Raw genomic sequence first — 72,089 nt, forward strand, 5'->3', positions numbered from 1 at the left:
AGGCGCAGCAGTCACTACGTCTCTTGGAAGAGGCGCAGCACGTGCTACGTCTGTTCCCAAGTGGTTTCCTCCTGCGGATGAAATATTTCCGTGTTTAAGTTATGGAATGACGGGATAATTTGGTTTTCCTTAATATTTTGTATGAATATTACGGGAAATTGTATACCAAAGATTAAAAGATTGTGAAATATTTATAAAATATGGAATAGAAATATCAGGAACATTCCAGAACATTCCGACTCGGGATTTAACGGTTATCATAAAATGAAGACGGTTTTAGGCCCGGACTCCGAATGTACTCTAATTACTGTCAAAACGACCGTATCGGCACGTAGATGACAACTAAGAGGTAGACATCAGTGTTTGAGCGATCACTTGACGATAAACTTACGAACTGTCACAAATCGTTCCGCGTACCAAACATGAGGCCCAATCATCACCGGGTGTTTTGCGGGAGGTGCATAAATGAGGTATCTACACTAGTTCAGTTCCTATGTTGATGGTTTCATTATTCTCTATCACTGGTCCCCCTTCCCCCTTTTGTAGTATTTCTTTGGCTATGTAGGGAGGTATTTCGATTGAGCCAGGGTCTGGGTCATTCCCATTATCATCGTAAACAGAATTACATTCAAGATAACACGAAGAGTAAGCAGAACCTGATTTATTCATTTTAAGATTTGTTAAAAGTTGAAACAAAGAAGCCATTTGATCTGTGGTCAGTGGCGGTAAAGGGACAGCGGTTAGGACATTTCCCGAACTACTGTTGCTATTTGAAACTAGCTAGGCTAGGAGAAACGAGGGGAGTGGGAATGACGACAGGAGGAGACTCTCTAGGAACTTCTCTAGATTCCGACTCTGATTCCGACTCTGAATCTGACTCGAATTGTTCGTCTTCTGGTTCTCCTTTGAACATCTCTCCTTCTCCAGTGGTGAGCTTGAAGAGTATTCCTTGATTGTTTGTCCACTTGATCGATTTTCGCCATTCTTTCTGCTGACTGATGTTGGTTTCTGTGTCCAGTGTGGTAATGATTTCATCTATGATGCTTTCGGCGTTCTTGATTAAGGGAAGATCTTGGAGGTAGACATCCTCCTCGCTATCTGTCCATATCCCATTGATCACCTCTTCTTTTGAAGAGATAAGATGTCAGCAATTTAAGGTAGATTCATCACTTGTAATCACCGGAATTCCAAGAGAATTCTGAGTGTTGTTAGGCTTACCTCCATGTGGTATTGGTAGGCGACCGTCTTCAATCATATCTTGAAGTACATTTTTCAATTTGTATCATTTTTCTGTATCATGTCCCTTACCTCTATGGTATTCGTAGTACGAATTCTCATCCCAAAACTTGGATTTCTTTTCCGGTTCGGGTGTAGGGCCTATGGGTTGAAGTTTACCCAGCTTTATCAACCTCTTTAGAGAGTTGGAATATGTGTCCCCTAGATTTGTGAACTTCCTTGGAGGGGTACTCTTCTTAGATGGTTCGAGGAGGTTAACTTCATCAGTCTTCCTAGTAAAGCCGCAAGAACGACTTGTTGAGCTTTGATATCCACGACCTATTATTTTGGACAAGAGCCCTTTACGGATGTCATCCTCGATCCTCGTCCCTAGTACGGTTAAATCTTTGAAGGTCTTGATGTTTTGATACCTCAAATGATTTGCATAGATAGGCTTTAGGTTGTCCATGAATTTCTCTACGAGGGTAGCTTCATCCGGACGTTCGACAAGTTGAGTACTAGTCTTCCTCCACCGACTTAGGAAGTCGGTGAAACCTTCTTTGTCATTTTGGGTAAGGACCTCTAAAGTGCGCATGTTGACTTGGATTTCAGCATTATCCGCATATTGTTTAGCAAACTCGATTGCGGCATCATCCCAGGTAGAGATTTTCTTATGCTCTAGCGAATAGAACCATTGTTTTGGGATGGTGTCAAGAGATGAAGGAAAGATCCTTAAGAACATCTCGGGTTTAATGCCTTTAATAGACATGTAATCCTTGAAAGCACGGATATGGTTCAAAGGGTTTTCATACCCCTTGAATTTCGGGATATCCGTCATGTTGAAGTTGGTTGGCAACTTGGAACTCACGGCCTCATATTTGCGATTGTTTTCCCTATAAATGTCATCCCCTTTGAGATACATCAATTGCTCCTCCAAGTATTGGAGTCGTTTCTCAGCAGCAGTCATACCTATGGGAGGGTTTTCGTCACTGAAGTTGTTCACGAAGTCATCAACAATCTCACTTTCTCGAGGAGGCATCCTCATTTCCACGGCATATATTCGGCCCTCAATGGTGTCAAGGCTATCATACACTTGGTCTTGAGTGACTTGGATACGAGCTAGCGCGGCTAGGATTTGATCATTACCATTCTAGAGTTGGTTGAAGTTCACGTCGCTTGTTTCAGGCATCTTGGAAACTGAATAAGAGATCGACGATGAATCAAAACACGATCGACCATTCTGGCACCCTTACTCAAAAAGAAATGTTTTGACTCGTGAAGTGGGAGTGTGCCACTTGTGTCAAGTGAGTTTTGAGAAAATGACAAAGTTTGAAAATTGTTGGTCCTAGTCAACGTTAGTGTAGTCGTATGAGTGGATTCGAAGTGAGATTTTGAAATGGGTTTTGAGGCCCGTATTTTGACTCGACAATTGGACAGAGTTTTGACTTGTTTTATGATAATGTTAATTGGTTTTAACTTATAGCAAATTACTCATAATGAATGAAAATTTTATGTTTATGAGACAAGGAGCTTGGTGTGAGTAATAGGGAATATGTAGCTTTTCTTTTTACATTTCTTATTTTATTATATTACATTATATTATATTATATTATATTATATTATATTATATTATATTATATTATATTATATTATATTATATTATATTATATTATATTATATTATATTATATTATATTATATTATATTATATTATATTATATTATACTCTACTATAAAAACTTCATATATAAAAGTAATAGATAAAGATAATAATGAGAATATAAACCCAAAAAACTTCATATACTCTGTAGATAAAGATTTCCTCACGTCTATAAGCAATAAGTCCCTAATAGGTACTCCGTATATAAAGATTTCCTCACGTCTATACGCAATAAGTTCCCTAATAGTGTATAGAAAGATAAGTAAAGTCAATGATGAACAATATCCTTGTATGTAACACTAGTGTTTGTTGGTAGTCGGACTAAAGTTTTATTCGTAAAGGACCAAAGTTACACTTATAAAGGACCAAAGTCACACTCAAAGGACCAAATTTACACTCTTAAACCTTCAAATTTACACTTAAAATACTGCATTTACACTCGGAAAACATCACATTTACACTTGTAAAATGTTAAAATTATATAAATTCAAAATTTCCGTCACAAAAAATCAAATTTACACTCTTAAAATGTTACATTTACACTCGTAAAACATCACATTTACACTTGTAAAATGTTAAAATTATATAAATTCAAAATTTCCGTCACAAAAAATCAAATTTACACTCTTAAAATGTTACATTTACACTCGTAAAACATCACATTTACACTTGTAAAATGTTAAACTTATATAAATTCAAAATTTCCGTCACAAAAAATCAAATTTACCCTCTTAAAATGTTACATTTACACTCGTAAAACATCACATTTACACTTGTAAAATGTTAAAATTATATAAGTTCAAAATTTCCGTCATGAAAAAACAAATTTACACGAAAAAGATGGCAAGAAAATCTTGAACAAAGAATTTCGAATTGGTGATAAGGTGTTGCTATTCAATTCCCGCTACAAGCTATTTCCGGGAAAGTTACGATCACGCTGGTCCGATCCATATACCGTCACAAATGTCAACAAGTTCGGTTCCGTTGAAGTAATGACCACCAAGGGCGAATGCTGGTTTGTGGCACACCGGCATCTCCCATTTGTATCAGAATATGATTCGCAAATTTAGTAGAAAGTTTGTTTAGCAAATTCAATTAGCGGAATTAATTAGATATGGGTTTGGTAAATTCGTAGATTATTTGAAATTATATCACTTTATGTATGGAGTGAATATGTAGTTGCACTATGATGTTTTAAAAAGAGTATGGAACATATTCTTACATTTTACCAAAAAAATATTTTTAAAAATAGGAGAAAATTAGGAAATATAATAATCTATAAATGCATATTCTTTATATTTACAAAAAAAAAAAAAAAGATGAATATAGAGAGAAACATGGTGGAAATGCTCAACAAACCCAACATTTCTGGAAAAATATCATTTGCATGACCATTTTGTTGTTAATACCATTTGGAGTGCAACATTTTTGTTGTCGTAAATACTACGTAATACTCCGTATATTATATGTCGTTTATGTTGCATTACAAAATTCTATCAAAAACATTAAAAAGAAGATATTATCATTTAGAAACCCAGGTAATTATCTATTTATTTTGTTAATCTATTTTGAAGACTAAAACATGTTTGTTTTGTTTGTTTATAATATGGGTTATTATAATTTACATATTCAAATCATTTGCACAGAATGTTACTAGTATATTTGTAATATTTTAGGATAAAGCATATTCGTCTTAAGTGAATAATGTTAATGAATAGCTACCCCAGAAAAAGATCATATTCTTTGTATACATTCTTGATAAATAATTAGTTTCATTATAATTCGAATTTCTAATTTCAGTGTTTTCGGCAATACAACAAAAAGCCGTATAAATACACTTATAAATGATACTCTTTGTAATACATATGAATGATTCAAATTAAAGACCCTTTATGTAAGCACCATGTCTATCCTCACGAAAAAAAAAAGAGAACACATATGTCGGTTACCTTATTTGTTAATTTTACTACAAAAATATCCCTTGTCGGTTGTCGCTCTCTTCACGATTAATAAAAGAAGTACAGTAAATAAATCAGGTCACATAAAATTCATTGTCTAATATGTGGATGTCACCTATGTTACTTTGACATGTGACTTAACTAACGGATAAGAAACAATGTTCGAGTGAGTACATGGTTACTATGTGAAAAAGTTTTCTTTTAACTAAACTAAATTGTCGAAGTGTTTTATCGTCAACAAAGTAAATTGTCGAAGTAACATAAGGGTCCATTTTACGAATCTCATATCAAGTCAATTAATTCATTTAGTAGTAAACAATAATCTTACAACAATGTGGTTTTTCAACAAGTCTCGTTTGTGACCGTCTTTTCAAAAAGACCTCTCATAACCCCTCTCCTACTTGCAGCTTGTGAAAGGTCTTTTTGAAGTAAAGAAAAGTGTCCGTCTTCAATATAATATAATATAATATAATATAATATAATATAATATAATATAATGTAATATAATATAATATAATATGATAAGAAATGTAAAAAAAAGATACATATTCCCTATTACTCACACCAAGCTCCTTGTCTCATAAACATAAAATTTTCATTCATTATGAGTAATTTGCTATAAGTTAAAACCAATTAGCATTATGAGGCAGAAATGATTTGCGACTCTATTAAAACACGATTATAAACCCTCGCTGTAAAGACGTTACTCGATTGAGTAACCGACTTACTCAATCGAGTGGCCCCTATTCAATCGAGTACCTAATCTACTCGATCGAGTAGCCTCTACTAGATCGAGTACCACTCATCCCCAAAGTCTATCATAACATAAGGCATCTCTTGCACGCATTCCTAAAGGCTATCACATGCCCCCAAGGTCGGTCGACGTTGGTCAGCAGCTCCCAAAAGGACGGGTATTACAGAGGGTGCTAGCTGACCATTTTCATCGATGTTTTGATTATTCTGTTCAGTATTTGATTTCAGGCTCGTTCTTGATTCAGACTCAGATTCTTGGTCTGGATTATATCACGGATTTTGCTCAGATTCTTGATTCAGGTTTTTCGAAGATAATTTTGATTTTGACATTTACTTGCCTGATTGAGCCTTGTTTTTCGACTTGGATTACAAGCATAACTGTGGCCTTGCATATTAATGTTGGGTCATTTCACTTGATTGAGCCTTTATCTTTGATCATGGCTCGTATCCTCTTGGATTTGCTTGCTACCATGGATTTGGATCAAACTAGCACCTTTGGTGTAAAACGGGTTGGTCTTTTAGTAAACAGGTTGTTTATTGTGGGGAATGGACTTGCCTTCCGTCATGGATCGTTAACAAGGGAGATAGCCTGGATTCAACCTAGAATCTATTTGAGATATGCTTGTCCTAAACTAGGGTTATAACAAGGTTTCTATTGCCAGACACGGAATAGGTAAGGAAAATTGACGTGGAGTGTTAGGTCCTCTACAACTTGGAATGGAACATCATTTAAGTACACTCACATCAACTGACATGCGTTATTGTTCATTTTAAAATGTCTCAAATCAATTCTCGTTGTCACAGGAAAAAGTAAAGGAAAAGAAGAATAAGTGGATTGAAAATTGTAATTTTATTACAATGAGTAATGAATGTATTTACATAAAATCGAGAAGACACGTGACTCGTGGGACAGCCCCCAGGTTGCCACTAGAAATAGAAACGGACACAAAGAAATATACTAGAGAAATTATGGGATAAAAAGCCTAGGACTCGGACTCGGACTTAGACTTCGACGCGATCTTACATCCAGACTCGTAATCATCGGCCCACGCTTGAACATTTTCTCTTCCGGCAACTGGCTTCTGACTTTTAGAATTTATCCATTTGTGCACCTCGTCCTAATCATTGGGAACACTGGAAGGATATAGGTCAAGAAGAGTTTCCTGATAAGTGGTATATCCATGAGGATTGTCTAAGCTATCGTGTGGGCTAAAAGTTGAGAGGGATAATTTCCCACTTTGAATCATATCTTGGATCATATGTTTCAAACAAAAGCATGCTTCTGTATCATGTCCCCTACCACAATGATATTGGCAATATGCATTACAGTTCCATCTAGGCAGTATGTTTTCAGGGTCTGGAGTTGGACCGAGTAGGTGTAATTTGCCTTGTGATACTAGCATTTGTAGCGTTGCTGCATAAGTGATGCCAAGGTTAGTGAATGCTCTAGGAAACCGTCCTCGATATTATCCTGGATGATATTTTTTAGTTTGTAGCAACTCTCGGTGTCATGCCCTTTTCCTCTATGGTATTCACAATACGAATTTCCATCCCAAAACTTAGACTTTTTTTTCGGATCTGGGGTAGGCCCTATTGGTTGAAGATGACCAAGAGAGGATAATTTTTTTAAGGCCAGGGCATAAGGTATACCTAGACTTGTGAATGACCTGTGAGAGTTGTTAGGTTTCTTTGACGAAGGCTCCATGAGGTTGCCATTGTTGATTTTGATTCCGGGATGAGAAGAACTAAGAATAAGTTGTTCATTTGTTGCGTTCTCCTTAAGACTATCAGGTTGAAGGTTTGTCTGGACACTTTTCGTGACTTCGCTGACTGACGGAACTTGTTGGGTCCTACTCGACAGAAATGACGCGCATTACAACTCGATTCATCATGGGATCACACATACTAAGGCAATAAGCAACTAACACAGGAAGGGACAAGTAATCACGAGGATAAGACGACAAATATATACTTGACTTGTGAATTCGTGAAATGTCGTGAGCGACTTCTCGTGTTTAAACTCACGGTGCTTGACTTTAGTTTTAGACTAGAGTGTTGAATTTGAAGGAGTGACACTTATATGGTTGACCTTATTGACGGGATTGATGACACGTGTTGATTCTAGACTTGGGTATAAGTGTAGATACCTGAGGTGTGCTTATAAGTGTTAAGAAGATGGCTGCAGTTTAGACTCAAATGTGAGGCCCATTGAGACTCGTGTGTTGAGCCTCAAGACGTGTCATTAGAGAGGTTTTAAAAATACGGCTTTAAAATGGATTTAAAAGGTGAGCTCCACTAAGTCTTTCGTATACGACTCGGGAACGTGTGACTCGAAGTGTCAAAAATGTTTAGATCCTAACTGAATTGGGGTAGGGGGTCTAAAATGACGGCATTACGCCTTAGGACTTGACTTGAATTTTAAAAGACACAAAATGTTAAGGAAGACAGGTTTATAACCTGACGGGGTTCCGACTAGGACATGGTCGGTTTGAATTTTGACTCTAACTTAGCCTAATTGAATTTATATATTTATATTTGCATGGTTTGAAAAAAATATTTTGATTTAAAAAAATGGACAGAGTTTCGGCTTATTTTGCGGTATTTTAGGCCATTTTCGAAAATATTACATTTTGAAATGGATTTTTATTTTTCAAATTTCACCATGGCTATTTTTACAAATGGTGATCACGTATATGATACAATCATACATATGGGCATTATAACAGTGTGCTGAGTGCATTTAAAGGATTTTGGCTTAAAAAGGTGGGGTGCCATACAAACCAATCAAACCCTGGTCTTTGGAGAGGTCCGTGCGAAACATGAGTAAGGTCGGTTCCTAGTCAATTTCCTTGAGTAGTGAAAGCTCTCGATATAAACATGAGTATGTACAGCGGTATGGTTGACGTCAATCGCTATCCATCTTTAGGCCCAGATAGGAATTTTGACCGCCCGGACGGGACGATTGTTAAAATGGGTTGGTTTAGGGCCTAGGAAGACCAAATGAAATGACCTAAGAAGATCGAGTAATGAAAATCGACAACTGTCTCGTATAAATTATTCCCTAACCTTGTTCAAGTTTCACCCTAGGTAACACGTAAGTGTATGATCCCCAGCGGAGTCGCCAAACTGTGTACATGGGTCACCCACGCATTTGATTCGAGGCGGCGGCACTTCTCCCACGGAACCTTGGTTTGCCAAAGCACGTCGTAGGCCATTACCGATTTGTGAGGCATTGAAACCGGTGAAAGGTTGAATAAGCCTGCATTTGGGGAGTCGCCGCCAATTTTTATGGAAAATTGGAACCGTTCGAATACCTCGTGCCATGTCAAGACACAAAGTAGTGATATGAATACTAAGAACTCATTAACCTTAGCATTCTATGTCTAGAATGACTCTCGAGATGCCAATGGATACGGATATCCAGAGATAACTGAGTAAAGGTGAGGGTACGTATTAGGAAGCTCTTTAATTCGAACACCTAATCCCGCCTCGATAGCGGCCTCTACTAATGATTAGAGAAGTTGTTTATATTTGATATATCGTCTATGTAATGCTTGCAATGCAACAAACATGGATTAATCCTAGCATGTGATATTTGACTAAGTCAGTTAACACGTGTTTTAGCAAACAATTCGGTCGAAGTTGGAAGTTAGATTAATTACATGTGAATGTCATACAATTAAATCATACATAATAAATAATAATTACGATAAATGAATTACAATAATTAAAATTAAAAAAAATTACAAGGCTTTATTCTGATCTACGTCAAAAGCGCGCTCAAAACAGGATTTCGAAGAGGAAAATAAAAGGAAGAGAAAACTGAAAATAAAATATGAAAATACATGAGATTTTAGGTGATAAAACGATTAATAGTCGATTTAAACCGTAATTAGGAGCTACATCAAAGCGAGAAAGAGTTCAAGGACAGAAGCCAACCCACAAAGGCGCAACATCTGCTGCGTCCTCTGGAAGAGGCGCAACACTTCCTGCGTCTGTTCTTGAGCTAGGCTCTGGTTGTAGAGTCAGAACCGTAAGATTTTTATCGTTCGTTGGTAAATTTAAGATCGATTATTGATATTAGACTCGAGTGGAAGTGATTTAACCGATTATATGTATATGCGTAAGTCATAAACGAAAAATTACAGAAGGTTTACATTATTACGATTATACGATGTCGGAAAAAGGAAACTTGAGATTAAGAACAGAATTAGAAAGAATAGGACTTGGAAGAAAACTCATGTATAAAATTAGGACTCCAGAATCTGGACATGAAAAAGTCGAAACCCGAAGAAAACTCGGTGTTTTGTATGGATTTTACGCGAAGCGAAATTAGGTCAGGGAAGGTCTAGGCAGGGTTAACTAGCTAAAAACTTATCTGTGAATATGCAAGGCAGGGTACGAAACTAGAAAAGTATAGTAAGACAAATAAACAATAATAAGACAAGAAATTTGTACGTGGAAAACCCTTAAATGGGAAAAAACCACGGGCACCAAGCCTGGCGAAGATTTCACTATATTATTGAGTATTTAGCACAGATGATTGTAAATAGCTTAAGTATTGTGAGAAAATATTGTATGCTCATATATGTGTTGTTGTTGCGTGTCCACAAATGATCTTCAAGTGCTGCTTATATAGCCCATGTTGAATGGATGTCAGGTTTTCTACTTTAATGCTGGATATTCCTCCTTAATTACTCGGATTAATGCTCTTTAATGCGCTTTATTACTCTCTTAATTGATGTCTTTTATTGCCAAATCTTCTCCATTAATGCTCTAATTATTATCTGAATATTGACAATAATATCATCTTTGAATTGGTCAAATATTGTCCTTATATTTTGACCGTTGTCCTCTCCATGCCTGGCGCCTGTTTTCTGGTACCCTGGTGGTCTGACGTCCTGACACCCTGTGTAATACTACGGTTTTATGAGTCTCTGGGTACTCTATAGAGTGGGCCTTACTCTGTCGAGTAAGGGTGTTTAGATTTTAGAAACAGTATTATGCCTGTAGGGTACTCGATCGAGTAGCCTGGGTACTCGATCGAGTAAGTGGCACTCGATCGAGTACGTTAGTTACTCGATCGAGTAGGTCGATTAACGGGTATTATTTTGACGGGTTTTATTAATAACACGGATTAGTATATAATTCATATCGTCTTCTTCCCAAAACACTTTTACAAACCTAATAAACTTAAAAAGGAGATTGAAACTACGTTGTTCGCATCATCCGTGTTATTGACAAATCCCGGAGCTTAAGAGGTCGGATTTCATCATTCTCTGCATCTTAGTGATCCTTGCGTCAAGGGTAAGATCTACATAACAATTTTATAGCATTTAATTAACTTTGTTTAAACCCTAATTTTGGAATTTGTGGTTTTTATGGTTAGTTGTGCTAGTAGTAATTATGTGATCATGTGATAGGAGGAGGATTCGTAGAGGAGAGGTTTTGATTCAGCTGTTGAGATCGCCTGCTTGTGTTTGCATTCCAGGTAGGGTTTTCCCTACTCAGTATTAGTCACATAATGTGGTTTATTGTTGATTATGATTGTTGTAAAGTATCATATTCATATTGTGATGGTTGTTGGATTTGGTTGTTGTTGATTGTTGTGATTGTATTTGTCTGTGTTCTCCGGGGTGCGTCCCTGGCTGAGTGGAGTCACTTGCGGGAGTGGCTTCACGCCCATTATTCGCCTTCTGTGGAACCCGCCACATAAGGGATGTGCACATTAATGGATTTGGGTTTATCGCTCGATTGAGATGAGCGGGGCTTAGGTGGGAACGGTTGCAGTCCCCCACTGGCGGCGAGGAGTAACCTGTTGCGATGGGTACTCTGGCAGGGCTACACACTTTAGTGTGTAGTCAGTATTGAGGAGTTGGTGATGGATTTCGGGATGATGTGACGTTTGAGCTGTGTTGATTTCTGTCTTATTGTGATTATAATTGTGTGATTAGTACGGACCCCGTCTTTGTTTTATAAAACTGCGGTGATCCATTCGGGGATGGTGAGCAGTAGTTAAGCAGGTTTGATATAGTGCTTATGGGCTAGCTGGGATGAGTCATCACTTGCAGTTAGAAGAGTCTTCCGCTGTTGTCAGACATTTTGTTTAGTTTTTAGACATTTGGTTTTTGGAGAACATGTATTATACGTTCATCAGTTCAGTTTTGGATTGTAATCACTTAAACTTTATTACTATTTAAATTATGTTTCGTTATTGTCTTTTGATTATCATTGCCTCGGGAAACCGAGATGGTGACGTTCTTATACTTGAGTGGTCCTGGTAAGGCACTTGGAGTATGGGGGTGTCACACCCTGATGGTCAGGCTAAGGTGGAATGTCATCCGGAAATATATGTGGATTTCCAGGCCTAACAATTGCCCCTTATCTCCTTATTTTCGCTGGGTCAGGCAAAAAATAAGGAGATAACTTCAAACTCTGGAAAACTAACTTCAACGACTAAATTGTGTCTAATCAAATCCTATAACGGCTATTTAGCGGTTGGGTTTGACGCGTGTTTAATTACTGCAACTCTTCAATAATTACTTTTGCAACTTGCGGTTGAAAACCTAAATTCACTGAGTATAAATAACCTTCACTTCATTGATTTTAACTCTACCAAAAATCCGATCATTTTCTCTAAAAATCTTCATCCTCAAGTTCCCTTAATTTCCAAAATTTAAACTTCAATAAATCTTCAACAAATCTTCGATAATGGTTGCAAAAAAGAAATCTTCCAGGAGAGTGATGTCTCCTAGAACTCCATTTGTTTCAAATCCTAAAGAAACCACTTCTGAAAATTTACCATGGCCTTCTGTTGTTCAACCTCTTGCGGTTGAGAAACTAACTAACCCCCCTCTTGAAATAATTTCTATCTTCCACAAAGAATTTGAATTTAAACCCACAAAAGGTTTAAAAGAGGATCAGTCTCTTCCAAACCGTCTGAAACCTGAATTTGAAAAAGTCTTGAAGGATACGAGAATCATTCCTGCTGATTCCGAAGTCTGTGAAGAGTCAAGGACGATAACACCTAAGAGGGGGAGGGGGTGAATTTGAGAGATCATAGATCCATATTAGACTCTCTAATAAAAATTAAATTATCTAATAATTTATCATTTTGGTGATCTATGTAACATGCATGCAAATATAAAAGCATAAAAATGAAAGTTTAAGGAAAAACAATTTTCTTACATTGATTTTATGGTAATTTGGGCACAATCAAGATCTCCTACCTTGATTGTTCTTGTGCTTATAATATAAGGATGATCCTCCTAACAAATCTTCAAAGAGAATATCTCCTTCAAGATGCACCCAAGAACTTAACCAAAAAACTAACAAGTATTTTACTAGTAACTTGTTAAAATTATACCCTTGATATTATATGTAATATTACTATCACTTCTTAGTAATAAAGTTTAATTACTAACTTCTTAGTAAAGATGTATATTATTTTAGAGAGAGGAAGACCAAATAAAGATATCACATGCAAAATGCACAAGTGAACACTAGAAAAATGAACAACAATTTGGTCTATAAAGAGGGGAAAATCGGTGGAGTGTAGGAGAGGAGGAGTGTTCAAAATGTCTTATATTTTTTTAATCTTACATCACACGCAAAATCACTATAAGATAACTTATTGTAGTATATAAAGTAAGGTGAAATGATTATGTTCCTAATCATCCACTACTCTATTTCACACAGTCCACTTGCCCATTTACGGGACCATATTGGTTTTTATATTTGTCGCACAAATACGTGTAATTTTATTTTAAACATCGTTTCATGTTTAAATACTTCCATAATTAATTCGTCCAAATCACTCCGTAAATATATGTGTACCACTACACATATTATTTACGTACTAATATTAATCACATTAATCAATTAGTACAATTTTAGTGAATTAACAATTAATTAACTAAAATCCGTCTCCCAATATTTATTATTCAATTATCACATAATTAAATAATAACTGCCGTGCCTCGAGTTCGCAACTCGAAATCTCTCTAAAAATAATCGACTAACCTCTTAGTCTATAAATCAAGGGACTAAATAAATTGTATCTTATACAATTAATTAGTTGTCAATTGGGGTTCGTTCCTTTAGGTGTGACCGAAAGGGGTCAGTTGATCACCGCCGTCTCATGACAATAACGTCAAACTCTAGTCAGCCAACCGTAATCGATTTACGTTAATCAACTGACGAGGATTAAATAAGTAAATATCTGATGATATTCCATTAATGAGATTTATTATGTAAACGCACTATTGTGGAGGACACTAACTCCAACAATCTCCCACTTGTCCGACACAAGGTGTGCGCTACCAATTCTCTTGTCCGTTTTAATCTCCCACTCAATGCAAGGTGTCTTTCAGGTCGCACTTGCACACGAACATATTGCGAGTGGTTTTCTCGATCGGGAGTGTGACTACCTGACCGGAAAAATCTCTCACAGATTACTTCCGAGCGTGGCACGCATTTTTAGTCATTAACTCCTCGAGTGGCCTTGAGATATAGTTACCCAACGTGGGTGGACAATTTCTGTATGCCCTATCCATCCTATTGCACAATACAGATCACCATGACCTAGTAAATGCCCTTTTGGCCTCCTTTTACGGCACGACCTAGGACAAAAACCAAAGTCACTTGAAAACTGCACTTGCTCAAATAAAAGTCTCCAGTCAAAAGAATCGACTCATTATAACATCTTAGAGATCCCCGCCACGACCAGGCGTCTAAAATAGAACTTATGGACTCTCTAAATGGTCACTGTCCGGCAAAGTGTCACACACTCTGCTTATGTAATCGACCAGTCATCACGTATGACCTTATGGTATTGAACAACCATCAATCGGCTCACAATCTAGTCACTCCGAGACGTCACCTCATTAAGTGACTAGGGACAAAATACAATGTTCATCTTAATCACTTGAATATTGTTCAACATTGTCTCCACAACTTATTCAGATAAATAAGGTATTCATGTTTTCAGTCAAACTGAATAATTGAGTTCTTAAGAGACTCAAACAATGAATGCGATCATCACTTATGTAAATATAAATACTCTATCCAATATTTACATAACGATCTTCAGCAATTAAGGTATACTGCTCAATCACATTGAGAGTACATAACCATCATGTCTACCTTATGCCAACGGCTTTGGTTAGAGGATTAGCAACAGTTGCATCACTCTAATTTCCATTGCTATTTTCCTTTGTTCTATGCAATCTTTTCATCACATAGAGCCTTTCTAAGTACATGTCTAAACAAGTTTTTAGACTCTGGTTCTAAAGCCAGATAAACACTCCCACTGTTTTCACAATCTCTTGGGATACGATATTCGGCTAACAGAACTACTCTAGTCCCATTAAATTCCGGTTATCAACTATCTCTTTTACAACATCGGATGTTGTAATGTACTTAGCTTTCGTTCATGATTTGTACGTATAACCCTTATACATACACATCCTTCATATGACATCTTTTATGTATGACTCCTCATACATGTTTGCTTTATACATGTATAACTTCTTATACATATATGTACAACTTCTTATACATATTATTCTTTATGCACATAGCACTCTTATATGCTAACCATTCCTTAATGAGGCCCATAACATCTTATAAGCATAGGAATGTTTCCGTGTAATCCTTGTACACGAAATTCATAGATTCCTCCAAACTACAAGAGTAAATCCTCAGTGCTTCTCAAGTACTCAAGCATGCTCTTGATAATCATCTAGTGACACTCACTAGAAAATGATTGGTAATGACTTCTCATATTCTCAACATGATAAGTCCCGACGAGAGAAGCTTTTAGCATATTTAATAGATCCTGCAGCGGAAGCACAAGAGATCATATTAATTGTTCAACAACTTGAACGAGTCAAGAATCTTATCACATAAGTCTCTTGACTATAATGCTAATATCCATAGAGATCTATCTCATTAGATCCGGATATTTAATATGCACCATGCTACTCTCAAGTATTCACCTGAGAATATTTCTAGTCACTAATATGCCAAACACATATTTTAGACTAAGAAATATCACCTTAGCTACATTTCTAGTCACTAGTATGTCAAGCAGTTATTTAGACTAAGAAACTCACTTTAGCTCCCACTAAACTCCATGTATCGTCATGTTATCTCGACACTCGAGTAATACCGTTTTGATAGACTACATGATTGAACCCAAAGTTCCAACTCTTTGACGTATATAGATCACAAAAGGGATCTTTCAAGCATGCATTGACAGCATCAACAAAACTTCTCCCTTCATAAGATACATTCAAGGAGAAAGTTTCGTTATCCTTTTGCCTAAACTCATCCTCATGAGAGGCTATATTGCTAAGACCATACGAATTGATAAAGGCATTTGGGTTGTCACAAACTCTCTATAACAAGCCCACATTTTAAACATCTTATGTAACCTTTACGACAAGATCAAGGTAACCAACCAAAGTATTCACCTAAAATCAAGTCTCGAAAACATCTCGTGTTTCCTTCCTTATCGCATCGTGTGCAAGGAGATCAATTTGAATTGCATGGTGACACGCCATCACATAGAGTTCATACTATAGAAAAGCCTTTGATGAGGGTTTAAGATTCATCACTAAAGTAACGCAATATTATCGCAAAATTATCTCCTTATAACCACTGAGCCACAATAAAGAACGTCTTCTTGCATTGTACTCACCACTGAGCCTCAATAAAGAATGTCTTCTTGTATTGTACTCAGTTTGTGGGTCTTGGACTTCCGTAAGTTCAAAATTTCTCCCACTTTGTCTTCCAGAAAATAAAAATCTTTCTAGAAAGACAGCATTACGAGCCACAAACTCTTTGTTCTCATTTTGGAGGAGTAAAAACCAAGTGGTTCAATTTTGGATAACCCTCACAAATATACAAATTGGTTCTGAACATAAACATTTATGATCCCAAATGTATAAAAAGACAAGTTAGGGACTCTCCCTATCCATATCTCATATGAAGTCATTTAGGCTATTATAGTCGGGTTTTAAACTTTTAGTGAGAAAATAGCTTACAAAATTGCGAAAAACCTCAAACTATATCTCATAAAGTTCGGTTTATATACTTGACTACATCATACTCTATGGTGTCCCAAGGAGAAGGTATTATGTGAACTGGTTCACAATCTTCTTAGTGATTATCAAGGTCATTACTTGATATTACCCATTTGATCTTCAAAGTCATTACTTTGAAACTTCCGATCAACATCTTGATCTTGACAAGCTTTTGGTTTACTACTTCATTTTGAAAATATTCCACGTTTCAAAAATCACTTTTATGTCTTATTAAATAGATACGAGGTTTTCATATCTACTTAACAATATGGTAAAAGTAGCCAAGTATGTATATTACCAACTATCGGCCTTACACATCCGTATGTATATGGTCAATCACCTCACTATTGTGTTTCTTTTCTACAAAAGAAAACATAATACATGCACACATACCATAAGTCTCACAATCAAATGGTTGTTCAATGTGCTTTTCGTTTACTCGTTTGAAACGAATTTATTTGAGGTTTGATCAATTGGGTTCACCGGAATAGAGACTTTAAAATCTACAAGATAGTATAACATTTAGTTTTCGTGAAGAATGTAAAATTCCTCTAACTTAAGTGGTCTAAACCAACCACCAAGTTATCATAGGAGTAGGTACAACCTTTTGTTTTAAATCACATGAGTGATGTCTTCTATGTATAAACATAGATGATTACATTCTTTTAAAAACAAATTTAGGTACATTTGTCCCTATCGAAATCATTGCTACTCTAGCACCACTTCGATACAAAAATGTCCTATGCTAGACGTCTTACGTTTTGTCAATTCATGTAAACTTCTTTACAAAGAAATGACCCATACTTGGTATCTCATACCAACATAGTGGAACTAGCCTATCCATTGAGTAGATGTCTCTTTCAACTTTGTTCTATCGCATACATCTAGGGTTGATACTTCTTACCTCCCATCTCTTTCACACCAAAATGTCAGAAAAATTGCCCCAAAAAATTCGGATAAAATTTATGAAAAAAAACATCGATATTTATCGGTTTTAAACCACTAAAACCACTAAATATCAAAACAAGGTGAAATCACATTTTAAATTCACTTTTAACATTTAAATAATATTTTTAAATGTACATAAATTTATCAAGGGCAGAATCAATTGTTTCGAAATTATGATTAAATTATTTCACTTTTATCGGCTTTTATCTCATAAAATCAATAAACATGCAAAAAATTAAAACCAACCTTCAACCTTTTGCATATAATCAGTAGAAAATATGCATGAAATACCATAATAATTCCATGGCCCGAATCAACTTTAACTATTTTTAGTCAATTTTTAACTAAAATATATACGGCATTTGGACTCGGTTTTCTACCAAAAATCATTAAAAATAGCAAAATAACTTAATAAATCACCAAACTTAACCACAAATCTTTTGAGATCAGTAGGTATGCATGCCCAAAAAATTTCGTGCTAAAACCTCTTCTAACACATTTTTTGAGTTTTTATAAATTATCTCAGAATTCATTAATATGCTTAAAATCAACATGCAAATTAAAAGCCTAAGCTCTGATACCACTTGAAAGATCATAGATCCATATTAGACTCTCTAATAAAAATTAAATTATCTCATAATTTATCATTTTAGTGATCTATGTAACATGCATGCAAATATAAAAGCATATTAATATAAAAGAAGAGGAAAACAAATTTTTTTTTTTTTTGGATAAAATGTAAGTATATTATCAAAAGGAGAAGTCACCATACAAGGAAGACGGATCAGAAACATCACTCGACATTAACTGATCCAAACTACCTACCAAACAATGGCAGCCCAAAATAAGGGAGCCCAACAACAAAAAGCAATAGGAATCAACATCCGTCTACCTGATCAAAACAATACTCAGATCACAACAAAACCCGATTTTGACCTTCCCTTCCAAAAACCCCCCTTTTCAGACACAAACCCTTTATAACACCTCTGATCATCTTCTCCCCTATCTCTACGGTTTGCTGCCCAGAAGCCGATCAATCCAAATAGCATCATTTCTCTCAACTTTTTTTTTATTAGTTACATCTCTCAATCTAACTTGCATCTCCTGAATGATATTGATGTGACCATAATTAGAGCATATTTAGTCCCCAAATTAGCCTTGTTCCCATGCTTTTTAGTGCATATTTGGGTCATTTATTGTCTTTAGTTCTTTGTTTTGCATATTCTTTGAGGTTTTGATCCCTTGGTAGGAAAGGAGTGCAAACCTTGCATTTTCATGGAAAAATGAGACTAAATTGATTGAATTCAAATGACCAAGCATCAAGGAGAGACAAGATTAGAAGGCCTTTGTACACACTATAGTAGATGGGCAATGATGAGAAAAGATCCTTGCATCCCCGAGGAAATCCCCAAGGATCTTATGAAGAAAAAGGAAGAAAAGAAGAAGAAACGTGACTGTCCAGCAATCCGTGCGTCTTCCCCAGAAGACGCCCGTCTCCACCACCACAATCCGTGCGTCTTCACCCCAAGACGCCCGGGCAGCAGTTCCAGAAGACGCCCGTCTTCACACCAAGACGCCCGGGCAGAGACCACCGAATCCGCCCGTCCCGTGCTAAAGACGCCCGGATTCCAAGGCAGACCAATTTCGTTTCTTCAAGCTTCAAGAAAGATGCCCATCCTTCCAAAAAGACCGGCGTTTCCTTAAGTAGGGACTTAATCGTCATTTAAACCCTTAGTTATGTTGGAATATGTGTCCTCCGACAATAATGCGATCACAACGGTTGATCATGATGATCACATGTTTAAGTCTCATTTTAAAGAATACAATTGGGAAGTAATATTTTACTGTCAACTGGTCCACACATATCGGTAATGATTGGCTGACTAGAGTTTGACATTACTGTCGTGCGACGGTGGTGATCAGTTGATCCCCTAGGTCATACCTAAAGGACAACACTCTTAATTGATAAATAAATTGATCGTATAACGTTACGTGTCAATTAAATTATTTAAAATTGACGGACGATTTTAGAAGTAATATTTACGTGTCTCATTGAAATTTGATTAAATGAGATACGGTCTAAGTAATCGAATTGTTTCATTACTCAGATGAAATTATTGTTTAAGGAAACAATTGAAATTGAATGAATTATTATAAATACAAGTTATTGTGATTTATAAATTGGTAAAATATTTTGGTACAAGTAATTATGAATTGCTAAGTCGATTTTTGTATATGACGTATTTTTATTAATACGTTGATTTTTAATATGTTAAAAATACATAACAATTTTATGTGACATATGACATGTGACATATTGACAAATTGACAAAAATAAAATGGATTCCATTTTACATGTAAACCGAAAATAATGGGAGGATGAGGAAAATATTAGGTTAATTATGTTAGTGGTAAGCATAATGATTTACCTAAGTACTAGCCATGCAAACCTAGTGCTCATTGTGAAGAACACTTTGTTCATGCATTGGCCCTCTTCCCTTCCCCATTCCACCCGGTTTTTGAGAGGAGAAATCAATGGGTTTTTCTCCTCATTTTACCTAATATACACTACCAAAAACATTTTACATTTCATTCATTATTCATCTAAAATTTGAGTTTTAGAAAGATAAAAACTCTTCCTTCTCTACCTTCTCTCTAACCGAAATAATAGAAAGTTCCATAATATTTTTGGGTCAATTTTTTCACTAAATTAATATTGTTCTAGTATACATAATACTAATTTGATTAAGAGTCTACCTTGGGTATTATACTTTGGGAGGGATCCTATACTTGGATCCTAGTTCATCCATTGAGGAAAGCACAAGAACAGGAGAGAAGGAGATCTCTCTTGTGCCCAAATAAACCGAAATATCAATGTAAGATAGAGATTTCTTCTTTAAATTGTTTATAGTTTGCATGCATAAGATCACCAATTAATTTTATGATTAAATTAACATAAAACATATATGAATATGTTGAGTATATAGATCTACTTTTCCTTCAATCGGTATCAAGAGTCTTGGTTGGTTGTTTGCATGCAAACCGGTTAAAAGTTTTTCCGAGTTATACGATTAACATATAAAACTTGTTTAATTTGTGTTATTATGATATATCACGAAATTAATTTATGAATGTTAAAGTTTCTGGTCCTAAAATGTTTTTAGGATATTTTGGTTAATTTATGGATTTTTTTATTGTTCATATTATATAATAATGGCATTAAAATATGATTTTATGAATAAAATGTCATTTTCGGACTAAAATTAGCTAAACTTCGAATTTTCCAGTGATTTTTGGATATGTTGTCACATATATTATTTTGAGATGACCTGTAATTGTCGTAAGTTTTGGACTTTTTATGCTCGAAAAATGGATTTTTCATTATTAAAATCGGATTTAGATGAAAAATAGGTTAATATGAGATAAATTTCGAATCTGGTCATAGAAATTTAGTATGTTGTCAAATGCAATTTTACAAGATGTGTGTAAAATAATAGGCTATATTGAAGGCTTTATGCATGATTTATGATTTTTTGAAGAAAAATAGCATAAATAGTGACTTTATTAGTGAAATATTAATAAAACATACTCCATGACTAAGGAAAAACGTCATATGTTGCATTTTATTATCTTTTTAAGATCTAAAATTGAAAATTTGATGAATATAATTTTCTCATGTTTTATTGATTATTTTTGTTAAAACCGATAAACCGCAACATTGTTTTTCCGGATAAATTTCGAAATATTTAACCTAAGTTTTTTGAACATTATGAGTGTCATGGTATTTTTCCAGAATGTTCATGAGTTTAAATTTCAAATTTCAAATTTATTTGAAATTTTGTGATTTATTTGAAGTTTATAGCTTTTTATTATAATTTTAGGTCCATTAATGAACAAATTTTAGAACAATGAGTTAATTATGGTCAAATAATTAGTGAAAACTAAATTTTGAGTCCTAATAGGTTAGGGTAATTAACTTATACATAAATATGAATTTATGTAATTTTTGTGATTATAAAATGTTGAATCACGCAAATCCGTAAAAACCGAGTAATATACGATATTGGCTACTTAAAGGCGATTTAGCATAAAATTGGGCATGTTCATACATATTATAATGCTGCATTTTATTTATGATTGTCATAATTTTTTTTTATGTAATTTTTTGAATTATGTAATTTTTACTTAGTATGGCCTTAGTTTTTAATTGGTATTACCCGAAATGTATGGGAATATCGATTCGGTTGTAATTTATTGTGATCTCGTATCACCGTTTTGTAATTTAATAGATTTATTTTATTTTAGTTACAAATGTATAATAGGAAATTATGTAATTTGTTATGTAATTTTATTTATTTCGGAGTTCCCAAAGACGGATTACTTCAAGATGGCGATATATAAAGACTGTGTTACCTCGAGATGCGTGCCACAACCGATGTTCAAGGGACCAATGGAGTTGGTTTTCGAATATGTAATAGTTGATTAGATTTTCTATATTAGGAAGGCCATACTAGGATTTATTTTTATGCTTTGCATTTTATTTATATGTCGCATGCATCGCTAAATCGCCATAACTAAAACATGCATTATCTTTTAATCGAGTTTATCGACCGTGTCAATTAGAATTATCGTAGTTCACCGCTTTAGTTCACTTAAAACGTGATAGATAATAAATTGACATGACCTCTCGCTAAAATAATCAATTGAGACATAGCCTTGCCAAGTAGTAGAAACCATGAAAACCTATTTCGCGAGGGAGTGCACTCGGCCCTACCGGGGTACAAACCTTGTTACGTAAGGGAAGTGAGTGATAAATGTTTATCCACCGAGTTCATGTTAATGAGGGTTTCATCGGCCATACCGTGCCCATGTTGATGTGGATTTGGATCATGGACATATTTATTCGAAATTTGGATTGAGCTCAACGGAAGTATTCGTGACCGTAGTCGCATGTGTTTCGGGCTAAAGATAAATGTTAATGTAATTTATCGACCAAGAGTTCTAAATGTAGAATCGATTAAAACATTAATCCACCGAGTTATTTTTATAAGGGTTTCATCGGCCCTACCGTTCCCAAGTTAATATGAATTTGGGTCTTGGAATCATTTATCTAGTTGGGTAGAGGTCACTAGAAAAATGCATAAAACTTGTTTAAATTAGTTTTCACGAGTATTATTATTAAAACGACATTTGTTTTACTCCTTCTATTTTGTTTTGTAGACCACTTCTTTTTCCTCATAACAAATGGCTACACCAAACCCAAACGCCACGCCTCTTGCTAATTCATCATGGCTCCGATCCTTCATGGATCGATGTAAACTTGAAAAGAATGGGTCAAATTTCTCCGATTGGGATGCCCAACTCAAATTAGCCGCCCAAGGTGACGACAAGCTTCGTTACCTTACCGAGGCCTCTCCACCCGAACCTACTACTAGGTCGACCGCCGCCACTAGGGAAGCATATGAGGCTTACCATAAGGAGTCCGCCGCAATGAAAAATGTGTTGATCTTTGCGATGGAGGCGGATCTCCAAAGGAGAGCCTTTAAGATGGGCATCGCTAATGAGATTTTACTCTAAGCTTGTGACAATGTTTTCACAAACTCCGCGGATCATCCAATATGAGGCGGCCGCGGCATTCTTTGATCTCGACTTCAAGGAGGGCCAAAAGGTTAGCCCTCATGTGCTCAAACTTATGGAGCTAGTCGAGACCTTGAAGATTCAAAAGGTTGAAATCCCCAAAGAACTCATTGTAGATAGGATTCTACACTCCTTATCCAAAGTCAAAGCGTATGTTCAATTCCGGGTGAATTTTAACATGCAAGACAAGGATGTGTCTCTTGAAGAATTGCACAAGTTACTTGTGCAAGCCGAAAGGGACATGGGGTTAAATGTGAACCCACCAAAGGATGTGCTTAACATAAGCACTAAGAGCAAGGGGAAGTTCAAGAAGGATGGGAGGAAGGGTAAGAAACAAGCTCCAACTTTTACCAAAGCTAAGACTTATGAAGCTAGCACTTCAAAAATCAAGAAGGGTCCTCTTGATAAATGCCATTATTGTAATGGTGTTGGACATTGGAAAAGAAATTGTTCCAAATACCTTGGTGATATTAAGGCTGGAAAGATCACTCCAGTAGGTAAATGACTATCCTTTCTTTTATGTTTCTAATTCAACTATGGAATTGTGATACAAAGTTATGATAATGTATCTCCCTTTTTATTGTAAATAGGGCCTCCACCAAGCAACGACAAGGGAAAAGAAAAGCAAGCTTGAGAAACCATCAAGAAGCTAGGAATAGCTTTCATGGAGCTTCGCTTTTTATTATCTTATTTTAATTATGTTTTGGATTTTAGAACCTTTAAGTTTCCGTGTTCGACATGGAAAGGTATTTTGGATAATTGGTTGTATTTTGGATAATGGTGGCTTGGTTTGCAACCCAAGTCACCCGTTTTATCATTTTATCCTTGTTCTAAAATTCGTATTTGCATGCTTGCTCTTAGAAACATATGATTATTCACTTAAAGCGATCTAATAGACAATTATAATGATGGGATTCATTATACGTCCATATGCTTAAAGCTTGTGTATGATCATTTATAAAGTGATATTGAGTCTATGAACTCTCTTAAAGGAATGTCAATCACCAAGTACACTTCAAAATCTAAAACTATTAGTCAACCTATGAGATATTTCTCCTTATACTTCAAATCATTATTTGTGTCTCATATGCTATCTTTTAATCTCTAGTGTATTTATTCTAAAGATAGAGTGGGAGAAAAATGAGGACACAACACACACCAAGATAAGTTTGTGAACTTGTGTAAATGAGATCTATGCAATGAAGAATGATTCGAATGAAGGTATATCTATTTATATAATATACCCAATAGATGAGATCTATGGTCTCAAATAGTTCTATATGACTAAAGAGACCAAGTGAAGTAATCATAAGAGTATGTTCTCAAGATAACTACACGAGGAGACCAAAAGAAAGTTTTGGAACAAGAATGACTAATATAAAGTCTTAACAAGAGTTTTGACTAGTTTATGATAAATTTTGACCAATAGTTTCAACATTAATATTTACTTAAGAGCCTAAATGAATCAAAGTAACACCCTAGTAATAAACAATATTTATGACTAGAGGTTGCAAGGATTGATATACCGATATCCTCAATTGCTAAGTTAAGTTTTAAACCACGCAAAAGTCATTACTTAGCCACATTATGAAAATGTATTGGTTAAACCTCCTTATGAAAGGGATATTTTGAAGGACGTGTATTAGATATTACTTATATTTAATAAATGACATTGCCACACATCATTATGACATGAATGTGTTAGAGATTAAAAATCTCTTTCCATAAGGTTAAAAATGAGACCACTTCAAAATAGGTATTTTGAAAGGATATGATGGGAACATATATGGTCTTATCTCAAACAAAGCAATAAATTTCAATTCTTGAAATATCTCAATTGAGTAGTCAATTGCGAATCAAGTGAGAGTTAGAAATTATCATGTGAAGACATGGAATTTAGTGGGATTAATCATCTTGTATAAGTTTATAACTCATCACTCATTGAAGAATGACGAGCTAATACCTTCCTTCACAGAGGAAGATTTGAGTTTTCAATTCTGGATGAAAATGGACCATGATGAATCCAACTACATCATGAGATGTTGGATAAGAATTGAAAGATACACATCTAATCAACGAGAAACGTAGGTTATTCATTTAAATGAAAATGGAATTGCCATTAGCAGTCATGGTCGTTCCTTGAACCTAAATATAGTTGATGACATGTTACTAATGTTTCCGCCATTAGAATAATCATGCACATGTCCAATTATGAATCACATGCATAAGAGCATGATGAATCATTAGTAAGCCATAGTAGAAACGTCATGAATTCTCGAGGAGAATCCGATGAGCGATTTTGGAGTTTGACAGAATACTCTGTTATGTGTAAAGAGGTTGCACATATTAAAGAAATCCGAACACACGTAAAGATTTATGAAAATCCTAAACTTTTCAAGCCAAAAGGAGAAATAGGAAGTTTGGAAAGATACTTAGTTGAATAAGAAGTTGCTCAAAACTAATCTTTCCTAAATATGCTAGGACTTATGAGAAGTGCTAGGCTAATCATCTTGACAAATTGTTGCAAGACTCTATAAAACATATACCTAGTGCATTGTGTGTGGATGGAGTACTTGATCAGTACAAGTTATATCATTCACCACAAATTCGTTCGTTATGTGATAATCGATAAGGAAGTTCTTTCAAGATAAAGAACCGAAACCAAGGTCGGGAACCTTGATGTGTACTTGGTAAGGTTCATGCTATGAGTGATAACATGAATTTAAAGGATAATACGATTAAGAAGTTTGAACACATGGACACGTAACATGTTAAACTTCTATTGCAATCAACAAGTGTATACACACTTATGATATGCATCACAAGGTTGTAATATGGTATTGACTACCCGAGTGTGATGTCGACATTTGTCATTTGAGTTATCATTAACTCACCTTATACTTTGTTACATCCAACGGGTTGTAGAGACAATTGAACCCCGTTTAAGTGAGCATGGATTAGCTTTGTATTTGCTCATAGTTACTTACATGAGGTGACATCTCGAAGTGACTAGAGTGTGATGCGATTGATGGCAAGTTCAAGTGCCATAGAGTCATATGAGAATGACTAGTCGATCACATAGGCGGACTGTTAGGAACATTTTGTCGGGCCTTATGACCGCTTATAGAGTTCTGGCAAATTTATATAGCCTGGTCATTGCGAGAGCTGCTATAGTATTCAAATGAGTCGATTCTTTTGACTAAAGACTATTCGTCTAAGATGGCACACTTTCAGATTAACTTTGATTTGTGTTACTACGACCTTCGTAAATGGGGTCAAATGGGCATATTTTGGGTTATGATGGCTGTGGCTAGTCGAAGGGAATGAGTGCGATAGGAATTGTCCACCCCTAGTCAGGGTTATAACAATATCTCATGGCCACTCGAGGAGTAATGAACTGGAAATGCGTGGCCACGCTCGGAATGTATCCATGGTGGATGAATCCGGTCAATCAGTTATTCTCCAGATCGAGGAAACCACTCTCGATATGATCACTTGCAAGTACGACCTGAAAGACACCTTGCATTGAGTGGGAGATAGTAATAGGACAAGAGAATTGGTGACGCACACATGTCGAGGACAAGTGGGAGATTGTTGGAATATGTGTCCTCCGACAATAATGCGATCACAACTGTTGATCATGATGATCACATGTTTAAGTCTCATTTTAAAGAATACAATTGGGAAGTAATAATTTACTGTCAACTGGTCCACATATATCTGTAATGATTGGCTGACTAGAGTTTGACATTACTGTCGTGCGACGGTGGTGATCAGTTGATCCCCTAGGTCATACCTAAAGGGCAACACTCTTAATTGATAAATAAATTGATCGTATAACGTTACGAGTCAATTAAATTATTTAAAATTGACGGACGATTTTGGAAGTAATATTTACGTGTCTCATTGAAATTTGATTAAATGAGATACGGTCTAAGTAATCGAATTGTTTCATTACTCAGATGAAATTATTGTTTAAGGAAACAATTGAAATTGAATGAATTATTATAAATACAAGTTATTGTGATTTATAAATTGGTAAAATATTTTGGTACAAGTAATTATGAATTGCTAAGTCGATTTTTGTATATGACGTATTTATATTAATACGTTGATTTTTAATATGTTAAAAATACATAACAATTTTATGTGACATATGACATGTGACATATTGACAAAAATAAAATGGATTCCATTTTACATGTAAACCGAAAATAATGGGAGGATTAGGAAAATATTAGGTTAATTATGTTAGTGGTAAGCATAATGATTTACCTAAGTACTAGTCATGCAAACCTAGTGCTCATTCTGAAGAACACTTTGTTCATGCATTGGCCCTTTTCCCTTCCTCATTCCACCCGGTTTTTGAGAGGAGAAATCAATGGGTTTTTCTCCTCATTTTACCTAATATACACTACCAAAAACATTTTACATTTCATTCATTATTCATCTAAAATTTGAGTTTTAGAAAGATAAAAACTCTTCCTTCTCTCTAACCGAAATAATAGAAAGTTTCATAATATTTTTGGGTCAATTTTTTCACTAAATTAATATTGTTCTAGTATACATAATATTAATTTGATTAAGAGTCTACCTTGGGTATTATACTTTGGAAGGGATCCTATACTTGGATCCTAGTTCATCCATTGAGGAAAGCACAAGAACAAGAGAGAAGGAGATCTCTCTTGTGCCCAAATAAACCGAAATATCAATGTAAGATAGATATTTCTTCTTTAAATTGTTTATAGTTTGCATGCATAAGATCACCAATTAATTTTATGATTAAATTAACATAAAACATATATGAATATGTTGAGTATATAGATCTACTTTTCCTTCAAGTTAACCCTAATGCATCCACCTAATCCCAACTATAAATACCCCATTTGTCTAATGACAAGAGTATGTTCTTCTTAGCAATCTTTAGTGTAGTTAATATCAATCAAATCTCTCTTTAATCTTGTAATCAAAAATTAATCAAGTTTTAATACAAGTTTTATTTCCTTAATCTCTCTCTTGTTCATCCTTTATTTTGGGTAATTGAAGATTATTTGGGTTATTATTGGGAGATTGACAATCTCTCAATCAAGCATCAAGTACTTCTTTTATTCTTTGCTTTATTATTGGAATCATTAGTAGGTATAATTCTCTTAATCCCTTTTTAATTATTGTTAATCACTTTCATTTATTCATCATGTTTCACTTTGTTGGTATGATTGACAACCTTGCTAGCATGTTCAACATGATAATGAGTGAGTAGTCACTTAGCTAGGGTTAATGGGTAATGATTCATGCCACTAGTAGAAAAACATTAATTTGCGGCTCTTCATTTGCGGCGTTTTTGCCAAAAAGCAGCAAATAAAAATTGAATTAATTTATTTATTTTTAAAACACATGGTTATTTGATGCGTTTACTGGAAAAAATGCCGCAAATAGAACAATATGAGGCGTTTTATCCCCAAACGCAGCAATAAGATACTGGATAGCAAGTAACACTTCCTCACTCATTCATCCCTGTTAAAGACAAGAAGTCCAAATCCCTAATTTTGTTTCATTATTTCTCACTTTCTCCCTCATCCCTCATCCCTCATCCCTCACAGTCTCACACCTCTCAATCTACCGCGTCGACCAAGGCGGTCGCCGTTACGAACCACCGTCCTTCGCCCTCCACGATATGTCACCGTACTGTTAACTACCGCATTTTCGCGACTTTTCTCCTCAGGTTTGTACACCGACAGACGACTTAGCCGGAGGCCCGGAGCCCCACCTACATCCTGAGACTCGCCCACCAGTGGAAACTTTCCAAACACCAGTCTTCACCCGCATGCACGCCCTCACAAAATGCGTCAAATCTCGTCGGCTCGACATTTCCCCACCGCGCCGGATGTCACCATATCTCCCTCACCACAGGCGGTGCCTTTCTTTCACTCTCTCCTTAACTAATAGGTAAAATTATTCTCTTGAATGATTTAATTTAGCTTTTAGGGTTTCTGGGTGATTCAAAATTAGTATCTTAGTAATGTTACTTTAGATATGAAATGATAAATTATATGCTTATAGCATAATTGTTGTTGTATTTGGCTTTAGTTATGCTTAATTATCATTTCATGACAAAAATAACATCATTAGCATCCTAATTTTACCGATTGAAGTTGTAGCTGTTCATTTATTTGTGAACTTTGAAGATTTTATGGCATTGGTTTGTAAATTATAATTATTAGACTATTAAGTCTCATAACCAACACCAAACGGAGGTGTAAGTGTGTAACTATGCCACATCATTTGATATTTAGGACAGTTGAAACATAGGTACCAGATGCATTGAAGTAGTTATAATTTGTTCTTTTCCTAACAAATAGACTATTTAGGACTGTTTGAATTACTTTGAAATGGGTGTTCACCTAGCGTGCTTTGTTTATTTGAGTCATGGGAGGATAAGAATGCTTATTTAGATGGCATTTCATTTTAATTGTTTTACTGTTTCCAACTTCTATAATCTTTATTAAGAGATGATTCACTTGTTTTAGCCTATTACATTGTTAGAATAATCCCACTTTATTTGAGCTTGACGTGGTGCTTGGTGATCTTTATGAACAGACTAGAATTTTAGCAAGTTTAACTCACAATCTACTGGAGCCTTAGAAACACTTGGGTATTGACATGTTATATTTTAGATCTCTCAAGTGAGAAAGTATTCAAATATCATATCATAAAAACTGATAGTTTCTGAATGTTAAGGAACAAATCGTAAGCAGAAAAAAATAAATTACAGCTACAGGAGATTAAATTGCATGCTCACCTGGGATTGAGGTTACCCTTGACTACTTTCTATCCGTATTTTCTCCATCGAAACCCATCATAAAGGATGTCAATCTCACTGGTGTGATTAGTTCAGCATTCTTTTATATTGTCGAGCACTAGCAGTCTCTTTGAGGCCTAATTTGAATCAAGAATCAACCGAAGTTGTGGACTATAACTCGAGATATAAAGGTTTGAGTAACAACGGGTCATCTATGAATTGTTCAGTGATATTAAGAATATGAAATTTGACCAAATAGTGTGTAGGATATGGATTTCTAAAGACATCATTCTTGCAATTTGGACATTCGAGGGACTGACATTTGAGATTGTTTGTTGGAGTGTCATTGTAGCATTGATATGCATATTGATAATTAGCTTGTTCTATTGCTTGTTTATGATTTTGTCAATGCATGATTCAGGGATGTTTTGCGTCTTTCTGAATTGAAACAGATTCCTTAACTGACAAACAAAGAAGGTGACGCTAGTTGAGAAGATAGCTTAGCTTGTTGAAAATAAGGTAATGGTTTCCATTTCAACATGTAAGTTTATGTAAGTTGGCCTAATTGAACTAGCATACTTCGTATTACTTATATGAAGCTAACTAATACTAATCAGATTATTAAAAAGATGTTTTGGTAACGATCTTCCCCATACCGCTGCTTAGTTAGTTGTCTAAATTAATTTTGTATGATCGATATTAGTATGGTGTTTCTTAGATAGGTTTTGTTAGGACACTTTTGCAACTGAGTATTAGAACGTCTTCATTAGTGAGTCCTGAACATGGAATGGCAATATTCCTGTCCAATAACCCATCCTGACCCCTAATCTCCTTGTCACTTAAATCACATGATTACATGGTAATTAATGCTTCAATGTTAGCTTAGCTATTGCATCTGTCAACTAGTTTAGGGTTAGATTTTGAACTTACTGATAAATTGTTTGGATTAATTGTAATCTCATAATATGCCTTGCTTTTTTCTACATTCTGAACTTATGATGGACATTTTTCAGGAACTCAATTGTGGCAGAGAAAGAACACAGACATCAAAGGTAGGACAAGTACTTTTTAGGAACTCGATCTAACTTCACCTCAATTGGGTTTTCCACTACATTAAATTTCAGTCGATAGCTCTTTAAGTAGACCATTTAGCCTTGTTTGACAGTCTTGTTATTTGACATGGGTTCAACCCATGTCATTAGAATATGGGACATTTTAGCCGTGCTATTTGCTATCATACTGCCATATCAGGTTCCAAGTTTAGTCATTTTTGTATTAGATTAATTTGGTCGTGATCTTTTGGCTAAGCTTGACACCATATTTGCTTCAAATTTAATCCTGTGGATACTAATTACTTGTCTTGTGGACCTTGTTTTTGGTCATATAAGTTTGTTTTAGCTGTAGCTCAAAGTTAATGAACATGGTAATTGGTACTACTAAGTATTTTGTTTAAAGTCAACTGTAAATTTTAAGTGAGCATATTTTCACAGGTCTCATTGGAAAATGAAAGGTTGATTGTTCGGTATGTGCCTCTGCTAAAAAGTGTTGAAGGTTGCAAGCTTGTTAGGAAGGAAAAGTACTCTCTTTGCTAGCCTGATCAAAGTAAATTTTCTAGATATACTTGAAGTGCCTATAAAGTATGATTTCTGATATTCAATACTATCTCTAGTCCAAGCCAAGTTCCCCTGAAATTGAAGATTCAATACACCCTCAACATACTACATTACCATTTGCAACTATTTAACATCAAATTCGAACGGTCTGACATCCTACGAGTTACTATTCCATGAATTAATCAAAAATTATTTTCTCGATAATAACTAATCAAAGACTTAGCAACCACATTGGATTCTATTAGACTTGTGAAATTTGTGATGCTCTGGGTCTTGTGTATCTATATATTTAGTTTTCATTTGTTTTTGACTTATTCGCCCAAGGTACTCATTGAAGGCGATTAAGGTAATGTATTCTGTTGCATTAATGACAGGTGAACATCCAAGAAAAGCGGTCGATATGTCGACGGATGGATATATCCTTTAGTGCATCGACTTCTTCACATCTTAAACAAAAGCGAGATGGCTCTAACGTAGCAAATGTTGCGACTGCGAAGCTCAAGTGGTGGTGAGATGGTGTTGTTGCTAGGCGTCTAGAGTATTTAGTTAAATTCTTTAAGTTTTATATTGCATTTGTACTATTTTTGAATCATGTATGTGTTTTAGTTCTATTTGATGTATGAATTTAGAATACTTACTAAAATCATTTAAGATTGTGTTATGGAAGAATATATCTAAGAGTTAAATTAAAATTATTTGATTTTATTAGATTTTGTTAAAAAAAAAAAAAATTATTTTTTTTTACTATTTGCGGCGTTTTTTTAAAAAAATGCCGCAAATAAGAGATTTATTTGCTGCGTTTTAAAAAAAAACGCCGCAAATAGGCATTTATTTGCGGCGTTTTTTAAGCGCCGCAAATAACATTGCTATTTGCGGCCCCCTTATTTGCTGCTACATCAAAAACGCCGCAAAAGGCCCCTTTTTTGGAGCCGCAAATAAATATTTGGAAAAATTACAAATAACCACCACGTATTTACGTGTTTTTACAAATAACCACCATGTATTTCTATTTTTACAAATAACCCCCATATTTTCACGTATACTCCCCAATTACCACCGTATATATGACCCGAGACTCATTTTTTATATTTTCCGACTAGTTAATTAACAAGCTATTTGAAATACCCATATTACCCTTATTAACTTATACAATCCCAAATTAACATAACATTTCTATCTTTCTTGATTTCCTCATGAAGAGCCAAATCAATTAATTCATATGGAAATCCTAAATCCCTTAAATCAATTGATCCAAATTTTCTTTACAATCCCTTAAATCAATTAGTCCTAAGTGTCTTTGGAGCTTTCCCAGCAACTGGCATCATCAAATTCAGTTTCCCAAACCGGAAATCGGCGTCATTCAATCCAAACTTACACCAACTAGTAACGCGATACACATTCGAATGACATTCTTTATCAATTTGCTTTGCGACCATTCGATATTCACGTATAATTTCTGCTCCATTTACTCCTTGAAACTTTTCAACTAAGGATTTGGCTTCCGAAACGGAGCCATGGATTTCCCAGACAAGCTCTTGGAACGCCATCCCTTGTCTCGTTGCCTTTGTTTGAATGTCAAACACGCAATTTCCCATTGAGTCTCTAGGAAGTGGCGGGTTTGTTCGAGGCCTCATGTTAATGGTCATTGAGACAACTGTCGTCTCTTGAACCTGCTCGTGTGCAATGTTCGCGGCAGCAACGACATTCTCCCACACAAACGCTGTGACGGTAATGCCGTTGTTGGTTGCTTAATTGAGCGCGGAATCGGGTTGTTGCTGCACTGGAATTCGGCATGGTGGAGAATGGAGATGAGTGTTGGTGAAATGTGGGAGGATTTTGGGGGATTTAAGGTTTTCAGATAAATCAATTGATTTGGGGGATTTAGGTTTCCATATGAATTTTAATTGATTTGGGTCTTCAAGGAAATAGAAAAAGATAGAAATAGAAATGTTTTGTTAATTTTGGATTGTATAAGTTGATAAGGGTAACTTAGGTATTTCAGATAAATTGTTGATTAATGAGTCGGAAAATATAAAAAACGAGTTCGGGTCAAATATACGGTGGTGATTGGGGAGTATACATAAAAGCTTGGGGGTTATTTGTAAAAATAGAAATACGTGGTGGTTATTTGTAAAAATACGTAAATACATGGTGGTTATTTGTAATTTTTCCTAAATAATTTTGTACTAGTGTGCTTAAATTAATATGCTTTCATAGTTTATTTGCTTGCTTGTTATGATCTCAACTCATGCACGTGTTATGTTTGATGAAATGTGAGCCTATGAATCCTTGCATTTTTTACCCATCACCTATCTTTTCAATGAGACTTGTAAGACATAAACCAACTCGAGTCTCATTAGACCATGCATGTTGTTGAGTAGGGAAGACTAAGTCGACTTGTAGGTGTTATACAATCTAATCGATTCGGCTCCGGGACCCAAACTTTCCTAGGATTGTAAGATATAAACCAACTCGATCCATCACAACAATAATTGCTTGCTTATAACTTGAGAATATGTTTGTATGATCAATTCCCATAAATCCCCTATGACCCCATGACACCCTAGTGCTTTTTATCAATTGTTTACAACCCTTTTAATTCATCTTGCTTGTTTACTTTCATTGCTATTTAGTTTAGTGACCTTCTACATCAAACCCCAATTGTGACACCCCTAAGACACCACTAGTTGCAATAGAAATCTCATCTCAATTCCCGTCCCTTGGAATCCGACCTTTACTTGCCTCTTTACTAATTGTAGAGTTGTTTGTGAAGTTAGAAATTGTGTTTTGGTCTAGGTGCTCCTAACGACAAGTTACCGAAAGATTTAATCCCGACCAAAAATGGCGCCGTTGCTGGGGACAGTGTTAACTTGATTTAGATTTTCTTGTATTGTTATTAGTTGTGTCTTTCTTTGCCTTGGGGAAGTAAAAATCCTCAAGGTTTGTTCTAATTGTTTTCGAGTTGTTTGATATTTTGCATGTCTAGAAGGTCACAAGGTGACTTGTTACCTTTTGATCGCGAAATTGAAAGGACTTTGACAACCAATAGAAGACTTTCTAGGAGAACTTTGAGAGGTATTGGTGAGGTTGTAGTTATTCAACCAAATACTATTGAGTTCATCAACCCTTTTGCAAGAGAAGGTGAGGAGAACCCAACACAAAATCCAACACAAAATCAACCCACAATGCCTAAGTTTTCATCACATTCCGTACCCACCGAGGAGAACCTACCCAATGGTACTCCCACACCACAACATCTAACCGCAAATTTTATTGCAAAATCCGCATTTATCCAATTAGTCGAAAGAAGCCAATTTGGGGGAATGCCTAGTGAAGACCCTCATTCTCATATGAAGGCTTTTTGCGACTATTGTGATGCGATGTCTCAAACCGGTGTAACTCAAGACCAAATTCGATGGGTCTTATTTCCTTTTTCTCTAATTGGCACCGCGAAACAATGGTTGAAAAGCCTTGATAAGGCTACTCTCGGAATTGATTCTTGGAAGAAGTTGTCTCTAGCTTTCTACAAAAAATTATATCCACCGGAAAAGACTAACATGCTAAGAGCTCAAATTACGGGCTTTAAGCAAAGGGATGAAGAATCTTTGTATGAAGCTTGGGAGCGATTCAAAGGAATTTGTCGCTCATGTCCTCATCATGGACTTAGCGAGTGGTTCTTGGTACAACAATTTTGGAACGGTCTTTATGAAGATTCAAGGAACATTCTCAACATGGGATCAAATGGAATGTTCACCGAAGTTGATGACAATCAAACTTGGAACAAAATTGAGGAAATGGCGGTCCATAACTCACAATATAGTAGACCTCGCAAGGCTACTAGAGGAGGAAAGCATGAAGTGGACTCCGTTACTCAATTAGGTGCTCAACTTAGTGCTCACATTGATACCATCAACTTGAAGTTTGAAAAAACTATGGCTAAACTTGAATAAGCCTCAAAATCACCAAAGCATCATGTTAATGCCATGACGGCATCTTCATCAATCCCAAGTGGGATATGTGAGAATTGTGGAACTTTGGGACATGACCAAAGTGAATGTAGGGGAACAAATGAACAAGTGAATGCTTTCCAAGCATACAAGAGTGGTACCCCTTATTCCAACTATTACAATGAAAACACCAAATTTCATCCAAATCTCTCATACAAAAGCCAAAATGTTCAAAACCCTCAAACAACATACACCCCACCTCCCATGAGAAACCAAAATCAAAGACCCTTTTACAACCTAAACCAAGGTTACCAAAATCAAACTTCATACAATCAACAAAATGACCAAGGTTTTGATGTTCAAAAAGCGGTACTTCAAATGCAAAAGAATCAACAAGAGTTCTTCACTCAAATGCAAAAGAATAGTCAAGCAAAGGAAATCACCATCAATAACATCCTAGCTCACACCAAAATGTTGGAAACCCAATTGACTCAACTAGCATCTTCAAGCTCACAAAGACAAAAGGGGCAATTGCTACCTCAAAGTAATCCCCCAAGACATGAAACGGTTAGTGCCATTCACTTGAGAAGTGGTACAAGGTATGAAGCACCGAAGAAGCAAGTTTAGGATGAAGTTGTGGAAGCTAGTGACAAAGAAGAATTTTTGCAAAACTCCAAGGATGGAGAACCATCAAAAGAAGAAATTTCAAAGAAAAATGAAGACAAGGTCAAGGAGAAGGAGCCCATTGTGATTAGACTTCCTTTTCCAAGCCGTCAAGCCAAGCCCAAATTTGATGACCAACTTGGAAAATTTATGGAAATTGTGAAGAATTTGGAAGTCTCAATTCCTTTCACGGAATTAATCAATCACGTGCTGGCCTATGCGAAATACATGAAAGACATCCTCACAAAGAAGAAGTCAATCCGGAAGCTTGAGACTATCGCCTTCACTAAGGTGAGCAGTGCAATCCTTCAAGGGAGTTCACCTCCAAAACTCAAAGATCCGGGAAGCTTCTCAATACCGTGTACCATTGGCGACACGACGATCAACAAAGCCCTATGTGATCTAGGGGCTAGTGTGAGTGTTATGCCGTACTCGATGAGTAAAAGGTTGGGGATGGGAGAGCTTAAATGCACCAATATCACACTCCAAATGGCCGATAGATCGACGAAGACACTGTTGGGAAATGTGTCCTCAACAATAGTGCGATCACATGATTTAAATATCATTATTAAATCTCATATAAAGAATACGTAAGGGATGATTCAATTATATAGTCAACTGATCAACATTAATCGGTAACGATTGGCTTGCTAGAGTTTGACGTTCATGTCGTGGGGACGGTGGTGGTCGGGATTGATCCCTTAAGGTCACACCTAAAGGATGATGCCCTTATCCGTAAAGTTGATTGATTGTATGACGATACAAGTTAATCAATTCCTTAAAATTGAACATTTCAATTTGTGAGAGAGAATATTGATATCTTATTGTAATGGGATTAAATAAGATTTATTTTAGTAATAAAATGTTTTGTTACTAAAATTGTTTATTGTTTGAGAAACAATAGAGATAAGAATGAATGGTTAATTTTAATTACAAGATATTGTGAATTATAAATACATGACCCATTTTATTTATGTGATCAAGGATCACTAGTCAATTTATTGGATGTAACTTAATTAATTCATAAAATGATATTTATGTGATAAATATGCATTAAATTAATTAATAACATGTATCATACTACATGTGATATTTTGTGTGACAAATGACAAATTGACAAAATAAAATGGTAGTCCATTTTATGTATATGGACCGAAAATGGAGGGTGTGTTAGTGGGTTTTGGTTGTTTTATTTTATTTGATAAAATAACATAATGATGCCTACCTACAACTAGTCTTACACATCTTACACATCTATTTTCTTGTGAAGACAAAAAGGAAAAGTAAGATGCCCTATATGGACTACCCAAAACCGTCCACCCTCTTACTATAATCATTATTGAGAGTTTTTCTCTTATTATTATTCATTGACATGCAAACTCTCTCTTTTTTTCATCTTTCTCTAAAACTTGAGAAATTTTGATTCAAATTGTTCATAAAAGATTACTAAAATTATTAATGTAATGTATGAGTGTTAATAATCAATTTTAAGGTAAACTACTAAACTAATATCTAGCTAATATTATTTAGTGGGGATAAGGGATAATCTTGGGTGCAATCAAGAGGAGAATCTCTACTTTGGGATTTTTGGCGGATCATCCTTATATTCATGGAAAGCTCAAGAACTAACAAGAAGGAGATCTTGTTGGTGCCCAATATGACCGAAAATCATATGGTGAGAAAAACGATTTCTTCACTTATCTATTTTAGTTTGCATGCATAAGATTTGTAATTAATTTTATGACTAAATTAATTGAAACATATATGAATATGTTAAATAATGAGATATAGATTTCTAACAAGTGGTATCAGAGAGCCTTTGGTTGTTTGCATGCAAATCGGTTATAGTTTTTCCGAGTTATACGATTAACATATAAAACTTGTAAATTTGTGTTATTATGATATATCACGAAATAAATTTTGCATGTTAAAGTTTCTGATCCTAAAATGTATTTAGGATATTTTGGTTTAATTTATGGATTTTATTGTTCATTTTATATAATATTGGCATTAAAATGTGATTTTTATGATAAAAATGTCATTTTTGGACGAAAATTAGCTAAACTTCGAATTTTCCAGTGATTTTTATGCTCGAAATATGGATTTTTCATGATAAAAATCGAATTTAAATGAAAAATAGGTTAATATGAGAAATATTTCGAATCTGGTCATAGAAATTTAGTATGTTGTCACATGCAATTTTACAAGATGTGTGTAAAATAATTGGCTATAATGAAGTCTTCATGCATGATTTATGGATTTTTGATGAAAAATAGCATAAATTGTGACTTAATTAGTGAAAAATTGCTAAAACATACTTCATGACTAAGGAAAAACGTCACATGTTGCATTTTATTATCTTTTTCAGATCTAAAATTGAAAAGTTGATGAATATAATTTTTCTCATGTTTTTATGATTATAATTGTTGAATCCGATAAACCGCAACATTGTTTTTCCCGATAATTTTCGAAATTTTTAACCTAAGTTTTTGAACATTATGAGTGTCATGATATTTTTCCAGAATGTTCATAAGTTTAAATTTCAAATTTCAAATTTATTTGAAATTTTTGTGATTTATTTGAAGTTTATGGCATTTTATTTTGTAATTTTAAGTCCTTTTATGAACAATATTAAGAAATATAAGTTAATTATTTTCATAAGTTAGTGGAGACTAATTTTGAGTCCTAAGTTGGTTAGGGTAATTAACGTGTGCATAAATATGATTTTATGTAATTTATTGTGATTTTAAAAGGTTGAATCACACAAATCCGTAAAAACCGTTTAATATACGATATTGGCTCCTTAAAGGCGATTTAGCATAATATTGGGCATGTTCATACATATTATAATGCTGCATTTTATTTATGATTGTCATAATTTTATTTTATGTAATTTTTTGAATTATGTAATTTTTACTTAGTATGGCCTTAGTTTTTAATTGGTATTACCTGAAATGTATGGGAATATCGATTCGGTTGTAATTTATTGTGATCTCGTATCACCGTTTTGTAATTTAATAGATTAATTTTATTTTAATTACAAATGTATAATAGGAAATTATGTAATTTATTATGTAATTTATTTATTCCGGAGTTCCTTGAAGACGGTGTCACTCAAGAAGGCGATACATAAAGACGGTATTACCTCGAGATGCGTGCCAAAACCGAAGATCAAGGGACCAATGAAGTTGGTTTCCGAATATGTAATAGTTTATTAGATTTTCTATTTTAGGAAGGTCATACTAGGATTTATTTTATGCTTTGCATTTTATTTCTATGTTGCATGCATCGTTAAATCGCCATAACTAACATGCATTATGTTTTATCGAGTTTATCGACCGTGTCAATTAGAATTATCGTAGTTCACCGCTTTAGTTCACTTAAAACGTGATAGATAATAAATTGACATGACCTCTCGCTAAAAATAAACAATTGAGACATAGCCTTACCAAAAAGTAGAAACCATGAAAACTTATTTCATAAGGGAGTGCACTCGGCCATCCCGGGGTACAAACCTTGTTACGTAGGGGAAGTGGGTGATAAATGTCTATCCACCGAATTCGTGTTGATGAGGGTTTCATCGGCTATCACGTGCCAAAGTTGATGTGGATTTGGATCATGGACACATTTATTCAAAATTTGGATTGAGCTCAACGAAAGTATTCGTGACCATAGTCGCATGTCTTCCGGGCTATAGATAAATATTAGAGTAATTTTATCGACCGAGAATTCTAAAAGTAGAATCGATTAAAGAGTTAGTCCACCGAGTTATATTGATAAGAGTTCCATCGGCTATCCCGTGCCCAAGTTAATATGAATTTGGATCTCGGAATCATTTATCATAGTTGGGTAGAGGTCACTATGTAAATGATTTACTTGTTATTTACAAGTATTAATAAAACGATAAATGTTAAGTTTTCCACTATTCCGTTATTATATTGTTCTATTTCTTTACCACAATCATATACGATATCATTTCGATTTTTTATTCAAAACTCCATTAAAACATCGTAACTTAAGACAAATTTGAATTTTGCTTCTAAAACCTCAAATGAACCATTGCTAAGGATCTCTTGTAAAGAGTATAGATATAAGTTATTCATTATCAAACAGGTTTTTGATTCTTGACTAACGCATCTACTTACAATGGATTGTTTTTCATATACTTAATTGAATTAAGTACCTTGAAGCGATAAATTGTTTTGGTAATTAGTTTTGTCAAGAATTCGTAATTGACCAAAATAACGCAACCACTTCAATAAAAGTTTTAAGACTAAAACGATTGAATTGAAGAGTAATCTTCATAAGATTCAACTTTGCTTCTCTAAGTAAAGATTCTTTGAAATGAGTGGGAGCATTCTCTTAAACCGTTAAAAAAAGGACGAGGTTCAAGAAGTAAAATTAGAATGGAATTGATACAAGGTAATGTTAAAGGTAAAGTTGTTGAGAATGACAATACTAAACCTATCAATCCCGACCGATAAAGTTTCCATTGTCTTAAATGTTGGACACTAGAAAGGAAACTACCCCAAATTATTGGAGAATCAACAAGTTAGTTGTGGGACATCTAATGAGATCTTCTTCTTTAAATGTGTATTTGATTGACATAAATCTTGCTAGAACTACTTCGTCAATATTAGAAACCAGTGGAGGGTTTCATCATTGTATGCGATACATAGAATGATTAGAATATGACGACTAGCAACAATGATATCGAGAGATAGAGTCATTTTGTAATCAATCTAGTTTTGGGTTTATAATTGTACTTAATTATGACTATTAAGTACATAAACTCTAAATAAGAATATATACTTGTTAAGATACAAAAGAGGTTTCACTTTTGTGACCCTATACACCACGATTTGATGTATGGCTAGCCCATTATCAAGGTGATTATATTCTAAACCAAACTAGAATGATATATCATGAAGATGATGCAAGACTCAAATTGGTAACCCAAGATTAAACCTTAAATTCTGGAATGATTAACGCAAAGAGTTATCGAGTACTCTTGAAACCATTAGATTGTTAATGGTATATGCGTATCTTGTATTCAAAGCAAGATGTCTCGTGCCTTTTGGTTGAAAAGGAGATCGAGGTTGTAAATCATTGATCCAAAATAGGTTGATCATTTTCTTTTACCAACGATTTAAGTTGACGCTAATATGTTCACTTAATAAGGTAAATAGAGAAATCTTTGAAGAAGTTCAAAGTGTTCAAAGAATCACGATTTAGTCGTGATGGATTATCAAAGTGAAGACTTTGATATAAACCAAAGAAAATGTGATATAGTATCACAAATTAATCTCTCTTAGCATGCATTATGGGATAATGTGTGATTGGATAATAATTCAAATGCTATTCGATATGGTTTGGACTTCAATCAAGTTACTTTGAGTTACTTGATCCTTTTGGGGATTTTATATTTTGTCTAAATCATTTTTCCACTAAAACTAAAACGAATCATATGAGATATGAAATGGTAGGGTACCATGTTTGTAAGTTCTCACAAGAAACAAATGCTCATTTTCCCTTACTATAATCACGAGTACAACGAGTTTGTAGCTCGTGAAGCTGTCTTTCTAAAATACAAGTTTATTTCTAGAAGACGGAGTGGGAGAAATTATTTAAGAGCCACAAAGAATGTTATGTCGCAAGAAACTAGTCTTTCTTGGCTACATGAAACGTTTTGTATACATGAGACGTTTTGTGTAAGACATATTGTTTCTTTAAAACCTAGGAGGTTAAATTCGTCACTTGTTAAAGATGATGAATTCATGCTACTTTTAAGAAAGCAAAGAGCTATAACTTATAAAGAAATCGTTTGATTCAAGTTGATTACAACATATGACTTACATGAGAGTGTTTAAGTCACAACTCAATACAAGGCTTAGAGCCATGAAAATCCGAAATAAAAGGCTTGATTAGTGACAAAGGGTTTTGCACTAATAAAGAGAAATTTCAAACCTTGATTGGTTGCAAAGGGTTTTGCACTAGTTGAAATGCTTAAGTCTATTTGGATCTTCTTAGGGATTGTGTTTCATTATGATGATATACATATAGCAAGTGAATCTAAAACCAACTTCTTCAATTAGAAGGAATGTATTCAATACATGTCATGAGTTTTATAGATTCTTACTATCCTAAGATAATGTGAAACTTAAGAGATGGTCTTAAGTAGGACATCAATGAGTTGAAATCAACATTTTGATTATGTGATAAGACATTTCTCGATAAGTCGAGAAGTTGTATTTATACATGAAGTTTAGTGGGAGTTACGGAAATTTTAGTAGTCTTATATGTAGATGACATATTGATCATTGCGAATGATTTAAGACTTTTGGAGTATTATAATACATCTTCAATATCCGGATTTATGAAAATAAATCCACATGATATTAGCGTCAAATAAAAAGTCTTATGTTGATAAGATTCATGACTAGTTCAATCAAAAATTGAACAATTTGATTGATTCCTTTTACTTCCACTGCCGAATCAATTAAATAGGAAATGATGTATAACACTTCATATACTTTGAGTATGATGAATTGTTTCAAAATCGAATTTAAGTAATAAGTTACCAAGTAAGCCATAAAGATTACTCTTAAGTGCTTGCAAAAGCATTAAGGATATAATGCAAAGTGTTTTTGATGCAATTTTGTGTAAGGGTGTTACACAAGTGACAATTGATAATTGAGATTGTGCATGGTTTCCGACAAAACCATAATCAAAACACATAAGGATGGTTAAGATACCATTGTGGTTATGTTATTTAAGAAATAGATTTTCTAGAATCGTTCTAGGCAATAAAGAACAATGAGAAATATTTACAACGGAAATAGAGGACACTTGCAATCATGGGATGTGCAAGAAGGATGAGTCCCGCACACTGTGAAAACAGTGGGAGCTATTCTAAGGCTACAAGGCCTGTGTCTTGATTGGATCTCGTCACGTACTCAGAAAGTTTTGTAATGCAAATGTATACATTACAAAGGAAAATGAGTATGTAGTGAGGTTGAGTAAGGTACAAGAAGTTGATAAAACCTACTAACCAAAGCCTTCTCATAGGCTAAACATGATGAGTCATGTCATTTCAATTAAATTGAAATGATCAACTACATACAAGATCAAATTAGATTATAGAACATGAAATAGTAATCAGGCATTGACTATTCATATGTGATAATCGCATTTGTTGTTCGAGTTTTACTTTAAAACTCTTTTATTATACTTTGTTACATCCAAACGGGTTGTCGAGACAATTGAACCCCGTTAAAGTGAACACGGATTAGCATTGTATTCGCCCATAGTCACTTACATGAGGTGACGTCTCGAAGTGACTAGAGTGTGATGCGATTGATGTCAAGTTCAAGTGCCATATACGATCTTCAGTTGCAGCTCCCCCGAATTGGTTTTTCTCAACCAAACTGATATAAGAAGGCTTCGGTTCGAATTTCCTATCAGCTCCAGGTAATTCAAACCCCTTGTATAGATTTGCAGCTGTCGGCTCAGAATGACTTGCTATAGTTGCTTCTACAGCCATCTCTAGGAACTCTGGAGAAGTGACTGTTTCAGCTGATGAATTAGAAACAGGAGATGAAGGTGGATCCTCCTCGAACAACTTGTTCTTGTAAAAGCTTGACAGAGTACTCAGCTCTTCCTCTGTCGGTAATACCCTTTGTGATCGTCTCAACTCGCGCAAAGATTTCTCAATCTCAGGATCGAACGGTAATAGTTCACCACCCTGTGACCTGCGCATAAGAAGAAACTACAAAAGGAATATAAGAAAAGTTTAAGGAACGGATGTCCCTTAAACTAAGAAAGACTAAAATAAAACAACTAAAAATTAGAACAATTGCCTCCCCGGCAACGGCGCCAAAATTTGATACCCGTCGTTGTGAGTACCAAAAATAAGATTTATAATTTCCTATTAAAACTAACCTAGGCTAGTGGTAACAGGGTCGAACCACAAGGAGGCGAATGCAATTTATAGCTATCTAATTCTAGTCTAAAGTAACGAATGTGGGGGTTGAGTTGATTTAGTCTATAGCTATGAGTAATAAAAGACAATAAACTAAATGCGTGAATAAAATAGATAAAAGAAGGGTACTAGGATGGTCGGTTCGTTATAGTTTCGGCGGCAACATACTAAACAAGTCTAAATCAAACACATGAGGCGGGAAATAAAGAGGTCCTCTCGGTCCACTCTTAACAGATAACATCTTTCGATCTCGCTATGAGTCCCTAATATCACTAATATTGACTTTCGTCCTGAAAAGTGACTAACGGTCTAAACTTTACCTATCTTTCGATCTCAGCATAGTTTAGTCATTTTAATTGGTGATCTAACAACTGTCCTTATCTCTCGATCTAATGGGCCAGTCATATGTTAAGCATTCAACTAGTCGCATGCATTCGATTCGTCAAATACAACATTTAAAACAATTAAAACGAAGGTAAACCTCACGTGGTCAGTCGATCGACCAGGTATGGTAGTCGATCGACTGACACGCGATTTCAGGCCAAATTAATACTAACGCCGCCTATACTATAATTCCCCTACATCCTAGCACGAATAATTTAGCTACTCATGGTACTGATAAAAACAACAATAATCATAGCGACATAAACTATTGAATTCATGTTTGAAGTAATCAAATAACAAATAGCGATAAACGATAATTGGCTTTGGATACTAACTAGCAATTCTATATCTATGAATAATAAAAAAGGCAATGAAACTGAAATAAGAACAGAGGAAATACCGAGGTTGCAGAGAAAAGGATCCAAAACCGATTGCAAAAGAGTAGCTTTATTGACGGAAATAATCTAACTAATGAATGTTTAATTGTGTTAAGAACTGTCTGCTAAAAACTAGATGATAAAACTGAATAACCTAGCTTACGTTATATAGAATACAACGTAGTTCTCATTCCAAAACCTAATGTACTATGGGCTTGCTTTTCCTCGATCTTCTTATTCACGTCTGATTTACGACTTGGTCGATCGACTAAGCATGGCGGTCGATTGACTGCTCTGCAGTATACAGTAGCTTCTGTAGTCGTGGGTTGGTCGATCGACTAAGGGGGCCAGCCGATCGACTGCTTAACTGGTAGTCCGCTTCTAAAACTTCGTGGATTTGTCTTTTGGGCCTTGGAATGCGCACCAAGCTCGTTCCTTAAATGAATACTTCACGTCATATGCAATGCAAGATACTCGGGGACAGATTTAGCTCGATTTCCGCTGAATTCTTCACATTTCTACAATAAAGTACAAAAACACGAAAGTAGACGGAAATGGGGGTAATAGTAGCATAAACTACACAAATGAGCTCTGAAATGCGTGTAAAATGAGGTTTAAAACATCATATAAATGACACGCATCAATAGCAATAGGTCTTTCGATTCAATCACCATTGTTCGATCTATAGGTCTAGATCGCGCAAATATCCCATTGTTTCGATTTCAAGACAGATTTCAAATCAAATATCCCTTTTCCATTATTTTCGTTATTCTTTAAAACCGCTTCCGCGAAATTTTCGTATCACAAGTGGTATCAGAGCTTCGGCTCTTGATTTCCCTAAATCTAGACGGTCCTAGGCATGTCAAAGCCAAGTTGTTAGTTGGATTTCTGATTGCGATTGGAGTTCAAGGGTTAAACTCTTACAGTTAGTTCGAGGGTTAATCGGTTTTGCATCTTAGAAACAAGTTTCTAGTAAATTGTTATTCAAGACGTGACGGTTATAAAAAAAAAGTTACTGTTCAAGTGTGGTACTGTTCATACGCGGAAAAAAAACCTGAAAAAAAGGAGGCAAAAAGAAGAAGACATGTCGGGAGTATTCTCAAGTCAAAGCATCTACGAGAAGAATGTTAAGTTTGATCCGAAATTTCCTCCTATTTTTGATGATTATAATGATGAAGAGACAATTGAGGTTAATGGTGATGTTATTTTCCAAGAACAAGATCAAGTTAATAAGTGCGTCAATGGAAAATTATTTGGTAATGCTGATGGCCATAATTATTTTATGAACCTGATTCCTATAGTTGACATAGGTGATTCAAAAGGATTAAAGCTTGATGTCGTGCAAGGAGGGTGGTGGGGTGGAAGGCACGAGCTCATATGGGAAAAGATGGATAAGCTTGAAGGGTGCATTGAAGATGACAAGCTGAAAAGGAGAAATGATTTTCACGAATAACTTCATGTTCTTAGTCAATTTTGCATCTGAATTTGCTAGGATTGTATTCGATCCCGGTGGATTCCATGGTTCTAAGAATCGGGACGATTCTTTTGAAGAAAGGAAGTATGATACAAAATAAAGGTTTTCCATAAATCATTAGGACTAGTTTATTTCCTAATTAGAGATTATTATTAGTTTATTTTATTTACTAGTTAACAGAATAAGGCAAGACGGTTTTAGGTAAGTTTCATATTGTGTTTTAGGTTAGCTAGGTTGGTTTCTAACTCCTATATAAGGAGGTCTAATGTATTGTTTATCAAACAGATTGAGAAATAATAATAAAAACAGAACTTTGTTTTGCTGCGTGCAATTGTGAATTTCGGATCGACGCGTTCGTTCCAAGCTTTGTTATTGTTTGACGCGTTTTCAAACTCTAACCCGATTGATAGCAATATGTCTTGCGATTCAATCACCATTGTTCGATCTATAGGTTTAGATCGCGCAAATATCCCATTGTTTCGATTTCATGACAGATTTCGAAGCAAATATCCCTTTTCCATTATTTTCGTTATTCTTTAAAACCGCTTCCGCGAAGTTTTCGTAACATAAGTGATATCAGAGCTTCGACTCTTGATTTCCCTAAATCTAGACGGTTTTAGGCATGTCAAAGCCAAGTTGTTAGTTGGATTTCTGATTGCGATTGGAGTTCAAGGGTTAAACTCTTACAGTTAGTTCGAGGGTTAATCGGTTTAGCATCTTAGGAACAAGTTTCTAGTAACTTGTTATTCAAGGCGTGACGGTTATAAAAAAAAAAAAAGTTACTGTTCAAGCGTGGTACTGTTCATCCGCAAAAAAAAAAAAAAACTGAAAAAAAGGGGGCAAAAAGAAGAAGACATGTCGGGAGTATTCTCAAGTCAAAGCATCTACGAGGAGAATGTTAAGTTTGATCCGAAATTGCCTCCTATTTTTGATGATTATAATGATGAAGAGACAATTGAGGTTAATGGTAATGTTATTTTCCAAGAACAGGATCTAGTTAATAAGTGCGTCAATGGAAAATTATTTGGTAATGCTGATGGGCATAATTATTTTATGAACCGGATTCCTATCGTTGACATAAGTGATTCAAAAGGATTAAAGCTTGATGTCGTGCAAGGAGGGTGGTGGGGTGGAAGGCACGAGCTCATATGGGAAAAGATGGATAAGCTTGAAGGCTGCATTGAAGATGACAAGGTGAAAAGGAGAGCAATGATTTTCACGAATAACTTCATGTTCTTAGTCAATTTTGAATCTGAATTTGCTAGGATTGTATTCGATCCCGGTGGATTCCATGGTTCTAAGAATCGGGACGATTCTTTTGAAGAAAGGAAGTATGATACAAAATAAAGGTTTTCCATAAATCATTAGGACTAGTTTATTTCCTAATTAGAGATTATTATTAGTTTATTTTATTTACTAGTTAACAGAATAAGGCAAGACGGATTTAGGTAAGTTTCAGATTGTGTTTTAGGTTAGCTAGGTTGGTTTCAAACTCCTATATAAGGAGGTCTAATGTATTGTTTATCACACAGATTGAGAAATAATAAAAAAAACAGAACTTTGCTTTGCTGCGTGCAATTGTGAATTTCGGATCGACGCGTTCGTTCCAAGCTTTGTTATTGTTTGACGCGTTTTCAAACTCTAATCCGATTGATAGCAATAGGTCTTGCGATTCAATCACCATTGTTCGATCTATAGGTCTAGATCGCGCAAATATCCCATTGTTTCGATTTCAAGACAGATTTCGAAGCAAATATCTCTTTTCCATTATTTTCGTTATTCTTTAAAACCGCTTCCGCGAAATTTTCGTATCATAAGTGGTATCAGAGCTTCGGCTCTTGATTTCCCTAAATCTAGACGGTCCTAAGCGTGTCAAAGCCAAGTTGTTAGTTGGATTTCTGATTGCGATTGGAGTTCAAGGGTTAAACTCTTACAGTTAGTTCGAGGGTTAATCGGTTTTGCATCTTAGGAACAAGTTTCTAGTAACTTGTTATTCAAGGCGTGACGGTTACAAAAAAAAAAAGTTACTTTTCAAGCGTGGTACTGTTCATCCACAAAAAAAAAAACTGAAAAAAAGGGGGCAAAAAGAAGAAGACATGTCAGGAGTATTCTCAAGTCAAAGCATCTACGAGGAGAATGTTAAGTTTGATCCGAAATTGCCTCCTATTTTTGATGATTATAATGATGAAGAGACAATTGAGGTTAATGGTAATGTTATTTTCCAAGAACAGGATCTAGTTAATAAGTGCGTCAATGGAAAATTATTTGGTAATGCTGATGGGCATAATTATTTTATGAACCGGATTCCTATAGTTGACATAAGTGATTGAAAATGATTAAAGCTTGATGTCGTGCAAGGAGGGTGGTGGGGTGGAAGGCACGAGCTCATATGGGAAAAGATGGATAAGCTTGAAGGCTGCATTGAAGATGACAAGGTGAAAAGGAGAGCAATGATTTTCACGAATAACTTCATGTTCTTAGTCAATTTTGAATCTGAATTTGCTAGGATTGCATTCGACCCCGGTGGATTCCATGGTTCTAAGAATCGGGACGATTCTTTTGAAGAAAGGAAGTATGATATAAAATAAAATTTTTCCATAAATCATTAGGACTAGTTTATTTCCTAATTAGAGATTATTATTAGTTTATTTTATTTACTAGTTAACAGAATAAGGCAAGACGGTTTTAGGTAAGTTTCATATTGTGTTTTAGGTTAGCTAGGTTGGTTTCTAACTCCTATATAAGGAGGTCTAATGTATTGTTTATCAAACAGATTGAGAAATAATAATAAAAACAGAACTTTGCTTTGCTGCGTGCAATTGTGAATTTCGGATCGACGCGTTCGTTCCAAGCTTTGTTATTGTTTGACGCGTTTTCAAACTCTAACCCGATTGATAGCAATATGTCTTGCGATTCAATCACCATTGTTCGATCTATAGGTTTAGATCGCGCAAATATCCCATTGTTTCGATTTCAAGAGAGATTTCAAAGCAAATATCCCTTTTCCATTATTTTCGTTATTCTTTAAAACCGTTTCCGCGAAGTTTTCGTAACATAAGTGATATCAGAGCTTCGGCTCTTGATTTCCCTAAATCTAGACGGTTTTAGGCGTGTCAAAGCCAAGTTGTTAGTTGGATTTCTGATTGCGATTGGAGTTCAAGGGTTAAACTCTTACAGTTAGTTTGAGGGTTAATCGGTTTAGCATCTTAGGAACAAGTTTCTCGTAACTTGTTATTCAAGGCGTGACGGTTACAAAAAAAAAAAGTTACTGTTCAAGCGTGGTACTGTTCATCCGCGGAAAAAAAAATCTGAAAAAAAGGGGGCAAAAAGAAGAAGACATGTCGGGAGTATTCTCAAGTCAAAGCATCTACGAGGAGAATGTTAAGTTTGATCCGAAATTGCCTCCTATTTTTGATGATTATAATGATGAAGAGACAATTGAGGTTAATGGTGATGTTATTTTTCAAGAACAAGATCTAGTTAATAAGTACGCAATGGGAAATTATTTTGTAATGCTGATGGGCATAATTATTTCATGAACCAGATTCCTATAGTTGACATAGGTGATTCAAAAGGATTAAAGCTTGATGCCGTGCAAGGAGGGTGGTGGGGTGGAAGGCACGAGCTCATATGGGAAAATATGGATAAGCTTGAAGGCTGCATTGAAGATGACAAGCTGAAAAGGAGAGCAATGATTTTCAGAAATAACTTCATGTTCTTAGTCAATTTTGAATCTGAATTTGCTAGGATTGTATTCGATCCCGGTGGATTCCATGGTTCTAAGAATCGGGACGATTCTTTTAAATAAAGGGAGTATGATACAAAATAAAGGTTTTCCATAAATCATTAGGACTAGTTTATTTCCTAATTAGAGATTATTATTAGTTTATTTTATTTACTAGTTAACAGAATAAGGCAAGACGGTTTTAGGTAAGTTTCAGATTGTGTTTTAGGTTAGCTAGGTTGGTTTCTAACTCCTATATAAGGAGGTCTAATGTATTGTTTATCACACAGATTGAGAAATAATAAAAAAAACAGAACTTTGCTTTGCTGCGTGCAATTGTGAATTTCGGATCGACGCGTTCGTTCTAAGCTTTGTTATTGTTTGACGCGTTTTCAAACTCTAACCCGATTGATAGCAATAGGTCTTGCGATTCAATCACCATTGTTCGATCTATAGGTCTAGATCACGCAAATAACCCATTGTTTCGATTTCAAGACAGATTTCGAAGCAAATATCCCTTTTCCATTATTTTCGTTATTCTTTAAAACCGCTTCCGCGAAATTTTCGTATCAACACAGGTGAGTCGTCGCACATGACATCCACCAATGGTAACCTCTCTTCTTATTCTTCTTTGAGTAGTAATCGTCATATTGTAGTCGTTAATTGTAATATGACTCCTATAGTCGGTTGTGGCACTATGAAACTTCCCCACCCTCACCAATCTCTCATTTTAAAGAATGTTTTACATGTCCCAAACATAACTAAAAATTTGGTGTTGGTCCGTAAATTTACCACTGATAATCATGTCTCTGTCGAGTTTGACCCATTTGGTTTTACCGTGAAGGATCTCAAGACGGGGACGCCGATTATGAGAAGACGTAGCACGGGTGGCCTCTATCCACTCCTCTCCTCGGCCAATTGATACCGTCCTTTCAGTACCAAAAATAAATACCTAAGTACTACTAACAGAAGTCAGCGGTAAGTAGGGTCAATCCCTACAGGGAGGCGGTCACTATCTACTTGTCAACTCGATCTGTCTAAGGTCACAATTGGGTGTTTTGAATTGTTTGAACTAAACTAATGAGATTAAGGGAAGAGAATTAAAGATAAGAGAAATTAACAAGAAAGAGATAAAACTAGGATTGTCGGGTCATCAATGAATGTCAGTTAATTACAGCTAAGGTCACAGATCAGTCGATGTGTCAGTCTAAGGGGCAACGAATATCTCCTTCCGGTCTCAATTCGCCCTAAAATACTATTAGCTTAGCTTCCACCCTCACTAAAGCATCCTATTGTTCACTGCGGGTCTCACCTCTTCCAACCTTCTGGTCTAGGTCAAGGCTTACCAAGGTTAAAAAGGCTAAGTGCATCGATTCAAATAGCTAGATACAATTAAAGCAGTGATTAACAACATAGACATAACAACAACAAACGATCTGTAAATCTAATTAGAAAATTAACATTGGTTCATTGACTCCTCTAAATCCTAGTAGGGGAATTAGCTAGACATAGATAAGAAAGGAGCAAGAACAAGGGATAAAAGAATAATAAGCTTTAAATAAAGAGATTAAAAGGGAAAGGAAAATTACAGAGTAAGATCCGGAAAAAGAGAAGCAGAGAACAATTTTTAGTGATAAAAGATGTGTGTGCTGATATGTTCCCCGTCTTCCTCTATATAGGAAAGACGAGTGTATTTGACTTAAAAACGAATTAAAGCTAAAAAGGGCCGAGCCCATTAGAGGGTTACTCGATCGAGCCATTTGAAACTGCTCGATCAAGCAGAAACAAGCCCAAACCTCTCGATCGAGTAGAAAAACCACTCGATCGAGGAAAGCCTAAAAAGCTCATTTCGATCGAGTAAATATAGTACTCGATCGAGGTCTTATTTTATCCAAAAGTACTCGATCGACCTCGAAAGCCTTCGATCGAGTGATATCTGACTCAGCCAGCTACTTGTGTCATTAGTTTCAGCCACGACCTGTTTATTTAGCCTCCAAAATGACTTCACGCATCCCGTAACATCGGTATTTACGCTCCAAATCTGCTCATCCTCCAAATGCATGCAAAAGGACGATAAAAGGCTCGATTCCACCACTTTCAGGTCCATTCCTGCAAATAAGGCAAAATAAACCAAAGTAGCATATTCGGGGAATTTCGTAGCATAAAACTACGAGGATAGCATAGAAATACGTGCATAAAAAGGCTTAAAAAGACTATATAAAATGCACGTATCAAATCTCCCCAAACCAAACCTTTACTCGTCCTCGAGTAAACTAAATACAAACTAATGGAACAGATATGAAAACTCAGAGCTAGCTACAAAGGCCCACTCAAACCAATTTAATGCAAGTGAACTAACACTTATAGCGAAATAGTCAAATGCAAACGAGTTGTAAGATGTTTATAATGAAGCTGAACTGCCGACCTTGCAAGACCTTTAATGATGGACTCTCACGGGTCACTCTTCTCTCATGAAGCAAAGGATGAACATTTATATGTAAGAGAGGAAGAAATATAGTCGCTCACCTAAACTACGACCCACATAAACATGAATGCAACTAAGATGATAGACAATTCTAGCTACCGTACACACATTCCAACCAAACAAGGTCCTATCACAGCCGAGGGCTTACAAAAGTATGGTAAAGTGAGGCAATGGGTAAGAAAAGGCAAAACATTTATGGGAATGTGGAGGTATAGGCGGCCAAGCTAGTACCTAAACAGAACCAAATAACAACATCCGATTCATACGCAATTATAGAATTAAGCACAAGTGCCCTTCATTTGGCACCAAAACTCACCAAACCAAACTGAACATACTCCTCAATAGATATAAAGAAAGCATAGGAGTGAAACCGATCTTATAATCAAACATCTTTTTTTTCTTTCTTTTTCTATTCTTTCCTTTTTTTGCACGGTTTCTTTGTTTCTTTTTTTTTTTCTTTTTTTTCAATTCTTTTTTCAACACATCCTCCTTCTTTCTAAAATTACCAACTCTAAATCATCAGATACAAGCCAAACTTGGCACAATAAACAATATACCACAGAATAATCTAAACTAGCTTGACAAGGCAGGCTAAATTTGGATGTAGTTAAGGGTCAAAAGGCAAATTTGGCTAATGTGGAGTTAAATGGGTAAAAATGAAAGAGAAAGGGGAATGTAAGCACTCCCTGCATGTGACACCAACCACTAACCCGAATGTATGTAGGCAAAAAGCAATTGAATTTCATAAACGTGCAAATTAATGATACATGTTATGCAAGGAGTAACTACTCACAAATCCTACATGAAACTGGTCATAAATGACACCAGTTTATAAGGCTCTAAAACCTCAGAATTTATAAGTAGGTTGCCAAAATTTTCAGGTCAAGTCTATTCGTTCAGCTAAATTTTAACATAAACTCGTGGACATGCAAAAAGACAATGCTAAAAAGAATAATAGTCTATGCAAGGCTTAAGCGAAAAGACAATTGCAGTGCAATATCATCATAGAAATCTACCGTTCTGACTCAAGCTACATGCTAAAATAAACGTGATTTTTGATTTTTTTGAATAAACGTGACAACAAAAATGCAATAAAAACATAAATGCAGACACAGATATGGATGCATAACCTCCCCAAATCAAACCGTACAATGCCCTCATTGTACTCAAAAATAAGGAAAGGAAATGCAAACTAGAAAAGAGGAGAGTGACGATACGGAAAACTCACAAGAATACGCGAAGTAGGGACCTCCCCAAACCAGCCAGCAACATGGGAGGTCGTTAATAGTGTGGACGCGGGCCCACAGGGGCGCTTGGGAAAAAAACAAGCGTTTGCATTTGTGGAGTCGCACCAATTTATTGTGGAAAATTGGAAACTGTTCGAATACCTCGTGCCATGTCAAGACACAAAGTAATGACATAGACACTAAGAACTCGTTACCCTTAGCATTCTATGTCTAGAATGACTCTCGTGGATGCCAATGAACACGGATGTTCACAGAGATCTGGAGTAAGGGGTGAGGGTACGTATTAGGAAGCTCTTTTGATCGAACACCTAATCCCGCCCGCCTCGATAGCGGCCTCTACTAATGATTAGGGAAGTTGTCTATACTTGATATGTTGTCGATTATATGCATGCAATGCAACATCAATTAAATTAATCCTAGCATGTGAGAATTAACTAAGTCGGTAAACACGTAATTTATCATACAATTAGGTCAAAGTAGAGATTTAAGTTCAATTACATGTGAAGGCATACAAGCAATAATAAAGGAATACAACAAAAAATATAATAAAGAAAATTACAATAATTACATTGGGATTAAATGATCTATGTCGAAAATATATTTAAAACGGATGGTTTGAGAAAGAAAGAATAAATAAATCAATTAACGAACAGGAATTAGGGTAATAATACGATTAATAGTTAATTAAATACGCAATTAATAAACTACGTCAAGGCAAAACGGGAGTTCTGAGACAGAAATCAATCAGGAAGAGGCGCAGCAGAGACGCGTCCTTTGGAAGAGGCGCAGCAGTTGCTGCGTCTGTTCCTTGGCTCAGTTCTGGCTGTGAAGCCGGAATTGCAAGTCTTTAATACTCGTTGGTGAATTTAAGGCTTGATTATATTATTTGACTCGGGTGAAAGTGATTAGCAGGTTATTTACATATGAATGAGGGTCATAAAAGCAATAAACATGGATGAAACCGATTAGAACGAATTATTCACAAGATTAATAAGGTTAATTAATTACAAATTAACAAACTAATTATATTAAACAAATTATTAATGATGAGTTAATGATGGTGACGATGAATAACAGACGGGAATGTATCAATGACGAATTCCAGAGACTCAATATTGATGAATCGAACCTCTAAGAACCGAATTTGATTTTAATGACGAAAACCCGCAAATATGAATTACTTGGGATTTAAGTCAGGATATTAATGACGAATTAATTAACAAAGGTTTATATGTTAGAATTATCATATTCGAATTATCATGTTGAATAAACGATGAACAATTAAAGACAAAGCAAAAACAATCGAACTATCAAAAGACGAGGGAAGAAGAAAGGAAGCAGGAACTGCGGCAGCCTCATGAAGAGACGCAGCAGGTGCTGCGTCCCTTCGAAGAGGCGCAGCAGTTGCTGCGTCCTTTCTCGACGGTCATTTTCTGGTAATTCGTAAAAAAGGATTTAAAGCATGGTTTCAGAAATCGGTTTTAGAGATACTTTCGACATAAACCTTACAATATGATACAAAAATAAAGAACAATAAACAAAATAGGGATTATACACCCTCAGACTTACATGTTTGACGAAACGAGATGAACTAAGTTAACTTTTAGTGATGCTCGACTCGAGTGTAGACGAAAGTGCCCTCGTAAGAGGAAAACGAATAAGATTGATTAAAGTTGATTATGGTGGAGTTGGTCAAATTGGTCGGTCATGCAAAACGAGGCTAGTACTCAGAAAGATCCGAGCTTACGTGGTCGAAAGTTCAAGCACGTAGACGCCAAAAAGTAAGAACGTGGTCTAGAATGCAAAGGGAGAAGAGAAGGGCGGACACTCGCGTGAGAAATATGTGAGACCGAAGGTCTCTATTTATACTAATCACGTGGAGGAAGTAGCGTTTTCGGAGAAACTTTGGAAGTAAATCTCGAAAAGATATGAAAAGATACGAAAAATACGCAGAAAAGGTCTTGGGAAGAGGTGCAGCACTTGCTGCGTCCTTTCCCAAGTGGTTTCCTCCTGCGGAAGAAAGATTTCCGTGTTTTGGTTATGGAATAACGGATTAATCTTGTTTTCTTTAATATTTTGTGTGAATATTACGGAAAATTATTTGCCAAAGATTAAAAGATTATAAAATATGGAATAGAAATATCCGAAACATTCCAGAACATTCTTACTCGGTTTTAAAAAATGAAGACGGTTTTTTGACCCGGACTCCAAATGTACTCAAATTACTGCCAAATCGACCGTATCGGCACGTAGATGACAATTAAGAGGTAGACACAAGTGTTTGAGTGATCACTTCACGATAAACTTACGAACGGTCATAAATCATTCCGTGTACCAAAGATGCGACCCAATCATCACCAGGTGGTTTGCGGGAGGTGCAGAAATTAGGTATCTACAAAGCCCCCACTTTGACTGAGGCTTGGACAAGGCGAAAGTCAAAGTATAGCCATCAGGTCCATCGAAGATTACAACCTGACGACTATGGCGACGCGAGGCGGCTCAAGGGGTCTGAGCCAAGGACCTATAGTCGGGAACATTTTAGAGTCCGTCGACTATCTGGGAGGGTCGTTTAAAGTCCATTAGACTACGTAAGGAGGCTCGCCAGCCATAAGAAGAGACCATACCTGAAATTCCTTGAAACTCCAGGGAAAACAAAACGCGATATTTGGAGAAGACAGCAGGACACAGTCTGGAACTGCTGGGAGAAATCTGCTTGGGTCGGCTTCAAACAAACTTCGGATGAGCTTGGGGTCGAAGTTGATCTCCATGTCTCGAGAGGGAATGACTGTCGGTCGTGAACTCTCGGTGGGGAAACATAATCGAGAACTGATTTCTATGTCTCGAGAGGGAATGTCTATTCGTGTACTCTCGCTGGGAGAACATAATCGGGAACTGATCTTCATGTCTCTAGAGGGAATGTCTATCCGTGTACTCTCGCTGGGGGAACAGAATAAAGGTGTGTCGAAACACCTGTCAAAGAAGGAATGCTCGTTGTGACAAGCTAAGTCTTGGATTAAAATAAGGCGATAATTTGCTGTTGGCTTGAAAGATGCGGGTCTGGGTGAAGAATATACGTCAAACAGATCAAATATGCGATATGGCATCAAGGAAGAGGCGCACCAAAGATGGGCCCACAAAATAACGAACTCACAACGAATTTTTGAAAATTCTTATGAAGGGAGGTTGAGGAAAAGGCGCAGCAAGAGCTACGTCCCTTGGAAGAGGCGCAGTACCTGCTGCATCTATTCCTGGGCGTGTCTGTTCTGCGTAAAAACCTGATGAAACAGATGGTTCATTTCATTATTTCGAAACATAAATTTCTCAATTTCTTTCTCAAATTCCAACCATTTCCGTCAAAATTTGATCCAAAAGCTTGCATTTGCCATGACTAATCGAGGTATGTATATCAATCTTTCATTTATCTTCCGTGTTTGATCAAATGGGACCGACAAAATTAGGGTTTTCGACCCTAATTAGTCGAAAATTTGGGGATTTTCCCCCAAACGATTTTGTCTTGTAAAATTGACTTTATAAACGGCTAATTGATAATATAAGGATCATAACCATGTATTTGTTACGAATTTTCATTGAGTTTTGAGCATTTGAGTGAAATTGAGACGGTTTCACAGCTAAACCGTAAATCGCTTCGAAAAATAGCCTTAGGATTGCCCATTGAAGGAAAAGTAGATCTATATACTTAACATACTCATATATGTTTTATTTTAGTTTGTCATAAAATTAATTAAATGATCTTATGCATGCAAACTAATGAACAATATAAAGAAAGAATCTTCATCTTACATTGGAATATTGGTTTATATGGGCACAAGAGAGATCACCTTTCTCTCTTGTTCTTGTGCTTTCCTTAGTGGAAGAACTAAGATCCAAGTATAGAATCTCTCCCAAAACTTTATACCCAAAGCACACTCTTAATTTAAAATTAATATTATAAATACTAGTACAATATTAATCTTGTAAAAATTGACCCAAAAATATTATAGGACACTTAATATTTTCGGTTTATGGGAGGAGGAAGAAGGAAGCTTTTTTATCTCTCTAAAACTCAAGTTTTAGAATAATGAAGAATGAATAATACAACAACAATGTTATGTATTGTATATGATAAAATAAGGCAAAAACCCTTTCCTTTTCTTTGTGTAAAATCGGGTGGAAGAGGGAGAGGAGGGAGCCAATGCATGCATTTGTTTGTCTTCACAATGAGCATTAGGGTTGCATGGCTAGTTTAGTAGGTAATAATTGTGTTTACCACTCATATAATAAACATAATATTAGCCTAATTCTCCTCCTAATTTCGGCACTTTCATAAAATGGAACCCATTTTATTTTTGTCAAATTTGTCAATATGTCACATGTCATATGTACCATAAAATTGTTATGTATTTTTAACATATTAAAGATCAACGTATTAAAAAATACGTCATATACAAAAATCGACTTAGTAATTCATAATTACTTGTACCAAAATATTTTACCAATTATAAATCACAACAATTTGTATTTATAATAATTCATTCAAATTTAATTGTTTCCTTAAACAATAATTTCATTTGAGTAATGATACAATTCGATTACTCAGACCGTATCTCATTTTAATCAATTTCAATGAGATACGTAAATATTACTTCCAAAATCGTCCGTCAATTTTAATTAAATTAATTGACTCATAACGTTATACGATCAATTAATTGATCAATTAAGAGTGTTGCCCTATAGGTATGACCTAGGGGATCAACTGATCAACACCGTCGCACGACAGTAATGTCAAACTCTAGTCAGCCAATCATTACCGATATATGTTGATCAGTTGACAGTAAATATTACTTCCCAATTGTATTCTTTATAATGAGATTTAAACATGTGATCACCATGATCAACAGTTGTGACCGCATTATTATCGGAGGACACATATTCCAACAATCTCCTACTTGTCCTCGACAAGTGTGCGTCACCAATTCTCTTGTCCTATTACTATCTCCCACTCAATGCAAGGTGTCTTTCAGGTCGTTCTTGCAAGTGATCATATCGAGAGTGGTTTCCTCGATCTGGAGAATAACTGATTGACCGGATTTATCCACCATGGATACATTCCGAGCGTGGCCACGCATTTCCAGTTCATTACTCCTCGAGTGGCCTTGAGATATTGTTATAACCCTGACTAGGGGTGGAAAATTCCTTTCGCACTCATTCCCTTCAACTAGCCACAGCCATCATAACCCAAAATATGCCCATTTGACCCCATTTACGAAGGTCGTAGTAACACAAATCAAAGTTAATCTGAAACTGTGCCATCTTAGGTGAATATTCTTTAGTCAAAAGAATCGACTCATTTGAATACTATAGCAGCTCTCGCCACGACCAGGCTATATAAATTTGCCAGAACTCTATAAGCGGTCATTAGGCCCGACAAAATGTTCCTAACAGTCTGCCTATGTGATCGACTAGTCATCTCACATGACTCTATGGCACTTGAACTTGCCATCAATCGCATCACACTCTAGTCACTTCGAGACGTCACCTCATACAAGTGACTATGGGCAAATACAATGTTAATCCATGTTCACTTTAACGGGGTTCAATTGTCTCTACAACCCGTTTGGATATAACAATGTATAAGGTGAGTTAATAATAACTCAAACGACAAATGGCGACATCACACTCGGGTAGTCAATACCATATTACATCCTTGTGATGCATATCAAAAGTGTGTAAACACTTGTTGATTGCAATAGAAGTTTAATGTGCCATGTGTCCATGTGTTCAAACTTAGTATACTTGCATTTTCCTTTACATTCATGTTCTCTCACATAGCATGAACCTTACCAAGTACACATCAAGGCTCCCGACCTTGGTATTGATTATCACATAACGAACGAATTTGTGGTGAATGATATAACTTGTACTGATCAAGTACTCCATCTACACACAATGCACTAGGTACATGTTTTGTAGAGTCTTGCAACAATTTGTCAAGATGATTAGCCTAGCACTTCTTACAAGTCCTAGCATAGTTAGGAAAGATTAGTTTTGAGTAACTTCTTATTCAACTAAGTATCTTTCCAAAACTTCTTATTTCTCCTTTTAACTTGAAAAGTTTAGGATTTTCATAAATCTTTACGTGTGTTCGGACTTTCTATAATATGTGCAACCTCTTAACACATAATAGAGTATTCTGTCAAACACTGAAATCGTTCATCAGATTCTCCTTGAGAATTCATGACGTTTCTTGTATGGCTTGCCAATGAATCATCATGCTTTCAGGCAAATGATTCACTATTGGACATGTGAATGATTATTCTAATGGCGGAAACATTAGTTACTAATAATCATGAGATCAACCGTTTGAGACTAATTCGCGGGGAAGACCCCGGTGTCGGTGGTGATCGAGGGGTGGGAGACGACTCCTCCTCCCTACACTATAGAGTAGAGAGTCCGCTTGTGGCTCTAGTGGTTCTTGTCTTCGATCTACCTCGGAGACAAGGGAGAGAGGCTTTCGACGAAGCTCATTCCCTTTCTTTCTGACCTGAGCTCCCTAGGCTGTTGGGACTGGGTCACTGCTGGTTTTTCGGTCCTCATCCGCTTCATGAGGGCAGTGATTCGTCCGGAGTTGATGGAGAAGGGGACTTCTCCTGCTGCTGTCGGCCCTGGACTGCTGTTGGAGGTATGAACCTTCACTTTATTTCATGAAAGATCATTTTCTTTTCTTATCAAATCACGAAAGATCGTTATTGATTATCTCGTTTACAGGCGTGGGTGTACTCCTACTTTCCGGGCCTTGCGCCCAAGAGGAAGGAGCCGGTGGAGAGGGCCTATCCCGTTGTGAGAGATTGGGTGATGTGTCGTACGAGGAGTCGGCGTTCCTTCCACGACGTCTGTCGGCGGGAGGTGAACGCTCTTCAGCTGGACGGCGTGAGTATTCCACCTTACATGTGTCTGTCTCTCTTCTTTACTTTAGAACTGATCATAAGAATGACCATTGGTTTGCTTTTCTAGTGGGTGCCCAGGCCTTGGGAAGAGTACGCTGGCGCTCTTCCTTTCATGGCTGAGGTCCTTCGACCTAGGAGCTCGAGCCGGCTGCTGCTGAGGACGTCGATAGGTCCTGTGTGGTACTTGGGTGAGCGCTTGGCTCGTCAGTGCTCTCGGGACGTCTTGACGGTTCCCATCGATCCTCCTCGGACGATGTTTAGGGAGCCTTCTGAGGCTGAGTGGGAGGCTTACCTGGCTGGCGTCGGTGGCGATGCCCTCCTTCTTCTTGGCGAGGACTACTCAGTGTTCCTCTACGGGAGGTTGGCGTACTGGCCGGTTGTGGTAAGTGCTTTATCCTCTTTTACTTTTGATTATTTGAGAATACAATGAATGATCATCGGTTAATGGAAATCATTTGATTTGCAGGAGGTTGAGGCGGCGGGCATCGAGCCCCCAGAGTACCCCGAGACCCTTGAGTACACTGACACGACGGGGATGACGACGATCTCCGAGCTACGTGACTTTGACGCGGCGGTGAGAGATGCTGGCTTGGACGAGTGGCAACATCTGATTCGGAGGGTGCGTCTTCTAACTTGTATAGTTTTGTGTAAGAACACATTTGCTCGAGTTTGTCCAATTGCTAAGAATTTCCTTTTGAAATGCAGGTTGCGCCATCCCGGTTCGTGGCTTTGTAGAGGATAGCCAACCGGCTGCGGGCTATTGCCGTCGAGGCACTTGTTGGCGGCCGAGGACGTCAGGTATTAACCTTCCGTTTACTTCATTTTCGAATTTTCCTTATACTTGAAATGATTGACATGAGCCAATTCTTGTTGTTTGCAGAGGGAGCGCGAGCTGGACCGAGAGCTTGCCCTGTCCCGAGAGGAGACAGCTCGCCTGCTGAGGGAGCTCGAGGTCCGCGACGCCGAGGTTGCTGCTCTCGGGGCGAGAGTTGCTGAGCTAGACGGCGACCAGCAGTAGCTTCCGTGTTGCTTCTTGTTTTTTGGCTGTATTTTTGTAGATTTGTACATTTGGAACTTGTTTTGGACATTTGGAACTTGTTTTGGGGCTCGAGCCCCCAGTTTGGTGTATATATCCCCTTTTTGTTGTATATATGATGGCATGCGTGCCTTTGCTGCTGGGTTGCTTTGTTTGTACCTACAGGTTAGCTTTGAACAGGTTTGGTAGATGACGGTTTACGCCGTCATGCTGCCGAAATTTACACAGAAATCACATAGAACATATATTTGTACATATGGCCTAAATTATCGCAAAACGATGACTCAAAAATGCAAAAATAAATGACCAGAAATGAAAATACAAAAATTTGGTCGGAAATGACCGGACGGTAGGGAGGGTTACCCCTTAAAAAAGGAAAAAAAAAATAAAAACATATAAGTCGTAAATGTGATGTGGAAGGAGAGTGAAATGATTCCCCAAAAAAGAAAATTAAAAAGAAGTGTATAAGTTAAAAAAAATGATATAATTAAATTAAATACAAAAAGTATAGATTTGAAAAATGAATAAATTAAATTAAATTGGTGAAATGCTTCCCCAAAAAAAGAAAATTAAAAAGAATTGTATAAGTGTGCTAAAATGACGAAAATGTCGATATCGTCTCGAAATGCGTGTCCCCGAAATTAGGAAACGCGAAATATGGCAACCTGACGCTTTACCAAAATAATAACCCGTATGAATAGGAAATTATTCGTTGAGGAATTTAGAAAAGATCCAACGCGGAAAATCACAGAAAGAATACTGAGGAAGAGGCGCAAAGAAGAGTGCGTCCCTTCAAGAGGCGCAAAGCACTGCCGCGCTTTGTTCCCCGGTGCATCCGTCCTGACGGATTTTAGGAAACCGCTTTTAGTATAAATAGAGACGTCGAGGGAGGTTTTATTCACATAATTCTTCCGTCTTTCTCCGTCTTATTACACAAAGCTCCCAAAATAAGCATACATCATGAATACTATTGAAATTTTTCTAAAGGAATGGACGAATGAGTTCTCTAACGTGGAGAAACACGACATAGGTGCTTATAATTTTGGATCGCTTTTGAGCTTGAAGTTGATCAAGGTAGTCAAACCATTTATAGATGCCTGTCTTGACTATTGGGAACCGAATTATCAAGTATTTGCCTTCCCTGGAGGCGACATTTGCCCATTTCCCGAGGAAATTGCTGCGATTGGTGGTTGGGACCCGGAACATTTGCCTGCTATTCCCTCCACTTCTCAAGGGTATAAGAACAAGTTTAGAGACTTGCTCGGATTGGCCAGAGTTGATGTTGACCGTCTTGTGACTTCTAAAGGAGTGCGAATGTTGGATTTCATAGATCGATTCATCAATAGGGCTGATCCCACTGTCTCTTATGTTGCGAGGCGAAGGGCATTCGGATTTTGCCTATTACATGTGTATGTCCTTCAAGGGCATGTTGATGAGGATTTGAGAGGCGACCCTCGTGGCTTGAGCTTGATTGAGCAAATGGAGCTGCGCAGGAGCCCAGCTTGTCTGTGCTTAGGAGAGATCCTATTGGGCTTAGACAACAGGAAAGCCAATCGCGACCTACCCTATTTGGGAAGTCCCATTATATTGCAGGTAAAAGAACCTTTTTCTTTTTTTTTTCCTTCTTTTCTCGTTTTTTTTCGATTTTTTTTTTCGATTTTTTTTTTCGATTTTTTTTTTGATTTTTTTTTAATACCCGCTTTTGGTAGGTCTGGCTTATGGAGCGTCTTCGAATGATCGAACCCCCAGTTAATGTTCCTGCTTATAACGCTCACTCAATTGCAATGAGGACCAGGCATTACATGGTGGACTTCACTCGAATTTACAATTACTGGGAAAAAAAATTGAAGAGTGAAGATGGCCCCTTAATCAGATGGATCGTACCGTGGTGGCATCTCAAATATGTCACTGGAGTATCTTCTTTGGATCCTACCCGGTCTGTGCGCATCCCTGGCTTGAAGTTTATGATATGCATCTTCCCGGAGAGGTTGATGAGGCAGGTTGGATTGAAGCAGATGATCCCAAAGCTTGACACTGTCCCGCAGACTGCCGTGGCGCTTACTACTGAGAGTCGAAGAGAATGGGCCATCAAATGGGATCAGAGGAACATTTGGTTCTTGAATTATTCCGCCAATGCCCTATGGGTGTCAGATTCCTATCTGCGGTGGAGGAAAGCTGCTACTCCGGAGGAGCGTGAGAGATTAAGGAAGCGCGAGTCTATTGACTACAAGGTTCGCGAGATGGAAAAAGAGAAGGAGAAGCATCTGACTGAGGGAGAGGAAGAAGCCGGGTTTCGAGTTGTTCATCCTTCGAATAAACTGAAGACTTCTCCTGCCGTCGAGATGGTTGTTGGCAAGAATGGCAAAACAAGACCACGAGAGAGACCATTGGTGATTAGGTCGGAAGTGGCGCAAGAGCGTCCGGCTCGAGGTCGGGACAAGAAGTATGATAGAAATGACAAAGGCAAAGGGAAAATAGAAGAGTAGCCTAAGTCTTTATTATTATTTATTATTATTATTATTGTAATAAGAAGGTGGGGTTTTTAGAATCCTAGCCTATTTATTTTATTATGATTTTATTATGTAACGTACTATTATTATTAAAGAAATGAAATAAAAAAGGTTAATTAGTTATGAAACCGTTATGACTTTCTTTTCATTATTCTTGTCGAATTTCAAATGTATTCGCAAATGTCCTTCTATTTAAATTTAGAATAATTAAATGGGTTGTATCCCGTGAAGGATTGCCTACGTATTCATTTAAAAAAAAATGAAATCAAACCCTTGCGCGTAGTTCGAGTAAATGTAAAGAATAATTGTTCTAAGCAAGAGCTTGTAATGAACTTAGAAAATAAGCATGAGCTTTATTTACTCCGAAAATGCAACTTAGTTTATTTGATGATATGAGAAGGACAAATTGTCAAGATGCAAGAGGAAAATGACATTAGCTTGATTTAGCTTGGCCCGGGGCCGTTTATTTCAAGCCACAACAGCGACACGTGAGGTTACGCGAGGCGCGTTTTTGCTCCTATTCTAGGCATAGTACCGTTTCAGTTGGTCAAGGTTTGTCGGGTTGGAAAATTCGTTCCCGTCTAGGTCTGTGATCCTAACCGCACCCCCTGGAAGTATGGACTTGACTAGGAATAGCCCGGCCCAATTAGGTTTGAATTTTCCTCGTGGATCGACAGGTAAAAGAGCCCTAATTGATTTGAGGACCAAGTCTCCTTCTTTGATGTTCCTTGGCTTAACCCTTTTGTTGAAGGCTCGTTTGATATGCGCCTGGTATCTTTACACATTATGTAGTGCACGTAACCTTCGTTCATCCAGAAGGATGAGTTCTTAATATCTATCCCTCTTCCACTCGGCTTCCGGGATTTGATTTTCGAGTAAAATACGCAAGGATGGTATTTCTAGCTCGACTTGTTGTACGGCTTCCATGCCGTAGGTCAAATAGAAAGGAGTAGCCCCAGTGGGGGTCCTAACGGATGTACGGTATCCCCATAAAGCAAAGGGTATCTTGCTTGGCCAATTTTTATAGTTGTCAATCATTTTCTTGAGAATCGTGACAACATTTTTGTTTGCTGCTTCTACCGTGCCATTGCTTTGTGGTCTATATGGCGAGGAGTGGTGATGCTTGCTTTTGTACTTGGCTAGCAATTGTACAGTCTCAGCTTGGAAATGTGACCCATTGTCACTGATGATCTCATGTGGGCAACCATATCGGCAGATAATATTAGTTTGTATGAACTTTGCCACGTTCTTGGCCATAAGACTGGTGTAGGAAGCCGCTTCTACCCACTTGGTGAAATAATCGATTGCTACTAGTGTAACACCCCGGTTTATAAAAGAAGTCCTCGTCAAGACATTCCCTAATAAAACGGACTGTTACCATCTCGGTTTCCCGAGGTAGTGAATAACAAATTAAACTCCAAGGCAATTTATATAATATTTTAACTTAATTATTACCATTCCTCTTTTCAAATTAAATTACAAGAACTGACATAAATAAAAGTGAAAGTCTTCTAGATGGTGATCTGGCTACTAAGTCGTTTGATCCAGTGTCTCACGCCCATCAAGCTCCCGTCCTATCTCTTAAACCTGTCAAGTCTGCTCCCCATAAAACGGTTCATCACAGGTGTCTTGACTAGGGAAAACAATAAAACAATAAAACAATAAAATATGATATGCATGATACTCCGTCACCTCCATCTCCATCTCAACTCATCACACACATCTCATACCCCGGAACGCCCAGCCATACCGATCCCCGGTAGACTATATATCGACCGAAGCCGATCGCCACTCAACTGAGGACACCAGGGCAAGTCCTGCAGAACCCGCCTGGGCCTTTTCACAACATCACATCGTATCTCAACACCGTCACTACCACATCATCCTCCAACTCCAATGCATATGAAATGCTCAACAGAAATTAATGCGATGCAATATGTATATAAATCACTGAACTGATAAATCATAAAGTCATGCCAGTTACCCGATGTTGTGATATCATACTCAATACGATCAAATCAGTCAATCACCTTTCCGAATATAAATGATAACGTAAATCAACAACCAGGAATCAAGTCAACACAATTCAACTATGACGATAATAGGACAAGTGTATTTCCCTACCTCAAAGTGCCAGCAATTCCAATTAAGCGATTAAGCGAGTCCGTAAATAAAGCAATGAATTTGATTATCGATCCTTCACGAATCCGTCACCTAAAACAATTATAATATTTATAATCACTAACTACTAAATATAGACATCTCTCAAAATAGAAGCTTTCCCGATATAGTAACTTTTCTATTAAACAAACCCGACTCAGAATAATTAATTATGATTAACTATTATTTTATTTTAATAACTCGGAACTAAAATCAAATGATAATCAAAGGATTAAACGTCATATGCGATTTTAATGAAAACCCGAATCGATTATTTGAATAACTCAACTCCCGACTCAAAACCCGTCTTTTAATTATTTTAGTGCATTCGGAATTTAAATTAATTGATACGATGAATTAACGAAATCTAACGATTTAGACTTATGACAAAACCCGCTTAAAAACCAAATCAACCCGTCACTAACACCACCCCCTTCACACGTGCCCACACCCTTCAAACACCACCTGACCCACCACGAAAACCACCAGCCGCAACACCCACTTCAACCCACCACCAAGAACCACCCCCACGGGTCGACCCTCGCCGGCGAGGTGAACCACGGCCGTCATTTGGCCTGGTTCACCGCCAAACCTCACCAAACACCCCTTTTTACGCGACTCACCACCACCGCAACCAAGCTCTATTCCCTGCCAAACCACCACCTGACTACTCACCACCAACCCACAAACACAGACACCGTGGCACCACCACTTCGACCTCCCCCGAGTCTACGGTGGTGCCACCCCAAATCTAGTCGTCTAACACTCGCCTGAAAATCACTGCATAAACCCGTTTCTACCACCTCTGTCGCTGCCCCCTTTTACCGTCATTATCACCACCAACAACCACCCTAAACACCACCACTACACTCGCCCCTTACCACCCATTACCCCTACCCTGCTAACAACCACCAGCAACCTCACCAAGACACGAACAAACCCCCCCAAAAACCCGACAGACAAAAGAAAAACAGAGGAGGGAGGTTTAAACGCTTACCTTTCCGCCACCACGACAGCCACCACGGCCGCCTTTGAACCTTGACAACCGCCCCTAGCTCTTCCTTGCAGCACTGACAACACCCACGACCTCTCTCTCTCTCTCTAGCGTGAGATCTAATGTTTTGGTGTTGGTGAAGTGAGGGAGGCGGGTTGATGGGATCTGAGAGGAGGGAGGCGGGTTGAGGTACTATTAGGGTTAGGTTTAGGGTTAGGGTTAGGGTTAGGGTTAGTTGGGCTTTAGGGTTTAATGGGCTGATCAGATAATGGGCCAACTCAGCTGGGTTAGCTCATAATTCGAATTCTTATAAACCCGTCACAATTAACTTATATCGATACAACGCGGGTTAAATAACTTAACAAAATTATCGACTCAATATTAACTCGACTTAATTAGCAATATAATATGTTTAGTAATTAATATATAATAATATCCGTTTAATTTATTATATAAAAATACGGGGTATTACAACTAGGATGAAACAGTGGCCTCCTGTCCCGGCTGGAGTGATCTTGCCGATGATGTCAATTCCCCAAGCAGAAAATGGCCAGGGAGATGTCATAGTGTAGAGCAATGAAGGAGGAACATGTTGCACATTCCCAAAGATTTGGCAATTATGGCAATGTCTTACATATTTGATGTGACACCCCTCGATGAGGCATCAAAAGAACTATTAAATCTAAGCGGAAAATAAGGGATTTTTAAAACCTTTAAAGTTTAAAGTGTGAAATTCACCATAAGTGATCAAACGAAAATGAAAAGTAAAATGAATAAGTTTTACAATTAAAAACGAAGTGCGTTGGGGAAAAGATATCCCACGAATAAACACAAGTCTAACGATAGGTGAGTCTAAGCAAACTATAACTAAGGTCCAAGGTTCAACGTTCTCGCTAGCTCACACGTCTTCCCCATAATCTGCATCACAAACCTGTCATTCATGTAAACATGAACGCCGCCATCCACCGGGAGTAACTCAGGGTTCTCCCAGCCACAATATGTCAAAATGCACATAAGCAAGAACTTAATTAAACATATTGATCATGCATCATACTTGGATAATATGCACAAGGGAATATAAACGATAATCATAATGAGATAGGCACATTGCATTCTTAATGAGATAGGCATGGTACATTATATTAAACATGCATTCAAGGTAACCAAAACATGGATATGAGATTAGGCATCGAATCATATGAAGAAGGTAAACAACGGATCAATTGAATAGAAAATACATGGATGGAAACCAATAGCCATTACTTGAAAACCTCTTAACAACCATAGCACGGGACGTGGCTACTAATGTCACATTCATAATTATGGCTTGCATCTCACCATAAGAACGGATGGGAACATCGATCCCGGCGATCATATCGCAACTAGGGGCTTGCATCTCACCACTAGTATCCGATAGGACCAAGACTCTCACAAACAATCATAGAAGACGTGCACTCTCGTATATAAGAACACGCCAATGACCGTAACAAGCAAGACATTTACAAAGGATTGACTCAAAACAAGACAAACCCCTAGACTCCAACCTCCTGGTAGGACGACGATCATAATACGGTCCTAGTCTAAATCTGGCCAGACTCTCGGGATGGACGACACCCGATTCGACATACAATCCCAAATCGTATCCAAGCCTCGATCCATGACACCTAGCCGTGCCCCAAGGTCGAGTAACCCCAAATCGGAACAATGGTACCTAGCCGTACCCCAAAGTCCGAAGAGGCGGAAGGAAGATAGCCCAACTCGGAAACAATGGCACCTAATCGTGACCCAATGTCCGAGGGCAAACAAATAAGGAATGTCGAGTAGTCACACAATGTAAATCGTCACACTCCGGTCACAAATACTAGTAACAACAATAATTCGCATTATCATAACATAAACAAATCCTAAATTGACCATTTACCAATCATAAGAAGGATGCGTAATTAAATAAATGATTAATAGAAGTTATAAGTGAAGAGAAACCATAAGAGAACTCCTAGCCGGGTGGGGACCAAACCCGCGCCATTTATGAGCATTGGAACAAAGAGTAAGAAGCATATGAAGTAAATCGTGCAACATAACGTATAAAAACACTTAACTTAACCAAGTAGATGCTCACTTGATAAGAAAACAACCTTAAAATGAATGTTGTCCACAATGAGTCAAGCTCAAACTTTACAAAGACATTTAAAATGTCACTTTCGAAATTTGTCAAGGATGAGCTTCGGCTCATTTGCACCGAAATTTAAATAACACCATTATAATGAAGGAATTCAACCAACATACCACCAATTTTACCCAAAGTTGCTTCAACATCATTGTTGGACACATAATCAACCTCCAAGTAACAATTATACAATTAAAAACAAGAATCCACAACATACAACATTCATAAATTACTCCATGTTCATGAATAAGACTTAATAAGGTAAACTCAACATAAAGGTTCCATCTTTTTCACTCAAAAGCTTAGATCTCAACATACCCACATACTAATTCACCATTTAAGACATATTTCAAAACAACCATACTACCAACTTCATCATTTACAATATTAATCCAATAAATAATCTCATGACACAATTAAACATGTCAACTAAGCATGATTAAGACGGATTTTTCTCTAATTAACATATGTAAACAACCCATTTAATCCAATTGAACTAACATGTGACAAAAGACTAGAAATTCCTCAAACAACCATAAGACGGTTTCACAAACCAATTTATCTAACAATGAACATGTGAAACATGTAAAGATTCATACTTTAACAAACACAAGAATAAACCACAACATATAAACACATTAAATTGACATAATGTCGAGTAACCCATCACCGTTACCTTTTAGCTCTTTAATCCACAATAGAATCGTCTACCTTTCAAGAATCCACTTAGGGTCAACTAAACTTTCTCCTAAACATAAGAAAACACAAAATAAGACTAAGAATCGAAACTAGAAAAAGGTTACCAAGTGTAAAATGGTTCGACAGCTCTTTATAAGGAGGAAAGTCGGACTCTTTCTTACCTAGAAAGATGGAGGGCGATTAGAGGGAGAGATAGGCGCGAAAATCACTTGATTTGGACAAGAATTGAGCAAGTTATGGAGTTTTGAAGATTTGTAAGAGAAATGTATAAAAATGGTGGTGGTTGTTGAAGATGAATGCTGAAAAATTGAGGAGGGAGGTGTGTTCTAGGGTTTCCTTCATGATATTTATGAGGAGGAAAGAGTAGTATGTGAGCCCATTAGTCATACTAGGCCCAACATGCAAGATTGAGTCGATATGCACTAGAAATTACGTCTCAAGCCCACTACAACTCAAGACGGGAAATATTATTATTATTATCATTATTATCCGACCAAAATATTTATTTTGTATAACTTAAGCTTTAAAAATATAATATTTATAAAAATCATGTTTAATAATGTAATTAATTAAATTAAATAATTAAAATATAAATAAGACAATAGAACGGTTAAATAAATTATAAATGTCAAAGTGGAAAATTCGCGGGTGTTACAGTCATCCCATCTTTTAAAAAGTTTCGCCCTCGAAACTTGAAGGTAGAAAAGAAGGTTATAAAAAGTAAAACTGAACTTTTAAAATCGGTAACCAAAACATTAAAAGGTTACTTGCTTGTAAGAATTAAAATTCTTTTAGAAGTTCCAAATAAAATTTTCCAACAGGACCAACTTCTCATCAAAGGAACGGAAGTGTTCTTGTTACGTATTCAAGAATATCACATTCCAAATCAAAGATATGGTCAAAAGCAAAACATTTGTATAAATCGAAAATCAAAATAGTTTCAAAAACATTAATGAAGAGTTTTCAAAAGTATAAGTCTCATTCATGGAACGAAATTGCTCTTGTCGTGCACACAAGAACGCTAACTTTCCAAGTCAAAGACAAATCTAAGACAAAAGTAACTCGTCGACAAGCGTAGAACAAGTTATTAAACGTTTCAAATAACGAGTTCTAACATCCGATCGACGTCAAAATCAAAAGAAAAGGCAATTCACTCAAATTTTCTTTTGCAGAGGTCAAAATAGAAATAGAGGTTTCATTTCTAAATTCAAAAGGAAGTCAAATTCCTGAAAATATAATATTAAATTCTTGACAACGAAATCATAAGTAGATCAAAGCTAGTTAGAAATTGAGCAAAGTTAAAAGTAGCTCGGGTTTAGCAATTAAAAAAAAACAATAAAAAGAAGTCCTACTCATAGAACAAAAGGAGAACTAAATCAAATTTCCATTTTCAAACCTTTAAAATAGGTATAGTTTTGTAAGAGTAACATAAACTTTTAACAATGGATCAAAAGTGGTAGCTTGAAATGTTTAGAAATAGTACGAAATGAAGAGAACTTAGATATCATGAAAACAAGGTACGCTAAGAGGGTTCAGACTTAACCAACAAAAGAGCTATGATGAACTTCCTAGGAGAAGTGTTGAAATCGAGTCTACGAGGATATCAAAGATTGAATTTCACAAGTTAC

At 36.4% G+C, this 72,089-nt stretch overlaps 1 protein-coding gene, 1 long non-coding RNA gene and 1 other non-coding gene across 3 annotated transcripts; 1 reads left to right on the top strand and 2 right to left on the bottom strand.

Annotated features, from left to right (window-relative positions):
• The first annotated feature begins 28,747 nt into the window (after positions 1 to 28,747).
• LOC141628522 (uncharacterized) lies at positions 28,748 to 31,528 on the top strand. The gene is made up of 3 exons (XR_012537145.1): positions 28,748 to 29,203; positions 30,478 to 30,575; positions 31,070 to 31,528. It is a non-coding gene; the product is annotated as an uncharacterized LOC141628522 (long non-coding RNA).
• Positions 31,529 to 32,946: 1,418 nt separating this feature from the next.
• LOC141634736 (epi-neemfruitin B 7-O-acetyltransferse L7AT-like) lies at positions 32,947 to 33,303 on the bottom strand. The gene has a single exon (XM_074446682.1). It carries the CDS (start codon positions 33,301 to 33,303, stop codon positions 32,947 to 32,949), a length of 357 nt encoding a protein of 118 aa, XP_074302783.1.
• A 1,923-nt stretch (positions 33,304 to 35,226) lies between these two features.
• LOC141645656 (small nucleolar RNA R71) lies at positions 35,227 to 35,333 on the bottom strand. The gene has a single exon (XR_012545134.1). It is a non-coding gene; the product is annotated as a small nucleolar RNA R71 (small nucleolar RNA).
• Between the last annotated feature and the right edge of the window lie 36,756 nt (positions 35,334 to 72,089).

The sequence above is a fragment of the Silene latifolia genome, chromosome 2 (genome assembly GCF_048544455.1).
Source record: "Silene latifolia isolate original U9 population chromosome 2, ASM4854445v1, whole genome shotgun sequence".
In the NCBI taxonomy this organism is placed as follows: domain Eukaryota; kingdom Viridiplantae; phylum Streptophyta; class Magnoliopsida; order Caryophyllales; family Caryophyllaceae; genus Silene; species Silene latifolia.

Bases quoted from the DNA above. Each gene is read 5' to 3' on its own strand.
- LOC141634736 (XM_074446682.1), bottom strand. From the start codon at position 33,303: ATGAGGCCTCGAACAAACCCGCCACTTCCTAGAGACTCAATGGGAAAT.